At 39.7% G+C, this 67,213-nt stretch overlaps 2 protein-coding genes across 3 annotated transcripts; both read left to right on the top strand.

The window, feature by feature from the left end:
- The first annotated feature begins 7,283 nt into the window (after positions 1–7,283).
- LOC101855860 (protein transport protein Sec31A) lies at positions 7,284–36,638 on the top strand. Its single transcript, XM_035968925.1, has 26 exons — positions 7,284–7,443; positions 9,575–9,695; positions 10,342–10,431; positions 11,410–11,596; positions 12,248–12,343; positions 12,674–12,811; positions 13,472–13,614; positions 14,328–14,439; positions 16,404–16,556; positions 17,503–17,631; positions 18,131–18,355; positions 18,840–19,010; positions 19,693–19,755; positions 20,311–20,428; positions 21,027–21,202; positions 21,870–21,996; positions 22,249–22,397; positions 23,071–23,241; positions 23,793–24,147; positions 24,719–24,851; positions 25,950–26,184; positions 27,374–27,451; positions 30,112–30,346; positions 32,062–32,117; positions 32,538–32,609; positions 33,076–36,638. Exons 2-26 carry the CDS (start codon positions 9,583–9,585, stop codon positions 33,262–33,264), a joined length of 3,714 nt encoding a protein of 1,237 aa, XP_035824818.1. The 5' UTR covers positions 7,284–7,443; positions 9,575–9,582; the 3' UTR covers positions 33,265–36,638.
- A 5,157-nt stretch (positions 36,639–41,795) lies between these two features.
- On the top strand, positions 41,796–62,907 carry LOC101852463 (thioredoxin domain-containing protein 11). Of its 2 annotated transcripts, XM_035968921.1 has the most exons (16): positions 41,796–41,976; positions 42,700–42,919; positions 43,874–43,994; positions 45,253–45,359; positions 45,975–46,068; positions 46,602–46,714; positions 47,492–47,560; positions 47,948–48,079; positions 49,684–49,887; positions 50,767–51,372; positions 51,908–51,956; positions 52,783–52,937; positions 53,712–53,824; positions 54,914–54,994; positions 55,976–56,011; positions 62,374–62,907. In XM_035968921.1, exons 1-16 carry the CDS (start codon positions 41,828–41,830, stop codon positions 62,825–62,827), a joined length of 2,703 nt encoding a protein of 900 aa, XP_035824814.1. In that variant the 5' UTR covers positions 41,796–41,827; the 3' UTR covers positions 62,828–62,907. The 2 variants fall into 2 exon arrangements, with proteins under 2 accessions (XP_035824814.1, XP_012936183.2); XM_013080729.2 differs by lacking the exon at positions 55,976–56,011.
- The last annotated feature ends 4,306 nt before the right edge of the window (positions 62,908–67,213 follow it).

Here is a 67,213-nt window from a genome sequence, read left to right as displayed (position 1 = left end):
TGTTTAGGTGCACCGACGTCGGTAAAATGGACATGTATTATATATCAAATGAAAGGATACTTTTTTTTTCTTGTTATTTTATTTATTGATTGACTGATTTGTTTATTTAATTATTTATTGTCAGAAGTTAACAATGTTTTATACCGATACAGATTGAGAAACAGAGCAGTCACAAATACCACGTTTAACCTGGACGCAACATTACATGTGCTCATTTGTAGGCCCTATTTTGTCAAGAAACATTAATTGTTTTGTGTAGAGCACAAACCCTTTGGGCATTGAGCATAGACTGTGTTAAATTTCGGATTTAGAACAAATGTAAGTATCTTTCTACTTTCTTTTCTACCCAAGTGTCAGAGAGTTGCAAACAAAGCGTCTGGGGTGGGGACAACGTCGCGTTTCTTCAGCAGCTGTTTCATGGGGCTTTACCTAGGCTAGGGCTTAAGGCTACATGATTATTCTGTAGGATTCTTATCGGGGCCATAATGTTACTGATGACTACTCCATCGTTGGTACGATTTGCTTTCCCAAGAATTGCATTGATCTAAAGGCGTTGACCCTGTGAGATAGTGCTTTGTCATGTACATGTACGACGTGACGTTCCAGCACTTGTGCGATGTAGTCCTCCGAAACGAAGCCTTCCGTTGATTCCAACGAGTGAGGTTTTGTTCATTCCCACCAGGCCACACCAAACCGTTGGCAGTTTCGTGGTCTCTGTTAATCAATGATTATTTCCAAAATTTAATTAACACAGTCCATGCTAAAAAAGGGCTGGGTACTCTACACGAAACTAAAACTCGTAAATAAAATACATGAGTAGGCCTGTATTGGATCTTAAGTCCGAGTTTTTCTTGTTATCTGTGATTGCTGTGGTGTCCAATCTGTTAGCAAATGTCTTAATAAAAATTGTTCTTTGCAGAGACAACAAATTTTCTCCATTCATTTGAGATGCAATACGACATGTACATTCCACCAATGTTAATTAATACACTCCAATACATGTGCGAACACATCTTTACCTTTCATTAATTTCACACAATTATACCAAGCATGAAATTTAAGATTAATGTTTCGGACGACTCGATCTTGTCATAGATGAAATATTAATGTGTCAGATGAAAGTAGAATTCGCGAAGCTTTAAACTGGGATACTGCATGAGTGAGTAGTGCAAGACTGTAACACAATGATAGGGTGATTTCATTATTTTTTTTGCTCCACTATATATTGATTTTTCATCATCATATATATATATTTAATATATACCCATGTATATTATGTATCACCACCATCAATGCATTCCACCCCTGGCAGGGTATAGGCCGCATACAAGCTCTGTCTTTGTTGTCTTCCAAGTTTCGCAGGAGTAGAGGGGCACAGACTTCACATTTGAGTCGAATCTTGTTGCGCAGTGAGATGTTGTTTGCTTTCCAGACTTTTCATAATTGATTGAATGCTGACCTTGCCATGGCGGTTTTTGCTTTTACATCCGCCTCGGTTCCACCTTTACCATCGATGACACTTCCGAGGTAGGTAAATGAGTCCACTGTCACAGCACAGCAGGGTTTGAAACTTTCCTAGCTTCACTAGTTTCGACTAGCCCGGATGTATACGAAGGCCAACTGAACATTCCTTGATAGGTTGTTGAGTTCCTTGGTCTTTTCTTGCATCTGAGCAAGTGTATGAGAGAACAGTGCAAGGTCATCTGCGAAGTCCAAGTCGTCAAGCTGCTGCAACGGGATCCAAAGTATTCCATTGCGCTTGCCTCTGGTGGCTTCTTTCATGACCCAGTCAATTGCCAGTATGAAAAGAAAAGGTGAGAGCAAGCACTCTTGTTGCACTCCTGTGTATCTGGAATGGTTCTGAGAGTTGTCCTTCGCTGAAGACTTGGCACTTCGTTCCATCTTAGGTGGCCTTCACATTTATTCACAATATTGTAATACATGTTTACACAGTCGAACCTGAGCAAGACGGAATCGCCAGGGAGCCAGAAAAAATTCCGTCTCAGACATTTTCCGTCTTAGGGCGATAACATAAAGAAAGCCGAAACTTAAGCGGCTGAAGATCGACTCGGACAGGCGCCAGTAGGTGTCTGCTTGACTCCACATAGAGGGCGCCTATTGCCGATCCCTTTAAGCTCGCGTTGCATTGATCTACTGTTGTCTAGTCTGCCTACATCTACCGTATCTAGAATCTAGTTCTAGGTCTTGAGTGATTACAAATTTACAAGAATGGACTCGTCATCCGAGAGGGGGAGGGGGAGAGGAGGAGAGGGGGAGAGAGGGGGAAAGAGAGAGAGGAAGAGAGAGAGGGGGAGAGGGAGGGGGGAGGGAGAGGGGGAGAGGGAGGGAGGGAGAGGGTGAGAGGGAGGAAGAGAAAGGGAGGGAGAGAGGGAGGAGAAAGATCATCTTCCCGTATCCGGTAGAATGTCATATAAAATTGCAATATTATGTCATAAATGTGTCAATAACAAAGCTCCCTCATATCTTAGTGATCTCATCCAGATGTATGTTCCATCTAGATCACTAAGATCAGGCGATCAGTATCTTTTAAGAGTTCCTAGAAAAGGGGGTAAAAAATTAGCTGAAAGATCGTTCGCCCACCTTGCTCCGTCAGTTTGGAACTCTCTTCCCCAACCCTTGAGACATAAAACATCTGAGTCTAAATTTTTAAAAATCTTTAAAGACACATTTAATGACATCTTTTTTTGTCTGTAGATTCAGGTTCAATACAATGTTATGTAAATGACTATGTATCCAGTTATGTATTTTGTGAATTGCATTGTGTAGATTATTTTATGCTCATTTCGTGACGACGTGTAAGCGTGCGCGTGTGATAAGCAAGTAGATGCGTGTGTGCGTGCGTGCGTGTGTGTGTGTGTGTGTGTGTGTGTGTGTGTGTGTGTGTGTGTGTGTGTTTGGCGTACATGTGTGTGCACATGTGTGCGTGTTATGTGTTCGTGAGTGTGTATGTCTGTGTGTTTGTGTGTGTGTATGTGTGTGTGTTTGTGTGTGTTTGTGTGTGTGTTTGAGTGAGTGTATTTTTGTGTTTGTGTCGCGTGCGTGAATATTGTTCGTACATGTATTTTTATGTAAAGCGCCTAGAGCTGTGTTTACACGGGAGTGGGCGCTATAGAAATTATCTTCATTATTGTTATTATTATTATTATTATCATTATTATTATTATTATTGTAAATCGACATCCATTTTGACAAGACACGACACGACACAGCCAGATAAGCAGATCTCTAGACGCACAACGAAAAACTACACAGGCCTCGTCTCTTCAAAACCACACTCTATTGACATAGTAAAGCCGAGATATGTAGATCTAGAAAAAAATTAAAATTAATTACATCACAACACAGCATAATATTTTGGGGGAAAAAAACACGAATTTTCTTAAATATTGCTTAAAATGCAATTCTGCTCGGTGACCACCCTATTTTGACGATGCTGATTTCAAAAATGTAATTAGTTTTTGTCTACCGTGAAGCACCAGCTCTGAAATGACCATTTAAAATTGTCCCCAGTCCAGTCGGGTGACATCACACAAACCGCTGAACCCGAGTTGGCGACGGCGAGACAGCGAGACGGCATTGGGAGTTCGCGACCTCGGTGCTTTCTTGTCGTACCTCCATTTTTAATAACAGTGAAAACAGTTCATAACAAAATGTGAGTTAAAGAAGAAGTCTCATTTTCACTGTTAAAAAATGGAAATACGACAAGAAAGCACTGCGGTGGTGGGTTGACAGCGAGACGCCCTTCCCAGTTTTTCGGCGTAATAAGAATGTAGTTTGGATTCCGATAAAGCCGACAACTCCGATCCGAGTTTAAAGCCGCCTGCAGTCGGCCAGCTCTATGTGGGGCAAGTTGGAAATCATAAGAGAATTTTTATACCTATCGGCGCTTACTGAGTCAGTCTCAGAAAAGGGGGGTTTTTTTTTTTTTTCCTTTTACACAGGGGATTTTAGGGGAAAATGATGTTTGGGGGGGGGGGGGGGGGGGAGGGAGGGGGTTCAAAGGCCCAGCCGGTGGGATCAAGGATCGCTTGTCCGATAGGCAAGCAGTGGTCAAAACTCCACACCTCTCAACTGCTATCCTGTCTGATAATGACATGCATCAGTCTTACTTATCCAATTACCACCAGTGATTGCCTTTCATAGGACCACTGCTTGACTTATTAAAAAACAAACGTTTGAACATCTCCTTTGCTTCCACCCTTAGCCCCACCCACCAATGCCACCCCTCACTGCCATCATTGTAACTGTAACAATGATTCAAGGAACTCTTTTCTCGGCTGGCCGTACGATCAGGGTGGCAGGCATTGGGCAATCCAATTTCACACCTCTGGCTATTCTGGCTACCAAGGAAAGTTTCCGGGGTGGCTGGCTACCAAGGAGATTAAAAGTAATGGAGGATGCTCTGTGGCCGGCACCGCACGCCTGATAGGAGTCCTCTCTCGCGGCGGAACTGTGGTCTACCTGCGCTGAGCGAATGCCCGACTTACGCACTGAAATCTAAATAAGAAAGAAGGTTTTATTCCGAGGTCCTTGAGATTAGGCAAGTCAATTAGTAAAAATGCCTTGCATCTGTGTTGTATTTAAGTGTAAGAACTGATATGATGCTGCAGTGGACCGAAGTTTTCACAGTTAAGTTGTTTTCCTTTTAAAAAATTTGAATGAAAGTGTTTTTATGCCCCCAGCAACACAATTTAGATCATTAACATTCATAAGAGGCTGGTTCCGGCGCTACCTGCCAAGGCCAACCCAGGCTGAAAGGGATACAATACCCCAGCAAAAAGACCGAGATATTCAATTTTTTAAAAAGTATTCTTATTCTTATATATATATATATATATATATATATATATATATATATATATATATATATATATATATATATATATATATATATATATATATATATGTATATATATATAATAATAATAATTATGTGTGTATGTATATACATATTATACATTATTGCTTTCCATTGTGTGTGCAAATTAGATGCTACTGTTGTCTAAATGTAGATATCTAGAGGCTCCATTAGAATAGGAAATCAATACTCAACAACAATAATGATTAATATTTTCTATGTTAAAGAAACACCAAACCATATCAGATGAGGGGAGAGGGTAGGGTGGGGTGGATAAGAGTTTGAGTCTTGTTAGATAGAACTATACTCGGTTTAATTCTATTGTTGTAGTCTTCACCTAAGATCCCACAATCAATAATTCCGGTTCAGTTAAGATTCAGCTGTTAAAAAAATAAACCAAATAAAGCAACAACAAATTTTAATACACAAGAGTCATCACTATGATAAATTATCCCCCCCCCCCCCCCCCCCCGGAGTGTAATAAGGGATTAAAAATGCTGCTCTCCATATCATACTTTACTGAACAAAAAAAACAAAACAACCTTCAAAGGTCATCCACGCTCATGCATGCGATCACACCTCCAAAGGTGCTGTTATCTCTTTTTTAAAAAATATTTGAAATCATTGTGCGCTCCGCTTTGTGAAAACCAGGAAACAAAATTATTGTAATCAATAATATTATTATTTATAGACCAAGACATACTGTTAGCAATCAGATAAAGCTGGCATCGACCCTTTGTTGTATTCGCTATTCCTTACACATAAAGTTAGTTATGTCACACGCCTAGAATCATGCAATCATAATATCTTAAATTCAGTTTTAAAGTATATTTTTATCCATTTTTAATACTTAAATATTTTAGCATCTTGAAAGATTATCTTTATAATTTGGTATGTTTGATAATTTTATGCTACTTGGACAGGTTTACTTCTTATTTTACACATCTTTTTTAATTTTTAAACTAGATTATAACATAAAACTCTGAAAGAATTGAACAGTCCGTATAACACACAGAATTTTTTTTTCTCCCTGTCATTATCCGTCAGCCCGTCAGTTGATCACAATCTCTCTCTCTCTCTCTCTCTCTCTCTCTCTCTCTCTCTCTCTCTCTCTCTCTCTCTCTTCTGTCTGTCTGTCTGTCTGTCTGTCTGTCTGTCTGTCTGTCTGTTTGTCTGTTTGTCTGTCTGTCTGTCTGTCTGTCTGTCTGTCTGTCTCTCTCTGTCTCTCTCTCTCTCTCTCACTCTCTCTTTTTCCTTCTCTCTCTTTCTCTCTTTTATTTAATTTTCCCCATTCTCCTTCGTCCCTTCCCAAGGCCCGCCCCTCCTCTTTCATCCCTGCCCCATCCCCTTTTCCTTGCGTGCATTCCCCCACCCCGCCCACCCCCACAACGCGGCACAACCCGATAAGATTCTATAAAAAGAAACGCCACAGTTCGAGATTTAGCCCACACTCGGCGGCCATATTTGATCCCCACCGCGGCGTACTGCTCGTGGCGCCGCGAAGAGAGAGAGGAGGCTCCATTAGTTCTAAACTCCTTGCTGGCTACTCAAGCACTCTCACGGGCAGTTGTGAGATTTCACACCCACACTACCCTGACCATCTGCATCGCTCAGGGCTCACATGAAGGGGTAACATAAATTGCACCCCTACTCCCCTTCCTCGCCCAGAGGCATGATCATAGCCTATAGCGTTACGTTTAGAGTTGACGGAACCAAACTTGCGAGTTTTGTTTCAAATCAGGGTTGAGCGGCTCTTGGAAAATGATGTTAGAAGACTTATTATCGTGTTCACAATTACCTGACGATGAACACACACAAACGAAATTAATGGATTTTTCTTCTGCCTTGGATTAAAGAACAAACAAAGAAAAATCAAACAAGCAACAAAAACTAAAACCAGGATCACAACTTAAATAATGGTCATTATAAGAGTCGTAATTGCTCAATCAAAAGAGTGCAGCCTTGCTCAAAATGTTAAAAATAATGATAATAATGCCTCTAGCCCTAAGATATGCATAACTATGATAATAATGATAATAATGATAATAATAATAATAATATGTAATACAATGTGTCCTCATAATATAATATTATTGTGCTGATCACAGCCGTTTCTCCAGGTTCATGTAACTATTACTCTAGCAGAACGTACCGTTAGAAGGATTAAGGTAATGAAGGAGGGATAAAGCTTCAGTCTTCTGGTGTCAGGCCGGGATTTAGCAAAAACGGCAAAAATACATTTTGGTATTCTCCAAGGAGCCGAGTTTAAAACAACCTCCTCAAAGTTTTGTGGTCAAATTCATGTTTAAAAACATCACAAAGTTTTAACCTTGCCAATTGACGCTTACCTGACAAAGACAAGTGTCCTTCCCAGCCAAGCTGGCAAGTTGTAGCCCAGCTGGAACCGGAAGTAAAGAGTTGTGGGAATTGTGGCGTCTGCCACGTTAATCATACTATCGTACACTGACAACACATCGTTTGATGTGGAAGATTGTTGGAGTTACGTTTCCACTTCCAACACAAACCCTTGCAGATAAACTTTGTTCATTTGGTGATTATTTAAGGTGAGGTTTCGTGAGGTATAGCTAGTGCAATTTGTTTCAGCAGTCTGAAGAAGTGAGGTCAGGTGTGAACAGCAGAACCGTGGAGACCGGTAGCCGATTGTACAGTTGAATTGATGTTGACAAGCCTATTTCTTGACATTGTGAAGGTGCTACTGTTTATATTTACACAGACAGCGTTGTAAGTGTGGAGGTGACGACTGCTTACAAGTCTCATCTCGTTTTAGCTGTTTGTTTTATGTAGATCTGGATTCTAGATCTAGAATATCTTACACAGTGTTGTTGAAGGCTGTGAGTTTGTTGGGGTTTTTTTTGCAGGAGGCAGGAGTGACAACTTGCCCAACACTTACTGTACTCTGTACTCTTAAGTTAGAATCACAAACGGATAGCAAGAGAACGACAACTAAACGCCATTGGCATTGGCTGATATTTATAGATCTAGATTCTAGATCTAGAATCTAGTAACAGCCATCTTGTTTGACGTCTTCCCACTTTGTCAGTCAAGGCTCAAGGTGGCAACACGACTGCACGAAGGCTGCCTGCCGACACGGATTATTTTCTATGCAACGTGCAGAATTGGTTCGGTTGTCTTTGATTGTTGTGCAGCACCCTTCTTCCGCCCAGATTGATTCTTTTGCTTTACACTAGATTCTAGATCTGTGTAAACTGAGAAGAAGAAGCAGACTAATTTTGACTAAGTGGAAGAGTAAGCCTAGATCTAGATTCTAGATCTAGATCTAGATCTAGATCTAGATCTAGATCTAGATCTAGATCTAGATCTACATCAATTTGGGTACGAAAGCAAGTTCAAAGTTCAACGACGCAGTGCAAATGATCGACCGTTTGGATTCGGATCGTTTCTTTTAAAGTTTTGTAAGCACAAGAGAAATTAGGCCTCACTTACAAGTACAAGAGATCGGAGGCAATATAAATACTTAAAACTGCAAATGGAGTAGAACTATAACTATAATATAATAAGGGGAAGGAGCTTGGAATCTGCCTCTGTGCAAAACACGCGCTACGCAAAATCATCACTATTTTTCGAATCATGATCAGATGACGCGGCAGGGATCCCCCTTGCGAGTTCAAACAAGATGGCTGATACTATACTATAACTATCGGCCAATGGTGTTTAGTTGTAATTCTCTAGCTATCCGCTTCTTAGAATCTACGTTACAACTTGCCAACTGCCATCTTACAACTGGCCTGCACTCCCTACTCTTCACTATTGCCTCTAGGCGTAGACTAGAGGTCTAGATCTAGATCTATATTTTTAGCAAAGTGACTATTCGGACTCAAAACTCCAATACTGTAGAAGGATTGTTTGTTGCTTGTCTAACACTAGATCTATAAATAATTATTGTTTTGCCCTGGTTTTATTTGAACATCATGAAAAGTGGCTAGCCGTACTTATCCCTGGAAGCGCTTCAGGCCCAAAAGGCGTGAGCTAGGCTACCCGGGAAGCTCGCAGGCCCATATTAGGGCTGACCTAGATCGACCAGGTAGCGCGCAGACCCTATAAAGGGCAGAGATGCTGACCCTTTTCAATTGAAAATTTCAGTATTCGTCTATGGAAAATGACGTAGTAAATTACAGGTCAAAGTTATAAATAGTGACCAATGACTTTGCAAGTTATTTTGACCTCGTAGAGCGTCCCTTGGCCAAGAATCCAAGATATCAATCGATAAAGTGACACGATCCAGCTGAGCGACGACACGCTATATATGTGTTATCACTTGTTTTGCTGTGCTTAATATATTATGTACTAATTAAATTACTAATACTACAGCACAGTCCTGATGTCCAAGAACAATAGGGATAGTTTTTGTTTTGAGACTTACATGATGATTTTTTAGAGGTCAGTTTAAACGTTTGTAGTAAAATTTAAGGATTTTTAGGTGATGGGCAGAGATGGGTGAGGATACCTAGGATGATATTGGGAAAAGAATTGATTTCTACAGGACAGTATAAATCTTCCGCTATGTGCAACTAGTTTTCACCAGTTAACCTAATTTTTATCAGTTCTTCCAAGCCATGGTTCATAGACCTGTGGCCTGACACTGTCAAAAGGTAATCATAAAATATGTGTCCAAGATATTTCTATTTTTGTCTTCATTTTGCCTTTCACTTTCAGATTTCAAAATGCGAGTTAAGGAAATTGACAGAACAGCCAATCTGGCTTGGTCTCCTGAAACGCAATATCCAATTTATGTGGCTACTGGAACAGCTGCACAACAGCTGGATGCAACATTCAGGTACAATGAAAACTTCACATTTTATAAGGATTAGCTATACACTTTTTAAAAAAATAACAATGAGTGCTTTAAAAAAAATTCACATTTTAGAACCTGATACAACTAATCATGTACCCCCCGGGGCAGTGACTCTGACTGTAGTGTCTTTAGGCCGTTACCAAAGGGGGGACATTTCTCGTTCAAGCACAGTGTAATTGTAAATGGGCTGATTCATGTCACGCTCATAAATGTGCCTGATCTGCAACAGGAAACTGATGCTTTTTCTTTTTTAATCCTTACTATTGTCATTTCCTCTACATCTTTTGTATGTTTGTCACTCTCTTGTGACCTGCTATTTCCGGGGTGCCTTGATTGTTGAAGCAGACCTTGTGCTGTTGAAGCTAGAGAGGTGAGCAGAGTAAGTCTGATTCCCTGTAAAGACTTCCGTGTTGACACCCACCCCTTGGCGCTCATATGACCTTATATATGCAGTTGCGAGCGCCGTAAGACCCTCTACTATAAAAAACAACAAACCCAGCTAATCATGATGCTAGTCTAATAAAATTATAAACTGAGGAACAATGTTTCACTTTGCAAAAAACTGCTTTTACATTTTGCTAAAACATTGTGTTAACGTATGTCTTTTATTTTTATCTGCTTCATACAGCACCTCATCTGCAATTGAAATTTATGGCTTGAACCTTGATGAGGCAACTCTTGACATGCCAGTTGTGGCATCTGTCCCCTCTGAAGTCAGGTGAGTGTTTTTTTCTCGTCATTTTTTTTCCTCACGAAGGCATTATTACATAATTAATTCTCAGAAAACCCTGGTCCTCAATCATATCAGGACGGCTGTCTTGACACTGAACCATGACTTCAATCATCATCAGGGATTTTTTAAAATTAGGCGACTATGGAACTGAAGTTCAGGAGGTTGTATAAATAGAATGACAGGGAGGTAGAGGTACAGAGTTAAGGCAGAAAAAAAGAGGTGGGGGGTGAGGGATAATAGTTGTGGTATTTAACTGAGCTTAAGACATGCTGTGATGATACTTTTTGTCTCGTTCGTATGATACCAGTGGGATTTGAAATTGTATCTGAGCACACACTCTACAGTTTTGTTATTTGCACCGGTGCATTGTAAATTATTTCAAATGTTTAAAGGATATTTACAGGGTTTTAGTGTTCATGACTTGTTTACTTTGATTAAGTTTTTAGTTATTCATGACACTGTCATTTGGTTGGTCTTTTGTGGTATGTGGAAATTGTGGTTTCTTACAATCTCAAGTATTGAACATAGAAACATTAAGTTGTTTTTTGTGTGTGTGTTGTTGTTTTTTTTAAAGATTCTGGTCAGATCTACAATTCCAGTTCTCACCCCCCCCCCCCCCCTAATCTTATTGGTTTGTTGTTTGTGAATCTCTAAAATCATCCCAAAATGAATAGGTTACTGTAGTTGACCGGCTAAAAATATGCAGAGATCATCGAGTTGAGCAGAACTTTAGTGTGGGTATTTTGTGTGTCCAGAGAAGTGCATGATTGAACGAAACTTGTTAAGTAAAGTATTAGAGAGTATGTATTTATTAATGGTATTTGTAATAAATGTTTAGTGATATCCGGGTACACCTGTAGTTTTTGTTTGTCGTAAAGATATTAATCTGAGGCGAGAACAGAGCTAATAACTTGTTTCTACCCTCATGATTTGTGCTTCAAAATTCCCAATGGCTGTCCTCAGATTTCACAAAGTAATGTGGGGCACCACGAAGGACACAGAAAGTGGCGTCATCATTGGCGGTGCAGAGAATGGCAATATCAACATCTACAATGCAGACAAAATGCTGGCAGGAGACCAAGATTGCCTTAATATGCAACTCTCGCGGCATACTGGAGCTGTAAAAGCTTTGGATTTGAATCCTTTTCAGGTAGACTGCTGTTTACATCTCTTGTGGTCAAGTTTCCTTTTAAAGTATCCAGAAACCTATAAAAAACATTGAATTTGCTGTGAAATTATTTGGTTTGGGAGGAGGGGGGGGTTAGGTAGTTACCATGGAGCAATGATCATACTTCAAAAAAATACTGTAATTCTAATCCCGTATAATTCAGCACGTCATAAGCAGCTGTATTATGTGAGAGAAAGATGGAGGGTGGGTGGGTGGATTGATCAGTCGACATGAACGGATGAATGGATAGATAGATATTGTGTTTCAGAAAGACAAGAGTATATCTTCAAGATGTATTTACTGATAAAGATTAATTTAGCGGAGTTGAAAGTGGATACTTGATTTGCAAAGAATGTATATTACTGACTTTTGATACCTATTGCTGACCAATAAATTATGATGATCAGTCTGTGGATTTTACATGCCATATTTTAAAGGGAAAAGTAGTTTTCATTGAACCTCAGCAACTGATTGGTATAAAGCCATCGTTGCAAGGTTTTAAGCAGGATGGAGAAGCACATACATGCTTTCTTTCTTTTCAAGTTTATAATGTTTTTTTGTTTCCTCACTAATTGGTGCAGTGAATTCTATAATTATGCTATATTTGACATTCTTCTTCTTGATATCTTTCAGCCAAATTTACTGGCCTCTGGAGCTGGTGATTCAGAGATCTATATCTGGGATCTTCAGAAAACTGAGAGCCCAATGACTCCAGGGCAGAAATCACAGGTGAGACATGACGTTTATTGTTATAAAAGATGTGATTTCGTTGATAAATGTTATTGAGATCGGTCATCCCAATTTTAATTGGTTGTGTCATTTTATTTTAGGTTCGTATCATCCTTCTAAACTGCGAAGACAGTTGATAACTGTTTGTAAGTGTAAACAGGACTGTTTGATGATGTGTGTACAATGCTATCGGGAAACGTTCTCGTTTTGTTAAAAAGTAATTGTTAAAACTTTTAAAGTTTTTGTATTTTGAAAAAAATGTATAGTACTTACAAACATGAATGTTTGTGTACCATTACTCATGACTTGCTATTCTCTGTATTGTCCCAGCCACCAGAGGAGCTGGCTTGTGTTGCATGGAACAGACAAGTACAGCACATTCTTGGATCAACATTCGCCTCCCGATGTGTTGTTTGGGATCTGCGAAAAAACGAACCCATCATCAAAGTCAGTGACAGTATGTCCAGGGTAAGTTATCTCTACCTTTTCAGAATGTGTTTAAAGGGTTAGCTTTTTCGCTGTTGTATTCAGATGACGTGAGTTTGATTCCCGAGTCAGGGGATGTTTTTTGTATCAAATATCTCAATATGTCTGTTGTGGTGCTGTATTCAAATCCCAGGGTTGACCCTTATAGGCAGGGTCGAAGAAGTCCACCTCCTACATGATGATCTGAATTGTATGGATGGGGGTGTAAAACATTCGCTGGTGCAATTGCAGAATGTGGACCTCCTGGTCTTCTCTTTTGTGACCCCCCTGTTTATAACCGATTTTGGAAGTAATATCCATGCCATAACAAATTCTGCTGAGATTGAAATTGAACCTTCGATTGATATTACTGCTGGTCGGAACAATTATAGCGTAAAGCTTCTTTTTCTTTTTTCACTATTTCAGCTTTGTTTCCGTTTTTCCTGTTTCAGTGATGGATACTTTGTAGACAGTTCAGGTGGGTTTTTAAAAGATTTTTGTTGGAGGGATTGAGTTTTATGTTTCTTTCTGAAGAGAAAATGATGTAAGATGTCAGTTTCTCCTCTCTTACTCATGAATAATATCTGGTTTACATTTATTCATACACCTGTAATTTACTAATCATCTCTTTATTCTCAATTTTTTTTCTTTCTCTAACGATAGATCAGAGCCAAACTGCTGGCCTGGCATCCCGAGGTGGCCACTCAGCTGTGTCTGTCTTCGGAGGATGACCACACGCCTGTCATCCAGCTGTGGGATCTGAGATACGCCACCTCACCACTCAAGACCTTAGAGAACCATCAGAAGTGAGGAAAAATGCCCTTTGAATTACTATAAATCCCTGTATATGTGCAGTACAAGTTTACCCTTTAGTGTCATTTGTGCCTCTTTCATTGTCTTGAAAGAGGTTCCTTGGAACTGGGTGTTTAATTGAGGTTTTCAAAACAAAAAAGAATGAAAGAAATTTCTTTTTGTGCTGTGATGATACATTTGTCTCGTTCGTATGATACCAGTGGGATTAAAAACTGTATCTGAGCTCACACTCCACGCTTTTGCTGTTCCCGAGAACACGTTTATATCATGCAATTCTAGTCTGAGGATAAGTTGTTACTGCTCATAGATTTCAGCTTCACTTTTGTCTCTGATATATTTTCATGTGCGAGTCTTAATGTTATGTGGCCACTTTTAAGCAGATTTTTAACATGTAGTTGAAGGAAATTATAGGCAAAGTTTCTTGCTTTCCTTGTGACAAGTATTTGTTCTCTGAAACTCTTTTCTTTGAGGATGGCTGGAGGGGGCCACTGGTAAGTCCTACTACTATGCTTTCTTTCTGTTGTTTCTGTGTACCATTCTTGCCCTTTTTCTGGCTTTCCCAGCTGTAAATGACATTGTGTCATATGTTTCTCTTTTCTCAAAGAAATCGTAACTGAAGTTTGGTAATAAACAGGCACAACATCTTCACTGAATTTGTCTTTCTATCCATGAAAAATTTTTAATGTTTCCATTCTCTCTCGTTCAGGGGTATCCTGTCCGTGGCTTGGTGCCTCAAGGACCCTGATCTTCTGCTTAGTTGTGGAAAAGACAGCAGGATTCTGTGCTGGAATCCCAACTCTAATGTTCCCAATGGAGAGGTTTGTAGTCTTCTTTTTACCGTTGTTGTAGAAAGTTTTAGAAATATTGTAATGGGGTGTACGTGGTTGGAGGGAGCCACTGGTAAGTCCCACATTTTTCTTTCCCATCTCTTGTTTCTGTCTGTTTTCCGTCTTACCTGTTCCCTGCTCTAAATGACTGTTATTAAATCGTGTCTCACTTTTTCCCTACACTGAATGACTTACTGAGTCGATGTATTTCTTTTTTTCTCAAACAATTACTATGTTATTGGGGGGGGTCATTTGGGAACTGTATAATCGACTCATAAGGGGAGGTATAGATTGAGAACTGATCGGGGAACTGTGTTTGGTATTAGTTTTGTGTTAGACAGAACTTGAAAACTTGCTGTGATGATACTTATGTCTCGTTCGTATGACTCCAGAGGGATTTCAATCTGTATCTGAGCTCACATTCTGTCTTTTGATTTTTTTTCTGGGGGAGCGGGGTGTGGTGTGTGGTAGGCATTTAATTATGATTAATATTCATATTTCTTCCATGTCTACTAATGTTAATAGCAGGGAAAAAGTGAGTCTTTTTGTGTCTAAATGGTCGAGAGACTCCCAATATTTTTCAAAGTCTTTTTATGTGCCAGATCTTAGATAGACATAAATCATTATGTTTTGACACTCAATTCTCACCTATGCTCTAAATGACTGTTATTAAATCGTGTCTCACCTTTTCCCTGCACTGAATGACTTACTGAGTCGATGTGGGGTTTTTTTCTCAAACGATTACTATGTGATTTTGGGGGGGGGGAGGGTGTCATTAGGGAACTGTATAATAGACTCATAAGGGAAGGTATAGATTGAGAACTGAACAGCGATAGGTTTTTGGCATTAGTTTTGTGTTTGACAGAACTTGAAAACGTGCTGTGATGATACTTATGTCTCGTTCGTATGACTCCAGAGGGATTTCAATCTGTATCTGAGCTCACTTTCTGTCTTATATGTCTACATAGTGCGATTTCTGACTGGACCTGGTCATTTTGCCAATGCGCTGTTTGCGTTTGATTTTTTTTCTGGGGAAGCAGGGTGTTGTGTGCGGTAGGCATTTAAGTATGATTAATATTCATATTTCTTCCATGTCTACTAATAATGTTGTTATTAGGGAAGAAGTAAGTCTTTTTGTGTCTAAATGGTCGAGAGAGTCCGAATATTTTTCAAAGTTGGACTGTCTTTTAAAGTGCCATATCTTAGATAGACATAAATAATCATGTTTTGACACTCAGTTCTCACCTGTGCTCTAAATGACTGTTATGAAATATTTTTCCCTGCACTGAATGACTTACTGAGTCGATGTATTTCTTTTTTCTCAAACAATTACTGTGATTTGGGGGGGTGTCATTTGGGAACTGTATAATCGACTCATAAGGGGAGGTATAGATTGAGAACTGAACAGCGATAGGTTTTTGGTATTGGTTTTGTGTTAGACAGAACTTGAAAACTTGCTGTGATGATACGTATGTCTCGTTCGTATGACTCCCGAGGGATTTCAATCTGTATCTGAGCTCACTTTCTGTCTTATATGTCTACATAGTGCAGTTTCTGACTGGACCTGGTCATTTGGCCAATGTGTTGTTTGCATTTGATTTTTTTTTTTCTGGGGGATTTGGGGGGGGCATTTAATATGATTAACATTCATATTTCTTCCATGTCTACTAATGTTGTTAGCAGGGAAGAAGTAAGTGTTTTTGTGTCTAAATGGTAGAAAAACTCCCAATATTTTTCAAAATCAGACTGTATTTTTAAGTGCCTAATCTTAAATAGACATAAATCATCATGTTTGACCCTCAGTGCTCACCTCGGATGCTCACAAAAAAATTTATATGGCCCTGGTTCCCCGCCCCCCATCAACTGTCTAATTCAATGTTGAATGTTTGTGTTGAAAGGGCCGTAAAACTTACTTTTAAACAAACCCCCCCCCCCCTCAAATTCTGACTGACCAGGTTGTGTACGAGCTGTCCACCAACAACCAGTGGTGCTTCGACATCCAGTGGTGCCCGCGCAACCCGTCCATCATCTCCAGCGCCTCGTTTGACGGACACATCACCCTCTACTCCCTCATGGGAGGGGGTCATCCCATACAGCCCAGCAACAAGGTCAGTGCTGTAGTTTGTTGACATGTAATTGGACTGTTTACTCTAAGAATATAGAATCTATTTCACATATTTTGTGCGCTGCAAATTTTGACGTCTTGTTTTTGAGCATCACAAACTTCCCTATAACTCTGCTCCTTTTTAACCTATTTATCTAAAATGAATACCAAACTGAGTAAAGATGAATGCTCCATGCAATCAAAGTACAGTTTGCTTATAAGCATAGATAGGTAAGATAGATTTGCTGGTATTTATGATTTTCAAAAATTATTAAACAGCTGAGTAATGTGCACACCAACTGAAGTGGCTTGCTATAGGTAAGCCCCATCAATGCTACTTGGATCATCCGGGTGTCAAGCTGCTTTGTCCCTGCCTGTCGGGGCCACCTCAGGGTGAAAGATGAGGTGCTTGATAAAACATTTCCTCCAAGAGGACTTGAATTCACATCTTCTTTGAGTGAAGACATGGCCTTCTTTACTTCTTTACTCGGAACTGACTCCAATGGAGCATGCTGTGATGATACATATGTCTCGTTCGTATGATGCCAAAGGGATTTCAATTTGTATCTGAGCGTCCATTGTGTGTTTTATTCTGTACTGGGTTAGACTCTGAACAATGTCGTTATGGTCTTTGCACGCTTTTGGTGGGTGTTTTTTATGTGGTATATAGTGCTCACACACACACATGCAGGCACGCATGGGAACACACACAAACACAATTTTTATGAAGCACTGTGACTTTTCATAGTGGGTTTTTGAGATGCTGCTCTTTCTACTGACATGAAGAGAGCAGGATTGAGAAGAATTTCCATTGAAACTAGAACAATCATAGAATTGTGAGCATAAATAGACCTATTTAATTTTCAAATGAGAGATTCTAGTTTCTCAGATAAAAATCCCAATGTTGAAGGGGTATTTAAAGCTATACATTATTGTCTGTTGCATTTCAGGTTGCAGAGTCATTTGGCAATGCCCCGTTTGGAGCAGCCCCAGTCCAAGTCCCACATGAGCAGGAGAAAGTTCTCCCCTTGCAGAAACCACCCAAGTGGATAAGGAAGCCTGTTGGAGCATCTTTTGCAGTAAGTTCAGAGTCATATATGGTGTCTTTTTTAAGGTAAAGGAATATGCAAGTCCTTGTTAAGTGGAGGACTAAACGTGAGTGTGTGCAAGTGGTTGTTTGGGCATGGGGAAATGTCAATGTGTGCATGATGTTGTTTGGGAAACTGTCAGTATGTTCAAGACAGTTTCTGCAAAGAAAACATGTCTGCAGCATGGGCAAGTCTTTCTTGAGGATAGGACAAAAGATCAGTGTGATGGAGCGAAAATTTATAGTGCCCTTGTTGGGTTTTTTTTCGTTGATTTATTTACCTGTTCTAACCTTTTAATGATTGTTATCTGAATGTTCAAGATCAAATCAGTTTCTACAGTGCCCTGCTGTTATTATTTCCCATCTTGTTAAAAGCAGAGCACATTTTCACGAGAAATTGCAAGATCTGCTCTATACAAAAATAGACCAGAACAGACATAATTATTCCTGAAAGTTAAATTTTTTGTTTGTTTTGTCCTTGCACATCTTAGTTTGGAGGCAAGTTGGTCACCTTTGGTGTGGAGAAACCGGCCAACCCCCAGCAGCCGACGCCGCGCAACGTGACGATCAGCCAGGTGGTGACGGAGACGGAGCTGGTGGTCAGGTCGAACCAGCTGGAGCAGGCTCTGTCGGGCGGACAGTTCCCAGAGTTCTGTGCCATGAAGGCCGCCAACTGCACCGACTCCATGCAGGAGAATATCTGGAACTTCATGAGGGTTGGTGCATTGTCTTTTCTTATCGCCTCGTCTGGCTTTGTTTGTTTTTTTCTCACCAAGGAAATTTGGAACTTTATGAAATAAAAGCTTGTGAATTATGCTCACCTTGTAGGCGTGCAACAGCAAGGAGGCTACCCTCTGCACCTCAGATTCTGTTGAAAAAGAAGATTGTATGCTCTGAAAAGACTACACTTTATTATTTACAACTCTACGCATAGCTGCTCTGATGTGAAAGATTATGAATTTCAAAGGGAAATAATTATTATCGAGAGAGATTGAACGTTATTGACCTACTGGTTCCTTTTGGTTACTCTTTTTTAGGTGCATTGATTCCCTTTATTTAGTCTTGACTAAGTAATTGAAGCCATCTGAGCAACTGTGTCAAAGTCTGAAATTTTTTACAAGTTTGAAGTGCAAATACTCTTTCATACTAGACTTATTTTCAAAATCAACGAGTCAATTCATTCTCTGTGTTTTTCCTCAGGTCAACTTTGAGAAAGAACCCAGGACTAAATTCCTTCAGCTCTTAGGATATGACCAGAACGAGTTAGCCAGGAAAGTGGTTGAGCACACAGGTACCGAAGTAGCAGCAGCCTCCAGTCGAGGAGTAGATGCTCAGGAACTGGCACAGAAAATGTCTCTCTTGAACACAGGGGTATGTTATGTACAGATTGGGCTTTTTCCTTAAGAGCTTTTTATTTTTGTAAAATATGTTTTAAAACTTATTTTAATGGTACTCAGATTTGTTTTCTAAGGATTTATGAAATTGTTTTTCTAAAAATTACTTGTATTGAAGTGAAGGCCTTATTAGTCACAGTTAGGGGGCTCTTGTTCAGTGATCAAGACACACAGGAGGGAAAAAAGAAAGTTTTAGAAAGGGCAAGGTAGGCAAGACTCAACTAGGATTTGAATTATGAATTTCTAACACTGGCTTAATTTGGTCCCAAAGACTGGGTCCCAGTGTCCTATAGGTATGTCTTAGCCTGCTGTGTATACAATTCCTGTCTGTCATAAGGCACTTTTGTAATTGGTTGTTTTAGTTTGTTTTTGTCTTGCCTGAAATTTGGTCAGGGGATATCGGGTATTACGCTATTTACTTTAGGACATTTTAAAAAAGTGATGTGCTTTGGATTGTTTTTTTTCACTGAGCTTTAACAAGTTGTTGGTGCAATCAACATAATTTCTTTCCTCCATGGTTTTTGTGTTACTTTTACTTCACATTAAATGACTGCTGTTGTGCCCATGGGCTTCCTTTTGCTTAAGCACAAACACACTGTATGCTTCTACTGTCTATCACATTTTGAAAATAAGCTGTTGTTTTTTCCCACAATTTTCAGAACATAATGAAAGCAGAGAGGCTTGCAGCCAGTGGCCAGGCATCCCCAACTGTTGGGTCTAAGGTAATTTTGTGTACACTGTAGTTAGCGGGATGATACTTTAGTCATGCTTTGCTTAACTAGCTTACATGCAGGCAGCTGTCTTAAGTGACCGTACCTTTTTTCTTTTAACACCTTGACTCATGGAATGCATCATGACTTATATCTAGAGGAAACCTGAGAAGAGCTATTAGTATAGCCTTAGACTCGCATATTCTGAAGACATTTTAACTTGGATAGTTATGAAATTAGGGGTAAAAATTACAGCTTGGAGAGAAGAGCCTAACTGGGTCCGTTCAAAGATACGGTGGACATTTGACTGGCAAGGGAACACTCCAAAAGTGATAGAAAGAGGGTTATACTTTAACTATAACCGGATGTCAAATACCAGTTTGTACTAATCAAGCTGATTTCTGTGATTGTTCAATATTTAATGATGTATTCCATTGAGCATACCATAAAAGACAATGTACTCGGGATCGGCGGTAAGTGGGAAAAGGTAGTTTGTACAAGTGATTGTCTTGAACAAGTGACTATTAGAACAAGCTGGACTGTAGTTGTACCGTTGAACTTTTCCAGACCCCCGTGGACAGTATTGATGACCTCTCGGATGGTTCTGCAGCCTTTGATGAAATTGCCGGCTCCCAGCAGAAAATGTCTGGGACGGAGACGCCTCTGGTCATACCTACTGATAATGGTGGGTATTTTTAACATTGATTGCATGTCTGTTGTGGAGGACGACACTAACACTGTTTTCATTTCAATGAGGGTACTCATTTTGTCTAGTTGCATTTCAAATTTAAAAACCCTTTGAAAGTGCAATTAAGTAATCGACATTTCCATTTGTGAAATGTTTCCAGTGTGTGAAATGTATGCTTTGTAGAATTGCCTACTGAAAGAGTTTATTCAGTTTAAAACCAGATAAATGGCTACTAGTCTTCATTTTCCATTTGGTTTGGTTTGTTATGTCTTAAATTGAACTGATAATTGTCCTGTATGGATCAATGCATAGTTTATGTAATCTGATCTGCTGCCTTATCGTCCCAGGATTATGCACATTGTATTTGTTGATTCTCATTTTATATTCAAGTTCCTCTACTAGTCAATAGAAAAACCTGTTTCGTGGGTTGATATTAACTTATTTTATATGTTTATATTCTCTGCTCATTGTTTTATCAAAAGTATATATATAAAAGTATGTTTTTGTAGTTATTATTGATGTTTTGGGTTTTACGGTTATGTTTAATGCCGTGAAGCATTTGCTTTAAGTGGCCCTTTTTTGTTTTTGTTTTCAGCTGATGGATTAATGACTCAAGCACTTCTGACTGGCAACTTTGAGGCTGCCGTGGAAATGTGCCTCAGCGAAGACAAAATGGCTGAAGCCATTCTGCTGGCTATTGCTGGAGGACCTGAGCTGCTCATTAGAACACAGAAGAAATACTTCATGAAGAATAAGTCCACCTTAGGCAGAGTGAGTGATGTTTATAATTCAACTGTTCAGTCTAGGACACCGCCATACGTCACTTTTCAAAGTTCCGTATGGGGTAGTTTAAAACTAAGCAGTCAATTTGTATTTGTAAGTTTTGCTATCAAGTGTCAGAGACTTGTATGTGGAATTTTCATGGTGGGTCTCTTTATTTAAGACCTAGGCCATTTTCACAACAGATAGCTTGACTCCAGTATGCTTTTGAGCCTATAAAGGAACATTTACTAATTTACATATATATATTATCCAGCCTTGTCTTAAAGACCATTACACAGTACCCCTCTTCACTCCCAGACGGGAATGGGTACCCAGCTAAGACTGTAAGATCTTGTCAGTGTAATTTTATCTTCATTCCACAATTACTCTAATCAATTTCGGGGGGTTTTCAGATAAAGCCACTATTTTGTATTTAAAAAAAAAAAATTTAATCACTTGGGAGCTTGTGGAATGACTCAAATGATTTGATTGGTTGAATTCTTGTAGAATGTCAGCTTGCTCTTATGCTTCCAAGGAAGCTGAGGCATATTTGAAATAATCATTTGATAAAAAGGTACTTCTTGTACATTTTGTGGCCTGCCAAGATTTGGTAACTTATGAGATAGAAAAGTTATTTTTGGTTATCTTTTGCTTATCTTGACCTTTTTGTTTTCAGCTGATTTCTTCTGTGGTCACCCACGACTGGGGCCACATTGTGGAGACGTGTGACCTGGACAACTGGAAGGAGGCTTTAGCCGTTATCTTGACCTATGCACTTCCAGAGGAATTCTCCCCTCTTTGTGGTGAGTTACCTTCTCCTCAGTAACATGGGTAGCTGATGGGTGACTTTTAATCCTTTCAATTAGGTGATTTTTGGGTATCGTATGTTTCTATTTTGTTTCAGTGTAAATTTTATCATGCTCTGTTTATATAAAAATGTGACTGCTGGCTCGCTGACTGTTCACAAAGCACTGCTAAACCAATGAGCCATCTCATTTCGCTGTTAGTCAGGAAGTTTAACGGAGGATCTTCACTTTTTCTTTCAAAACTTTCAGATGTTCTCGCGAACAGACTGGAGGCTGAGCGTAATGGGGAGCTGTCTCTGTACGCCAGTCTGTGCTACATCTGCTCGGGCAATGTTGACAAACTGGTGGAGAACTGGGTGAAGAACACGGAGAATGGAAACCAGCCTTTGGCCCTGCAGGTGAGAAGGAATGATGAAATCTAGGCAGTTTTATTGACTGTGAAGTTGCGCCTGAAATCCTGCCAGCGAGCACTCTGTTCTGCAGTTTTAATCTTAAAGGCATTTTCCTAAAGTGCGGTAATGTTAGTATCATTTATGAATGCGGCCCGTCAACGTACATAGTTTAGGCTGCTACATACAGGTATCTGGTAGGACTACTGATTTGAATCTCTTTCACTATTATGTAAGACAGCTGTCCTTTTTTAAATTATAACTATTGTTTGTGTGAGTGGGTGGTTGACAAATGCTATGATCTGGATTGCTCTTTCTTTCCCCGTCGAACATCTATCATCCTTATCTCTCTTCTCTCGTTTCCATCCTATGTTACTCTCTTGTAACACTTCTATCCTTTGGCACTTTTATGACCTTATCTGTGTTGCAAGGGCCATGTAACTCAGACTAAAACAATTGTTTCTGTGTGACCCAAATGGCCGCTGGATCGGAAAAGTAAAGTGTGCCTGTTAACCTTTTCCCATCACTAAATGATGGTTATTGTGTCTGTGCTTTTCTTTGCTTCTATTTTGTGCTGCAGCACAGTTGTCATCAGGTCTATTGTTATGTTTCAGTTGGCATTATGTTTCCATTTTCTAGCTGGATAGGTAAATATACTTTCTGTTGTTTCTTTTTCTGCCAGGATCTTGTGGAGAAGGTGATGGTCCTCCGTAAAGCTGTGGAGCTGTCAAGAGGGGCCGCTCCCAACGTGACAGGCGGGGCTTTGGCCGACAAGCTGAGTCAGTACGCCAGCCTTTTGGCCGCTCAGGGCAGCCTGGCCACCGCGTTGTCTTATCTCGGAAACTCTACAGATGTAAGTAACCCTTCGTGGTGTGTGTGTGTGTGCATGCCTTTTTGGTTTCTTTTTTTTTTTTATTGTTGTTTGGGTATTGGGGGGGTATGTGTTGTTGTTTGTTTTTTTCTTAAGTATAGTGTATAATCAAATGAGATTGTGCTGAAAGAAACCAGCATAACACGGTATGAATGAAAACAATAAGAAAGAGAGTGGTGGGTAAGCTAAACTTAGTGTGTCCTGTGTAATGGAACAGGGCTGTGTATAGCTGTTTTTTTTTTCTATTGTTCATGAGAAAAGGTACACAGTCCAAAGTAACCACTTTTCTCCTTGACAATGAGTGGTCATCTTGTACAGGTTAGATTGTGCTTTATTGATCCTCCAAAGAGACATTTTCTTTTTCTCACTGACACTGACAGGCCGTTGTTGTTTAAAATACTTAAATATGTTTGACTTTGCTCTTTTTGGTGTATGCCAGCAAATTCGGTATTACTCAGTTTTATTGTGACAGTGATGAACTGGCATAGCTTAGGTTTTCATTTTGTGTTTTTTGCCTTCTTTCTCACTGACAGATGGGCCTTGTCCTCCTACAAGACCGCCTGTGCCGGTCACTGGGTCCAAACGCCGCCCAGCAAGTGGTCAGTCCCTTCCAGCCGGTCAACGTGCTGCCCGAGGGTTCCCAACAAGCAGCACCAGCAGCTCGCAGCACAGCAGCCGCAGCCACAGGGGCGGGCCGGGGTCGTGTGGGAGGCTACCAGGCCACAGCGGGCAGAGACAAGTTCCAGACGACCACCACGTCCACCACCAACTACTACAACCAGAACCAGTACAACTACGCCCCCATGGGCACGGCCACCAACACGCAGACCTCCACCTACAACCAGATGCCTGTCACCTCCACCGCCCCCACCCCGTCGGCGCATAAAGGTCAGCATGCTTGTATTTCTGGTCCTTAGGTTTTGTGCTTCGTTGTACCTCTACTTCTGGTCGTTATGTCTGTGGTGTAGCGGTTTGACTCTTTGCTGTAGCACGTAGAAGACGTGAGTTTGTTTCACAAAGGGGGCAGATTTTTAGAAAGTGTCTCTGTCTGTCTGTTGGGATATTGTTGCCCAGATGGCCCAAGGTTTCTACTTTATGCCCTGATGCTTCTACTTCATATAACTGAGTTACATGGACTGTACTTCTTAGTTGGGAAGTGTGTGATCCTTTACATTTATGAAAGTGGCCATCTTACAAAATGTTAGAAATTTTCTGCAACTCTAAAACAGAAAAAGTAGGTGTATAAATGTGAAATGATTTTGATTTCTCCTCATGTAGTCATCTCATGTGATGTATGAGATCTCTACTGACTGTCGTCTGTGTGATATCTTTATCTGTTTCTCGTCTCTGGGAGATCTTCATCTGTCTTTCTTCTGTGTGAGATAACCATCTGGTTCTCATCTGTCTTTCCTGTGTTAGATCTTCAATTCATCTGGTTCTCATCCGTGTATGCACGCAGGTCTCTCTGGCCGGTACCCACACTACCCTTCGACCATGTCCTCTGCCTACGGCGTGGACACCTACAACCCAGGCTCAGGGTACATGCAGCCTGACTACAACCAAGGACAACAGCCTCAGCCAAACATGTACAGGTGAATATGCCAGTGTATTTTCCTTAACACTTTGCTGTCACACAGTTAGCAGTACAAAATACCCCATCTGGTCACCCAGTCAGGAGAGTGACTACAATTGACTTCTCGGGCCTGGCGCATTGCCAGGTGACCGGAACGGATAATTTTCATCGTCGCATTATTGCGCCAGGTGACCGCAGAGTGTTAACCACTTTACTGCTGATCAAAACATTTCTTATGAAAGCCAAGTAATCTCTGTGGTGATTGAAGAAAAGGGGGGGGATAAGTTGTGCCTAGCATATGCTATTCTGTTTCCAAAGCGGCGTAATCTGAACTTCATCTCGTTCGCGCGTCATAATGGGTGTATCTCGTGATTTTAAGTAGTGTTTACGGCTCAGCAGTGGAAGAGTTAACACCAAAGAGACCTACGAGGAGAATATATTGTTTTGCAAAATTCTTTGAAATAAACATATTCAACTTTGTCTGATTTAGTCTCCAATGACCAAAATTGTGTTGATAGTTGTGTAAAACTTCAACTCAAGCAACCAACCAGAGGCTGCAAACATTCAATAAACAAAAGTTGACATTATTCTCTGATGCCTATGTTTGTCTTTAATATAATATTCATGTGCATGTAATGTTCATTGATAAACAAAACAAAGTTTGAAAAATAATGTGAGAAACAAACCACTGTGTTGTTTCTGCTAACAATTTTTTTTTTCATTTCATATTGTTGCAGCCAACAAGTTATTTACTTCTTGCATTGATATGACTCACAAATTTAAATTTGTGGGTGGGTGATGGACACTGTGGTGTGGTTTGCTTCTTCTTTCCTATGAAACACCTATTTTCTTTATCTCTCCTTCCTATCTGTGTACGTTACTCTCCAGTAACACTTCTAATCTTGAGCTCTTATATGACCTAATTGTGTTGCAAGTGCCGAAAAAATGTTTAGTAAAGCAATAAAATTTCTTTCCTATCAAATAATCATCATCCTTATCACTCCTTTTCTGTATATGCTACTCTCTAGAAACATCTTTGGTGCTTGTATGACCTGTTTGTGCTGCAAACCTTTGAGGTAAAACAAACATTTTTTTCTTCCTTGTTGTTCCGCCACAGCCCGCCCAGCTACAACACGCCAGTGTCGTCGTCCGCTGGCCAGTACCCCAACATGTACAACCCAGTGAGCAGTGCAGCCCCTGTCTCCGCCCCCTACAACCCAGGCCAGGCCCCCTACACTCCCCCCACTCCGGCGTCCCAGCCCATGCCTGCCTTCGGCTCGTACCAGGACAAGCCCGCTGAGACTGCGTGGAACGACCCTCCCATCATCAAAGAGAAACCAAAGCCTGCACAGGTAGAGAGCTGGGATTTGTCTTCTCTTTAAGTGTTTGGAGGGTGGTACTGGAATGAAGCACAGTTGAATCTGCTCTAGCGGCCAAGTTTTACAGACAAGTGCTTCCAATGCGCGCCCCCTCCCCCCTGCATTTTTTCTATTTATGTGAGGCAGTGTGGTGAAATCAGGCGCTCGTCAAAACAATGAAATCAGAAAGAAAGGCATTTTCCTGGGTTTGGGTAATTTTTTTTCAAGTTTTAAAATTTAAAGGCTTGAAAAATGTTGAATTCCAATTTCCAAGGACTCAAGCTTTTGAAGTCACCAAACTTTGGTGGCCATTTTCTCGTTAACTTTACCCCTCATACCAGGCGATCCCACCACCTTCAATCGCAAATATCTCAACTACAATTCAACAAAGAGGGGTATTTTTTTCGCTAAGTGCAAGAAAAATGAACAAGCTTTAGGATTATAATAACTCTATATGCCCGAATTTTGATGAGTGCCTGAAACCACGGCGTCGTGACACATATTATAATGACACTGTCCAAGAGGACCACCTGTCTAAGATGACCACTTTTCTCCATGAAAATGTTTTGTCGTAAGGGTTCAACTGTACATCTCTAATATCACTCTGGTGCTAAGTGCTAGTTGTATGGGGACAGACAGTGGAAGTAATTTAAGTTTGAAATACAAGCAGGGAAAATGGAATGGAAAAACAACTGATGTCTGTCTTGCTTTTTTCCAGTGTTTGAATGGCCTTTGTCTTGTCAAGGCATTTAAGAAATTATTATTGAGATCAAGCAAAGTGTAGTCTGATTTTGGTTCCCGGACAGAGTTAACTCTTTATCTCTGGCAAGCCACTCCCAGCAGCTCACGGTCAAAACCGTAGTGCTGGTGAGCCGACCTCTCGGCTGCAATACTCTATGACGACTTCGACATCATATTACTTTTTGGTAATTGCCGGAAACAAATTTGTTTTACTGGGAGATCATTCATTAGATGAAGAACTATCTAAATAGGTTCACTTTTTAAAATTTAATGACCATTTAGTGATTAGATTTTTTACTAAAATAGGGCCCTGGCATAGTAGGTTTACCCCCCACGAAGATAAAGAGTTAAAGATTAGCCTATGACCACGAACATGGTGTTTTATCGGTGTAGATGAAAAGTGAGCTCAGACTGGTAACTCTCCACTATTGTGTGTTTACAGCAACCAGGAGCTGACCCACCGGGGGCTCCGTCCTACCCAGGTCTATACAACCCTGCCGAGCACCAGCCTGCTCCACAGGTGAGTGGATGAAGGATGTGTGTGGGTCGGGGTGTGTGTGGGTGGATGGGGGGATGTGGTTTGAGGGAGGAGGGAAATTAGATGCTGTAGGTTTAAGAGTTAAAGCATTGAAAGAGTCGGTGTTTGCTTATTTTTTCTCTCCATGAGACTTCATCTGTCGGGGGGGAAAACTTTGTGAGGAAATGACACTCTTGAATAGTGATGTGTCTGATTTGCTTGAGAAGAAGCCTCGTCATGACTGACCAAGCTGCAGTAGTATGCAGTGCATGTGTTTGAAATGCTTGTTGCTTTAACCCTTTCCTGTTCACATTCTTCAACAACAAATGGTCATCTATTTGTTTGACTTCCTATGCACATAGCAGCCTTGTAGTGTTCACATTTTTCATGCTTAGTGGAAGTAAAAATGAAAATTGTGATTGTTAATGCGGCTCTGATACACTTTAATTTTTAGAAATGCAAACAAGGCTACAGTTTATTGTTAGTCATTTATTTTTACCTTTGTTTAACTTGTTGTTAAGGGAATCTTTTGGAAGAAGTGATGCACTTATGTGGCCCTTTTTTCTGAGTAGAAAGCTACCTCTGAAATTTATATCAGACGGTTTGGGCCAGGTTGATTGCTAGTTTTGCGCATTAATTCTGCCAATTTTGGCAGGGTCGAACAGGAAAAGGTTAGAGGAAAAGCTGCACTTTTGATGAACTCCAGGGGCATGCACAGTTTCGTCGACAAGGACACTACGCAAAAATTCAGATTGAATGAATGAGGAAAAGATTAAGAAATGTCTGTTAAGTTTCATTTCAAAATTGCAATCATAGTAATTGCTTGCTGCTCCTTCCAAATCTTAATCAGTGAAAAGTGAGGTCAATTTGCAGGCGATGTCATGCAAAATCCACAAGATCAATCTCTGTAAGATGTTAAAAATATTTGTTGGGTCTATGAAAAAGCACCATTTGTTGTCTTTCTAAGTGCCTTTTGCTACCATAGATTCAGGCTTTCATTGCTGTCAAGTTTACAGGGGTTTTTTAAGGAGAGTTTAAAAAGGGGTTATGTGAGCATACTCATTGTGATGATTACAGAGAATTAATTACTTGCAGGATTGGTGATTTTGTCCTCTTTTCCACTACCAACATGTGTTTATGATCTTATTTTGACTGTTTTAAGTGTAAAGAATGTTCAGATCCTAGTTGTAAGAGATGGGCTGAATAAAAGGACAAAATATTGATCTATTTATTGGGAATGTTACTTAGCCGTTCCTGTTCAAGATGCATTTTGTCTAACTTTCTCTGTCATTCAAATTATTGGTATATATATATGCAAACTTTATCACCATGTATAATTGTTTTGTTCTTCTTTAACAATGTTACATATTGTTTTCAGTTTACTTAACCACTATTTTTAAGTTGTACTGTAGCCATAAGTAGATTCTTGGTATTGGCCAGTATGTTAAGTTTTTCTGATCTTGTTCCCCCATTATTTACAGGGGTGAATTGTAACATTGTAGTCACATCTCTGCTTCCAATTATTCTCACTGGCTGTATGGATGTCATCACAGCATAACCACACCGTATCATTTTCACAGAATCATTTTGTGTTCCAGTTCTGTTAAATAAGTTTTGTTTGGAGCAAACGGCTTCCACCTCTCTGCTCACTATGTTGTTTCATCCCCCCCCCTCCCCTCCATCCACCCCCTAAAAAATGAAGAAAATAATGTTTAAAAAAGTCAAGAGCTTTTCTCCTGCCCTTAAAGGAAGAGGTTTTGTTTGGGTTTTTTCTTAAAAACCTGAGCCTTTCATTTGGGTCTGATCAGTCCACTGAAAGTTTATTTAACAAAAACTAAGATAAGATATCAAGAGATATATAAAATGGAGAAGCATGAAAAACTTTACCGTCAATATATGCCTTTGAACGCGCATGTGGTCAATTCTGAGTGTCTGGAAGTGTTAAAAGACCTCTGATTGCTCTCAAATGCATGTTATGGAATATATAACAGCAGCAAATGATGATGTTGAAGTTTTGCCTGTTATGAAGGGATGGATTGTTATCTTGTTTTTTAAAGTCTGGACAAGTCTTGAATTGATTGTGCTAACATGCAGCAAGTTGCAGTTGCGGTTGGAAAATATTACCTTCTCGGGAGATTTAGTTGGAGATCAAAGGAGATGAGAAACAAGCTTCTTTAAAAGATAACATTGCTCAATAAATGGAAAAACTCTATCATGGACGCAGCACCCAGTCCATTTGTTTCATGGAAAAGCAAGTACAGTATCACAGCATGACAATAAAAAATATGTGATTTGGGTTACTAATCTTAAACTTTATTCTCTCTCTGTCTTTCCCTCCTACCGATGTCTGTAGTGTAGCCATTGTCACTTCGCGTTCGGAGCAGGAGACCCAAAGTTGGGAGAGAATTTTTATCTAGTATCTCAATCTTTCTGCAGGGATGTTGTATCCCTGTTGGCGCTGGTTGGCCTTGACAGGCAGAGAGGAATCCCTCCTCCTAAATGATTGAAATTGTGCCAATGGGGGCATGAAATTGGTTCTTTTTTATTTTAAAAACCCCAAAACTCTGTCACTCTCTCTCTCTGCAGGTTCATTAGTGCATCCACTGTCATTGTCTAATCTATGTCTATTTTCCACATGCCTCTTTCTGGGTTCCCCTCCCCAGCCTTTACCTTCCTATAACGCGGGAGGCTATGCTGGATTCCACCAAAACCCTATGCCCTCTTCACAGGCCCCTCCGCCAGCCCAGATACAGGTAATGTACACACACACACACACACACACACACACACACACACACACACACACACACACACACACACACACACACACACACTTGTTGGGCAGGCAGCACTCGACACAGCGAGGTCTCCTTAAAGTATGTGGAGCCAGGGAATTATAACGTAGAGAGAGTACTTGTATCTTTGGGTATTGTTTGAGGGTGCCACTGGTAGGTCCTGCCGTGCCCCATTTTCAAAAGTGTGGTATGATGGAGTTTAACCCTGAGCAGTCTATATATTCATGTTTATATGAAGATTTCTAATTTTCACCTTTTTTTTTTTTTTTTCACTTTGAAAAGGTTTTTTTTAAAAAATCCACTCAATTGCCAGGCAGGAATGAAATGTCTTTAATAGAGAGGGGGGAAAATACTACTGAGCCCATTTGTGTAAATTCAAGTTACAGGGTTGTTGACAGTAGGTTTCTCCTTCATCTAAACTCAGTCAAAGAAAATGGAACTTCACTGGAACACACTATTGTAATCTACAGTACTATTTTTTTTTCTGTGGCTGTTTGTACCTTGATCTTGATTTTAAAATATATTTTTTTTGTGTGTGTGTGTGTAGCTTTTTTCCCCAGTCGCGACTTAATTATATGTTGCTGTACTCAAAGCTTGAAAACACAGTGTCCTCACTTTTCCACTTCTCCCCACTTCTCACTTTCAATTTATGTTTACTTGATGGTTTTGAAATGGTGTGTCCCCCCAGTGATTCTGGTACCTCAGATTTTACTGACATAGTTAATGTTGTTGTGGATAGTGAGAACTTTTTTTTTACTTGTGCGTTCTTCCATTCTTTTTGTTGTAATGAAAAATATGTGTATTTATTTAAGTTGATGATTTACTAACAACTGAATGCAGTAACTTCATTTTCTCTACCACTAAACTGGTTAGTACAAAATGACTTTTGCCAGCTAAATTCTATGTTTGTTAGAAAATAACAGTTTGGCTGTTCTGCATGTGTTGGCTGTGCTCACATTTTGCAAAAATAAAGAAAGATTATTAACAAAGCATGGGTATGATAACACATTAGGAAACTAGTGAAGTTTAAAATACAGTAGTGAAAAAATACCAAATTGATATTGATACAAAATCAGACAGTGAAAGTGAAAGTTGTAAATTTGAAATGCAAACAGAAAGTAGTGTGAAAAAAGGCTGAAATAGGATTTGTTTGAGTACAGCTCATCCTGATACCTAACAGTTTGAGCTAATGTGCCTTGCTTACCGAAACAGTGACAGTTTCTTAATGTTTGTGTTTTCAATTGCAGTTTAAGTGTTTATTGTCACATGGATCAGTAACGAACTGCAGCTTTATTGCTCATCAGGATATATGGTATTATGAAAGATGGCAGGTCCAAATAGTAGAACAAAATATTGTCTATGGTGTAATGATCAGATGCTTTTCCATCGCACGCAGAATACCAGAATTTAATTTCTGAATGAGGTGTTTTGGGGGGAGTATGTCCATCTATCTGCTGAAGTGCTATTTTACTGACAGGCAGAGTAAAATTGGCCTGCTTCCTAAATGGCCTAACTTATGTTGATGGGAACATAAAACATTTACATCTACAAAAATAGTAGTTTTAGTCCCATGGCTTTACTTCTTCTGTTTGCCACTTCCCTGTGACTAGTAAAAATTTTGTTGTTACATTAAATACTATGAGGATGCTGCTTTATTATAGTGAAATCCCCTGCTCGTAAATTATTGCTTGTAATTTTTTAGTCTGGGAGCTGTCGGATTAATGCCGCTTTTTAAGTTTTTATTTCGTGCGCGTCCCCCTCCCGTATGCTTCTACTCATGTTGTTAATTTTTTAGTCCTTTTAGTTGACATTTACCAGATATGACACCTGTCTTTTTGCTTGTGAAGAGCTGTCTGCAGATGGCGCCCAATGCTGTGAGTTTTGTCTTGTCTTTGGGTGTCTGTGTGTGTGGGGGGGGGGGGGGGGTTGATATACGCATGCGCGCGCTCTTTCAGGCGGAGTTTTACACGAAGGAGTTAATGTTTTTTGTGTATGTACCCTATGTGTTTTGTGAGTGCATACAAATGGGTGTATGCGTTTGGTTGTATTTATATGTTTCATAGGTATCTCTTTGATGCAAGAGTGTTTGTGTTCTGTGGGTTTATACATGTGACAAGGGATGTGTATATGCTTAGGTTTGAGTTCTATTTTTTCTTTTTGTCTCTTCTTAGCTCTGGCCATAGAATCATGTTAACAGGTCATGGAGATTTTAGACCTGTGAGGAGTTTATTCATTTCTATCTCCCGTCTTGAACACAAATCCATTGTCTTTCTTTTTTTTTCTTCACTTTTCAGCAAATGAAGCGAAAATTGGAGGATGTTACCCGAAAGCTGGAACTTCTGTATGACAAGTTGAGAGAGAATATGGTGAGTCCCAGGCAAAATGTTGTCAATGTTTAAACCCTTGTATGTTTTCAACTTTGCCGTGGTTTTTGGGGGGGATTTGTTTTTTGGTGGGGGTGTTTAAAGGGTACAGGTTTTCTTTGTTTACTCAAAGGTTTGTAATTGTAACATTTAATTGTTTAGTAACAAACAGAATCTTCGTTTGATTTTTGTATAAATTTTAAAGGAAAAATCTACAGTTCAAGAAGTTTGTGATTATAAGGTTGTTTTTTTCTGGAGCTGGGTCGTCAAGAAGGAAAGAAAAGATAACTTACTTTTCCTTTCGTCTCTTTCCTGGTTGCTTCCTCCTTCACTGGCTCTCACTCATGATTGTTTCTTTCTCTCGCCCCCTTCCCCCTCCTTTTTTACGATATTTCTCATGATTGTTTTTCTTTCTCTTTGCCCCCCCCTCCACTTTATCTCTCATGATTGTTTCTCTCCCACCTCCCAGCTGTCCCAGTCGGTGCTGATGGGTCTCCACCAGATCATCCAGTCCGTCCAGCAGTACGACTACAACAGCGGCCTCAACGTCTACACCGGCATGGTGGCTCAGGGAAACTTCTCCGAGATCTCAAACTTTATGCCAGCCATCAAGGTCCTCCTGCAGTCTGCTGCTCAGATGCAAGTGTACGTTCAGTAGACAGACCCAACTCAGGCCAGCTGTTTCGCTTAGGGTTTTTCTTGTAAAGTACACTATGTTAGGTGTATATATATATATATTTAATTGATTATATCTGCTGAGATATTTTTTTTGGTCTGAATATTCATGTGAAAAAACATTTTGTCAAATGGTGTGTTTGATGAGAGTAATGGTTGTTGTGAAGCTTAATTGTCAATGTGAAATTCCTGTTGTAGCTTCAAGATACATTTCCCTTCTGAAGCAGAGTTGCACAGTATCTACTGACTAGCTCCTGGAGCGGAGTTGAGCTGTGTTTTACTCTCGGAATGCGCACCTAACACTGCCGTGGTGTGCCTTTCTATCAGATTTAGGCAGAATGTCCAGTTAGATATGAATTAATGTGAAGCTGTAAAGCAAAAGTAGAATTGCTCTTCTTTCTTTGATGAAATAGGTGTGTAACAAAGGAAAACTGGATTGTCACAACTATGATGGAAGAAATACTTAACTTGCCCGTACAGTACCACAGAAAACTGACCCATTGGAAGCAGTGGTTTTTGGGTTGTTGTTTTTTTTACATTATTCAAGTCTTTGACTATGTTTTACAAGAGATTCCAAATAACTCGTGGGCCAAAATTGGAAAAATTGGGAGAAATCGTTTGAAATGCCCAATACTAGAACTGACACCATGGTATAAGTCACTCAAGGGCATTTCATGAGATAAAATATTAGATTATTTGCTTCCAGCTATGAACTGGAAACTATTGATTTTAATTTTCAAGACAGTTTTGTTTTTGTTAATTTGATCATCAACACACCCCGTACCACATTCATTGTTGATTACAGGGTCGACCAGGGGACAAACTGAAATGGCTCATAGGCCCTAGTTTGTCTTTTGCCTTAGATGATGACTGTTTGTTGTAGCCCACACTTGTTTCCAAGGCATGATACGATTGAAACGATAAGACTGTTGTAAAACTTTTATGTGAGCAAAAGTGTGGACACGAGAAGTCTTATGGTAATTTTTGAATCAATCGTATTCCTGTGCATGAGTTAATGTCATCTAGTCTTTAATCTAAATATATTTTGTTTTGTTTTTGTGCCAACCATGTGAATAGATTAATGCAAGCCTGTGTATGATTGACTACTTTCATATATGTTTTTGGCAGCATAGCATTTATGTTTTACAGCGTAAATTTTTACAGCAGTTGGGAAGAAATACAAGTGTTAATTCTCTAGTTTTTCTTTACACTTTTCTGTCTCTCAACATGTTGATTTTTGCTCCCTCGTGGTTGATTCTTCTTTCTCTTCTTGTGATTGCCTCTTTTTTCTCATGATTGCTTCTTCTCTCTCGTCTTTTGATTGTCTTTTCTCTCGCATGATTGCTTCGTCTTTCTCGTCTCATGATTGCTTCTTCTCTTTCATTGTCTCCCTCATGATTACTTTCTCTCTCTCACATCTCCCTCTTGATTCCTGGTAATGTACACACAGATGAGAAAAGAAGTGTCAAATACTTTTTGTGCATGTGCTGGTGTCTCAGTAAAGCTTGTTTGTGGCATTATTTAATGTTGAATGATTTTGTTCTGTTACTGGAGTTTGTCTCCATAGTTCTTTATTGTAAATAGTCATGATGTAGATATGAACCATGTGGTTTAATTATTTCAGTATTCTTGGTTTGTTTTGAAAGATGTTCGTTTGTCATGAAATGATTTTAGAAAAATACTTTGATTCATTTGGTCTGTTGATATGGGTATTCTTATTGCGTTTGTGGAACGAACAAAGTCTTCACATAATTTCTTTAAAAATTGCTGACAACTTAAAATTTGATTGCGTAGAGTTTTGTGTCCATGAAGACTTCAAGGAATCAGAAAAAGTACTTTTTTTTTGCTCATCAGTAAACCTCACAGTTTAAAAAAATTCTGCAACTTTCATAAAAAGCATGACAGGAGCAAGTCGAAATGTGGCTTTTTCGCTGACAACTTCTCAATGGCTTATCAAGAGTGTTTTAGGGAAAGGGTTATTTGCTTCCCAGGGGTTTATGTTTGCAGTCAGCAGATTATGACAAGTTAAAGAAAAGACAAAGATGTGACTTGCGCAGAAGAGATGTGAAGAAATTGTAAATGCTGACCTCTACTCTTCTTACTCGTATGGTCACTTCTCTTTGTTCACCTTTGAAAAGTGTGATTATGATAATGTGCTAGCTCCTTCTTTTCTTTAAAATGAGATTATATGGTGTTGTTTATGATTTTAATTTTGGATAAGGGAATTTTTTTCGGTTGCAAGTTTGTTATCCTTTTATTTGATTCAATATGAGTAACATTTTGTAATCGCAGTGTAAAGTTATACACTCAGTCATGGTTTGCTGATACAGCATCGTTACGAAATAAAGGCCCATCTGTTGAGCTTATTGTGATACTTATCTTCTACTCAAGCACAATCATATAGTTTTGTTTTATTTTTTTCCTTTCCCTCTCCCCCTACCCCACATTGTTGTATTTTGCTTCAATGAAAAATTTAATTTGGAAAAATACATTGTACAACAAACTGAAACTTAAACAGCAATTACAGTCGGACGGTCCAAGACAATGACAAATGACTCACTCATTCTCCTGTGATTTGTTTTCAGAAGGAAACCATGGTTTCATCCTTAAATTTGCGGCAATATGTCTTCTGTTTTAGCTTTTGTACATATTATATTTTATGTTATTGATAAGTGTGACAATATTTTGTCGTATGGGTATGCTAGCTCTCAGTACTGTAAAGCGGAAGTGAGTTCTGTATACAGTAGCTGTGCCAATGAGCAGTTTGAAAAACTGTATTAAAATGTTTCGACACTGTTCTTGCCCTCATAATCTCATGAAATTTTGTTGAAGTCATGTTCAGTGGGGAAAAAAGACAAGGGGGCTTGGATTCTCTGGTCTCACCTCTGTTACAGCTTTGAGTAGCTTGAAGTGCATGACTGAACTCACTGAATGGTTTGTTTTGTTTGTTATCGATTTGTTTTGCTCTGACAGTGTGAATGTCTGTGACTTGTGATTCTACAAGTAGGGCCTACTACTTGTAGTACTGTAGGGAACAGGACTAGTCTGTGACCAGCTTGTTCTGACCCTCTCCGAGGACTCTACTGCTGCTGCTAAATAGCGTACACGTAAATGTTTCCATTATTATGTTCCTCATCACTGTGTTTGTTCTCTTTGTGCTTTCTAGTTGTACTCAATCTATGTATTTTGTTGTTTTTTTGTGTGAGAAAGAGAAAGAAACCACAGGTGTTGTCACTCCTGAGTGCTGTGCGCGTTCGTTCACGTTAAAGTGTAGCTAGTTGTGCAACAAAGGTAATCCTCTTACATGTACTTCTTGTTTGTCTTTCACCATTGAATAAAACTATACAGATCATCATTCTGTTGAAGACTTGTTTCTTTTTTGGGATGTTTGAAAGGTGCCACTGTAAATCCTACTCTTTTTTTTCACCTTCTCGTTCCTGTCTGTCTGTTTTGTTTGCTATACAGGTGTTTTTGTGTCTGTGCGTTTTTCTTTACTCCAGATTTCTTTTTGTGGGTCATTGGAGGGTGCTCTGGTGTTGTTTGCTCCTTTCCTATCAAACATTCTTTTTACCTCCTCCGTTAAAAATTTTTTTAAATGAAACCCTCTAGTAACACCTTGAATCTTTGGCACTAATTTAGTCACTAATGTATCGCGACCTCAATGCTTTCTTGTTGTATCTCCTTTTTTTATTTTACATTGAAAATGTGACTTTTTCTTAAGCTCACTCTGTGGGTGGTTGGCGGGTGCTCTGGTGTGGTTTGCTCCTTCTTTCCTATCAAACATCTATCGTCCTTATCTCCTCTTTTTCTTTTTTTATGTTTGTTACTCTCTTGTGACACCTCTAATCTTCTGGCGCTCGTATGACCTTATGGAGTTGCGAGCGCCGTAAAACCTTTACTAAAACAAAACATAAGCTCACTCTTTGTTATGACCTGTTTTCGCTGTTTAAAAAAATGGAAATACGCTGTATGTTACGACCAGCCTGTGTTGCAAGTGCTGTACATCTCTTATTCAAACAAAAACATAGAATTTTTATCTTGGGTCCCAGTTATGGAGGCAGGAGTTCTCCGACCCTCTCTCTGAAGAGGTCGTCTGTCCTAGCATTTGACCTGGAGCCTGGGAGTAGGATCTGAAGTTGAGGTCTTCACTGTTCAAGGAAACTATACATGTACTGTCCTTTCACCAGGGCGCTCTGTTAACTTGCCTGTGTTTTTATCATTTTCTTCAAAAAGCTCAAAGCCTGATCCTCGTCCTAAAGTTCCCATTCATGTCTTTCCATCTTGTACTTGTAATGTAACTGAAGGTGGTTTGAGGGCGCCTCTGACTGGAGTTCGGCGAAATAGAAGATATAAAAGATAAGGTGACTTATGGTCTCTGCTTTTGTTAAGGCTAATGAGACAAACTCTGGTAGAGAAAATAAGTTTGCCTCATTTTGAGCAGTTAACTGCTTCATTTCCACTCGTGGATTTGCGCAGCTTGCAGATTTATCTCTTGGCTTCAGCATTCTTGAAAGGTCATGAACTGCTGCCCACTGTGATTGATGCTCTCCTTGTAGGTGGGTGGTTGGAGGGCGCCACTGGTGGTAGGTCCGACTTCTTTACTTTCCCTTTGTTGTTTCTGTCTGGCTGTCTTACTTTATTCCAGCAGTAAATGAACATTATTGTGTCGATGTGCTTCTCCTTACTCAAGCAAATCTCCTAGAAGGTCTGTCAGGTGCTGGGCTCGACCATATTGACGGATTTATATTGGAAGTCCCTCAGAGACATTTTCAGGATACCTTTGTTACGCTTTTTTTAACACGCGTGTCCTACGCTTCTCCACAGTCCCGAATAGAATCAGCTTTTGGGATTCGAGATAGAAGCAGAGTCAGCCAAAGATTCTGTATTATATGCGTACTATCTTTAAGTCAGACGAGTAATCGTAGGCTTGCGAACATGTGTTTTTGCTTTCTGCTCGCTACCGGTAATTTCCTGTGAGAGGAGAGGCTTGCTGTATTGTGTCGTGACTTCACAATACAGCAAGCCTCTCCCGTGGTGTGTGGTAGGCGGGTGCTCTGGTGTGGTTTGCTCCTGAACTTTGCTATAAATAACATATATCGTCTTCATCTCTCTTTCTTCTTTTTTGTGTTTGTTACTCTCTCGTAACACCTCAAACTTCGACACTTATATGACCGTATTTTGTTGCAAACGCAAACTAAAAAATAAACCTCCGTGGGAAGGCGGAATATAGTATTTACAGCAGATTCTGTATGGGCACAAAGAAGCAGGCTAGCCTAAAGAGAAAGTAATAAGGGAGATTTATATGTGAATAATCAAGTGCGTTGTTGGAAACAGTACCACTGCTTTTGAGGTAAAGACAGGAGTTAGACAAGGATGCAACGTGTCAACAATTCTGTTCAACCTGGCCATTGACTGGGTCATGAGGAAAACAACAGAGGATACATCAAGAGGCATAAGGTGGACCCTCTTCTCCACCCTCGAGGATCTTGACTTTGTCGACGACCTTGCACTATTCTCCCATACCAGCCAGCACATGCAGGAGAAAAAAAACAGACTCCGCAAATATGGGCGCCAGGTTGGGTTAAGAATAAGCCAGAAGAAAACAGAAGTGATGACACTGAATGTAGACTCTCCAACGCTGATTAGGGTGAACAACACAGACCTATAACAGACACATTTACCTACCTAGGCAGCATAATCAAAACTGACGGCGGCACAAAGGAAGACATCATGAACAGACTCGGCAAGGCAAGATCTGTACACAGAAGCATGATCAACTTCTGGAAGTCAGGGCAGTTTAGTATACAAACCAAGTTAAAGCTGTATAACAGCTGTGTACTATCCACACTCCTATATGGAGCTGAATGCTGGAGGATGACTGATCATGACCGTGCCAAGCTATCTTCCTTTCATACAACCAGCTTACGCCAAATACTCAAAATCTTTTGCCCGACAAGATTTCCAACGCAGATCTGTTACGTAAATGTAAGCAAGAGGACATGACCACCATAATAAAAAGGAGAAGATGGAGATGGATTGGACATGTTCTGAGAAGAGAACCAAACTCTTTTGTGAAGACTGCCCTCCACTGGACACCCGAAGGACGTCGCAAAAGGGGCAGACCCAAAGTGACCTGGAGACGCACAGTAGAGTCTGAAATGAAGTCCTGGAATCATTCGTGGGGAACGCTGACCAAGATGGCTCAAAACAGACAGAGCTGGAGATCCTTTGTTGCTACCCTAAACGCCATATGTGAATAAACGCGACTAAATACCGATAGGCCTTTATCAGTGGACTCTCGTGTTCTGGAGGTTACCGTGTTCGCCTCTCGTTCAATAGGTCCCCACGTTCGAAACCTGACAGCAACATGGGTGGTTGGTGGGTGCTCTGGTGTGGATTGCTCCTTCTTTCCTATCAAACATCTATCGTCTTTATCTCCCTTCCTTCATTTCTGTGTATGTTACTCTCTTGTAATACACAATCTATTCTTCGGCACTTATATACCTTATTGTGTTGCAAGTGCCGTAAAACTCTTACTAAAACTGGCAGCAACAGAAAACATTTTTCAATAAAATTTCCCCCTTTCACCTTCTTTCATGCTCTCGAACCATACTCGGTCGTCTGCTTTCATTTCCACTTTCTCCCCCCCCCCCCCCCACCCTTTGCCCCCTCCATTGGGCTCCTGCAGCCTTTCTAAATTGTATTGCTACTTCTTGGTTCTTACCGTTGTCTTTCAGCCACACCCCTGATCACATGGATTTTCTGGCCTGGCCATGCAGGGGTTTAAGGAAATGAAAAAGCCGACAGACTGGGTGGTGAGGCCGCCTCAGTAGACAGTAGACAGCACGGTTCAATCCTGAAATGTCTCTCTCGCCACCTGATTGGAGAGGAAGATAAGGAGGCAGAGGCCACTGCTGTGGAGATGATGATGATTTTGGGAGTAGCCTACAGAAAGGAGACAGAAAAACTGGCACCCTTGCAGGAAAGAACAGAAGAACGTCCAATCAGATATGCACTGGCACAATCAGTAGAAAGACCCTCCGCGACATTTTAGAGAGAGTAACGGAACATCAAAGGGCGTGTCCGGAATGCAAGGATGTCGCTTGTTGAAACAATATACAATGAAATGAACCCTGCTCATAGGGTAGGTAAGGTATGCCAGCTAGCCTTCTCGAATAAGGGCGAACAATCTCGGAGGTCCCGTTTGCAAGTTGCGCACGTAAAAGATCCCTTGGTTGTCCAAAATCGATAAAAATAGGCTTCGGCCGCCTCCCAGGCAAAATTCAAAATTAATTCCTACCAACCTGAAAATGTAAAATGTATCCTGTGTGCTCATATATGAACTTATGCAGTTGCCAGCACCGTAAAACACTTACCAAAATAACGAATACCGATATTATATTATGATTCGCTCTCTCACATACACTCACGCACACACACACACACACACACACACACACACACACACACACACAGTGTGACACACACACACACACAGTGTGACACACACACACACACACACACACACACACACATACTTCCCATCGTCAGAAAAAAGTGTGAGCTTCAGCACCTACATCTACACGGTATTGAAGCAAGATATTAGTGCACCCGGACACCGGCATAATATGTTCAAAAGCTATGTATACTATACTATAATTAATAGGCCTATTACTATGAACTCGTTCGTGAGTGACATCTTCGAATTGCATTTGTGCCCCAGCCGCAGCGCCGCTGTGCTATTTCTTAGTCTTTCATGTGTATCATTCTATCACACACACACACACACCGCGCGACACACACACTTTATTATCACTTTTATTTTCACACGAAAGTCGAAGTCAGGCAGAAGGAAAAAAGAAAGAGAGGCTCTTGGAAAGAAAGGGTCTTCTCAGTACGCACACGAATCGTGCGTTACCGATCAATAGCAGACCCTCTGACTCGGAAAAAAAGTTGCCGACGACGAATTTCTTTCTCTTCCTATTTTTCAGTTGACAGTGATTAAACAAAAATTAGTTGACAGATCAATTAGATTTCTGTCTTCAAAAAACCGTTATAACCTAAATCTATATGGTGTGTTGTTTCCTTTTGGGATCGTCATTTTATCAAGAAAGTTTTTAATTGGCGTAACCATGTTGATTGTGAGGTGCAAGCAAGGGGTATAATAATTATTCATAATATTATGGGTAGGCCTATGAATGAAAAGTGCGCAGGTTTGCTGTCGTCTCGCTATAATTTGTGCTTACTTTCATTCCGTATTATATTACTTCACTCCTGCTTTGTTCAATATTTAGGCTAGTGGTACATGTATGCTCTTGGAGCCTGTCCTCGTCTTGGTGTATGAGGCTCAAGTCGTCAGCGAAGAGGATTTCGTTTAGTTGTTCTCAACATAATTATCTAATTATTATTATTATTTATTTTACACCCTCTTTCCTTTGAACTTTGAACCAGTTCCAAGTAGGTAAACAATAAATAAAATCTGGCACTGAAGAGCTCGCCACAAGGGCGATAATGTCTAAACTTCTCCGTGACGTGTTAGTCCGTCAATGGCGGATGTTGTCAAAACACATGTTGTCCGAACCTTAGCGATACTACGGAGGCCAGATGCCCTCTTTCGTGGAATGGCACGTCACCCTGAGATATGCTGCTTGCTGCTCACATTTTTTGTTACACTAGTAGCAAAATATGGAAGCAGGTGAGCATGAATGAAATTCCAAGCTCACATGAAAGTGAAAATTTACAACAACATTGGGTCTACTCTGGCTGTCTTAGTCTTAGATTAGTGGGCGGTGGCTTCTGTCTTGTTTTCAATTTTTGAATGTTTAGTTAACAACATCTGTTTCTTTTCCCCAATGGCTTTTGATAAGCAACATCTGGCTTTCTTCTGAATGTTTTTGATGCAGGGTTTGTAGCATTGCAGAATAAAGATCTTTCGCTTGCGGTTTGTTTTTCTGAGAATAAGACTAAGACTAAGAGTAAGATCAGTCTTGGCAAGAATTTAAGCCTATTCTTGCAGCCAGAACTTCATAATAGGATCTAGATTCTAGATTCTAGACTCTAGATCTACTTCAATAATTAAAGTCAGCTACCGTTGTTCCTCTACTGTTTCATGGAGTATGATGAACCATGGAAAAGACAGATGATGAAGTTTGAGAGTATGGGTGTGTTTATACAAGTTAGAGAGGCTAATGATTATGATTATGTTACCTTCAAATGTTATGTTAACCCATTCACCTGTGCCCACACATCATTCATTCTTTTCTTTTTATACTCTTGTAACACCTCTAATCTTCAGCACTTAGATCTAGATCTATATAACCTTATCACTTTAACTAACGAAAGAGGCAGATGATGATGATGATGAGCCGTTCTCTTGCTGTGGTATTTTCCCATCATCATGTTCTGCGTGTCTTCACAGCCTCCAAGGGAAGCCGGTCACGATGCCTCCCAAGCAGCCACAGTTCATGTTTCCCCCAACGGCCATGGTCGCAGATTCTCCGAGGGGTTCCTTAGTTCCCCTTATTCAACTGTTGAGCCGAGATGAACTTGTGGTGGTCATGTATTACGCTCCTTGGTGCTCCAAGTCCCAGCGTGCAAGAGAGGAGTTTTTGAAAGCTGCCAACTTTTTGAGGAGCAAGGTAGGGGTACTGCAGTGACTGTCTTAGAAGAACTGCTTGATTTCTTGTCAGTGTGGTCCAAGACTTGTTTTTGTGTTGAGTGAGATTTCTACTTTTGTAGAGCCTTAAGTAAATGAAATATTTTTGCTTAATTAAATTGTGTGTGCTTGTAAATTATTTTCATCTGCTGATTTTGTCATATTATATCATGAGCTAGTTGAATAGGAAGGTGGTATTATATCATGTGTACTTGTTACAACTCTCTCTCTCTCTCTCTCTCTCTCTCTCTCTCTCTCTCTCTCTCTCTCTCTCTCTCTCTCTTATTCTCTCTCTCTCTTTGTCTCCCTCTCTTTCTCTCTCTCTCTCTCTCTCTCTCTCTCTCTCTCTCTCATTCTCTCTTTCTCTGTCTCTCTCTCTCCCTCCCTCCCTCCCTCCCTCCCTCTATCTCTCTCTTCTCTCCTTTCTCTCGCTCTCTTTCACCTGCCTTGCTCCCTGTCTCTTCTCTTTCTCTGTTTTTTTCTCTTTTCTAATAACCCAGTCCTTCACTTTTTTTCTTTTTATAATCTGTGTTTTTGGTCCCACCTCTTCTCTGCATTAAATGACTGTCGTTGTGTCTACTCTGTGTGCTTCTCTTTACTCAAACACACAAAAACTTACCCAAATTGGTGGTCAGGTCTAGATCAAGGATTTTTTATATGAACTTGTTAACTTGCAGTGAATTGGCTTGATACATTTTTAACCCCCTGACAGGCATCAATATCAGGAGTGCTGTCAGTACTTATTCTGTAATTAAATACATGATGTATATATATTATACATACAACCCTTCCATTGTCAGGGCTGCTTAATAATGGCTTTGTTGTAAAAGCCCACAGACTGTTTTGGGCCAGGGTAGTGAAGTTAATGTAATGTTGATATAATGCAGTGAAGCAGTTGTTCTTGATGTCTGTATTGGAAACATTTTTATTTCTTTAGGTTTCATTTGCTGCTGTGAATTGCTGGTGGCCGGAGGGTGACTGCCGCAAAAGGTACAAGTTTCTCATGTTTCCTGTGGTTATGGTATACCACACAAAGCTGGATGGTTATAGGTACTCAGGTACGAATACATCTAATTTATGAATTCATCTCTGCTGTTTTTGTGTTTGAATGCGCGAGGGTCCTTATATGATTACACTCAGTTGACTCTTTGAGTTGAAAATGTGAAGTGTGCTGACAAAATGAGTTACCTCTCTGATTCGAGTCTATTGGAAATATATATACATCATGCTAGTAGGTGAAGTTTTTACAATTTATTAAAGTATGAAATAATAAAAGGCATGTTATGCTTAAAGAATATCGCTTCAATAGAAAATCTACAAATTTGACCCTCGTGTTGAATTTTGGCCAAAATGTATGTGTCAGCACTTCTCACACATGTTCAGCGGTAATGTAGCAGATGGATGGAGTTTTGTGAGTAATTGTATGTCTTATTTGAACTGCTGCATCACCATATGTTTTGGGGCGTGGAGTGTTTGTTCTATTTCTTGTCAGTGTTGCCTCTGTCCGTATCAGGTCCTGGGAAAATGCAGGTGGTTGGGGGAGGCCACTGGTAGGGTCTACTTCTTTTCTTTCCCTCTTTTATTTCTTGTGAATCTGTCATACTTTTTCACTTTTCCAAGTGGCCGTTATTATGTTTACACATGTGCTTATCTTTCTCAAACCTGGCTGTTGTCATACCCCTGATCATAGACTGCAATGTAACAAGCGTTTTGAATATTGTGTTACATGATTTCACGTATTATAATTATAACACATCTTGAATATCTTTTTAAAAATATTTTAATAAGTGTTTTACAACACTCGCAACTGCATATGGTCATATGAGTGCGCTGGCACACTTAACTCTTTCAGTCGTAGGAAATTTTGAATTTTGTGCGGGTGGCGGCCGAAACCTACTTTTATCGATTTTGGACCACTAAGGGATCTTTAACGTGCGCAACTTGCGCGCGCGACATCTGAGATTTTTCGCCCATGTCCAAGAATGCTAGGTGTAGATCTTTCCTACCAGAAGATCAGGGGTGTGGCTGAAAGACAGCAGTAAGAAGGAGCCAAGGAGAAGCAGTGAGAAGGATGCAGAAAGAGTCAGGAGCCTAGAGGAGGGGGTAAAGGAGGTTCTGAGGTGGGGGTGGAAAGTGATGACGAAAGCAGACGACAGGATATTGCTAGAGAGCAGGAAAGAAGATGAAAGAAGAACATTTTTTTTCTGTCGCTAACCGGATTCGAACCCGGGACCTTTGAATGAGAGGGGAACACGTTCACCTCAAGGCCACGAGAGCCCCCCCCGTTGAATATCTATTCTGTTTGTTTGTCAACAGGAGTGATGAGGTCAGAGCATCTGATCAGGTTTGTGGAGAATCTTTTGTACCCTGTGACCTTGGTGCACTCATTGCCGCAGTCAGAGGAAATGGTCGCTAAACATGAGGTGAGCTCTTTGTGGATTCATTGTTCCTTTTGCTACACATTGTCTTCGTTTCTGTTGCCAGCCATATTTCTTTCCTTTATTTTTGTGTGGGAAAAGTTACAATGGCTGTGACCATGTGAGTGTTTGTCTTTAGTTTTTGCTGGCATTCAAATTGCTCCTTGTTTCCTATCAAACATCTATCTTCCTTATCTCTCCTCCTTCTTTTTTGTGTATGTTACTCTCTTGTAGCACATCTATTCTTCGGCACTTATATGACCATATTGTGTTGCAAGTGCCGTAAAACTCTTACGAAAAGTAAGTTCAGAAGTGGTGTCTGTTAATTATTTCATTCTGTTCAGAGTAAAATGTTGTTTATATACGCTCACAATAGTTAGAGGGAATGAGTACTTTGGGATTTGGGTATTCAAGGAAGGAGTTTAAAAAAATCTTTAAGACAGTTTCTCATTTTTGTTTCTTGTATACTTCATCTGTTCCTGGGAATGTTGGAAAATGAGACTTTTCCTTATACAATGCGCCCCTTGAGTTGTGTGTTGCATGCATAAACAAATGTTGAAACCACAATTGTTGTTTTGTCTTTGTGAAAGACAATGTCGACTTTTATGTTTCTCTTCACAGAATGTCGTCCTTGGGTTTTTTAATCTGTCATCACATTCTCAAGAGAACAGCTACAGACAATTTTACTATGCTGCTATGAGAACTATTGAGAGAGGTGAGCCACTGTTTGAGTTGATTATGGATTTGTATTCAAATAAAATCTTTCCCATAACTACAAAATTGCATTCCATTCTTTAATTTTTGTTTTTCTTTTATTCTAAATTCTTGAATCTTCGAAAAATAGATACGTTATTACTAATATGAGTGAGAAAACCATGTTTATTTGTTTGCTCCTCGTTCTCCTCAGGATGCACCTCAAAATGGTGTATAGCAGAGTCTTACACTGAGCAGTCAATCTGCTTATAGTCTTATAATCTAGCTTGATATGGGTTTGGCAGGACCATGCAGGTTGTCAAATCTTCCTGTTCCATTTTGGCCTCTCCAACGCTGACTATTTCATGTATTATAAAAGCAGCCGTAAGTGAGAGCATTCACCATAAGCTATTTTGGCCAAATACAGCCAGCATGGTCATATAATTTTATTCTCAAGAATGAAAGTGTATTCCCACGCTCTATTCAGATCTGATCTCTCTTGATTCATATTTTATTTTTTTTATCTTCCAAGCTTGGTTTTGCTAATGTCCTCAGACCCCATCCAACCTGTCCGGTTTGCCGTGATGACTCAAGCTAAGTTGGCCTCCGGTGTGAACTTGTTCCGAGAGGAAGACATTATCCTGCTCCGGTTATTCAATAACTCTTTGGTGAGATTTCAAGGTCTGAGATCGTGTTTCACTTTGTTCTTGTTGTTGCTCTGCAGCCTAGTCTCATTTGTGAGTGGTTAGAGGATGCACAGAATTACTCTAGTTGCATTGATGTGCTTCACTTTATTCAAACAAACAAATAAGTCAGCAAACAAGATGAAACTGATGCCAGTGGTATAATATTTAGGTGCTTCACTCTCGCATGTAGAAGACCTGAGCTAGATTCCTGCCTAGGGAGAATTTTTGTGGAGTATGTGGACCAATCTGTTAGGATATTGTATCCGTTTCAGCCTGGGTTGACTCTGACAAGCAGGATATTGTTCAGCCTCTTATATATGATGTAAACTGTGTTGATGGGGTAGAAAGACAGCTTCATTATTGACAGAAACAAAAAAAAAGAACACAAAGATGACCCATTAAGGGAAATCCCAAAATTTTCAACTTTTTGTGTGAGTGATTGGGAATTTCGTGTGGTCTGTCTCTTCCGTTCCTGCTTCATGATGTCATTCTTCTTATCTGTTCCTGGTTAAATGTTCCTCATATCGCTCTGATTTACCTAATACTCAAAATATGGGGTGTGAGGTGGGGGTGAGGGTTGTTGTTTGGATGTTATGTGCTGCTCTTTCTATTTCTTTTCTATGTGAAGTAAATTACCATTATTATTTCAATTTCATTCTTTTTCTCAAACATACCAGTAAACCTGTTGACATGAGATGGTTACATTAGTGATTTACCCTGTGCTATGGTTCAATATCTGTCTTTGAAATCTGTGTCCAGGTTTACCCCCTGAGGAATAACGTCACCAGCTCCAACCTTGTCACCTGGGCTCTCAGGAACAAAGGACAGGTAGGCTTTAGTGATCTTATACAGTGGCTTTTTTTTTGTCTTTACTTTCAAGTGCCGGGTCGGGAAAAAATATAGTAATCATGGTTTGCTACTCATTGCTCTGCTCAGATGCTCTCAAGAAAAAGAGCCCCTATTATTTCGGCTTTTTCCTGTCACCTGTCTTCTTAAATTCTCTTAGTACTAGTAGTTGTTCGTGGTCCACCTCTGCCTCTTTTGCCATCTTATTTTTCCTTTGAGAATTTATTTGAATCTTATTTTTTTAAAAATCTATCATGTCAAAGTCATGTTTCTGATTTGACGCTTTTTTTCCCCTTTTATTTTCTCAAAACTTAAAAAAAATGACTTACGCCCTTGTGGAATGACACTGACAATATTTTCGTCTTGTAGCTGTCTGTGACACGGCTCTCTCCCGAGGGTCTCAAGAGCCGCGTGCTCGCCGATCACTTGGTGCAAGGGCCGGCACTGATTCTGTTCCATGCGGAGAACCCATTGTTTGAAGCCGAGCGTGAACTTCATGTGGTGAGAGCTGGTTAGTTTAAACAGGAAGGAGTGTGCTTCATGTGTATTCTATGAAGAAGGTAACCCTTTGCTGTCTCAAAGGGCCCCAGTTGTTTAGTCAGAAATCTGCTAGCTGCTTGCATATGCTATAAGGAAAGTTGTGGTTTCTGTGGGGTGATCAGAGGGTGCCAAAGGTAAGTTCTAAACCTTTTCTTTCCCTCTGTCGTTTCTGTCTTATCTGTTGGGCTTTTTCACGTACAAACACTTACTCAATGATATTGCGTCTGTGTGCTTTTCTCTACATAAGGTGTCGTCTCCTGAGAATTTAGGAGTTGTAAGAGTGATGATTTTGGAATTAACTGTTAATATTCGTGAGTTGATAAATAAATTGGGAAGAAACAAATTCTGAACAACAATAATAACTGATTCATAAATTGTCAAATGACAAGTTGCGGGTGAACTGACTTTAAAACGTTATAAAGAAAATAGTGAAATAACAAAACATGAGGTGTGCTGATTAGATACTGTTTGTTTTCAGCTCTTTTTTTGTATGCTTTCAGGAAACTAGTGGCAAACATAAAATGTAAAAGAAATGTGATTTATGAGTTATTAATAGATGATATTTTTTTGTAAACTAATGTAAATAAATAATTCTGTATGTACAAGTAATGATAATCTTCTGTGGAAATAATAGACAGTTTCTATTGTTTTGTTTTTCCCTCTCTGTCTTTGTATGTCTGAGGTTGGCCCCTCCTTTCCTTAATGCGCATTCAAGTTAACACTTTCTACCTTGAAGTTGAAAGCAGAAATCTATCAGTAATATGTATTTTCTGCTTTACAATGTGCAATGCAAGATTATTAAATCATCCACAGTTGTCTTGGGGTGTCATTTACTCTCTAGCCCCTTTCACCTCCCATTTGCACTTCATTCATTGTGTGGTTCCTGTGAAAATTCTACCTTTTTCTCCATTGACTTTGATTCGTGATAGATATCCTTGATCAGCAGCTGAAGACCGTTTCTTTGTGAACAAATATAAATATATAATTTGTATATACTACGACCTACCGCTAAAGGCAGTGGCCTTCCACTTCTGTGTCCCTGATGAACAGACAAGGGTTTTTTTGTGGTTTTTTTGTGAACAAATGTAAATATAGTCGTTCGTGGACAACACAAATACGGTAAACTCAAAATGATGGATAGCTGGTACAATTTGCTACTCCCTAACTGATATCTCTTTATTTTTTTCCGTTATAATCAGTTTACCTGAAGTATAAAGGTGTCGGAATGCATTCGTTAGTCCCAACCGTGTTTGAGTTATCTGTGCCCGACTGTATGTAAGTTTTTATGTTCTATCGCCGTCAGTTTTATTTGTGAAGAGATGTGAATGTATAGTTTGTATGTATTATTACCAACAGCTTTCTTTATGAACACATTTAAATATATAAGTTTGCATGTATTACCATCAACAGCTGTATTTGTCAACACATGTAAATATACAGTTTGTATGTACTATCCCCAACACCTGTGTTTGTGAACAAATTTAATTAGTTTGTATAAACTGTCATCAATAGCTATATGTGTGAACAAATGTAAAGATATAGTTTGTATGTACTCCCCCCAACAGCTGAAGACGGTTGCCCTCCACTTCCGCCAGTGCATGCTGAGGCCGCGGTGGAGCGCCATGTACTCCGCCTGGGCTCGCGTGCTGAGACAGGATGCTGTCAGATACCAACAGGTCGCGGCTACCTGTGAGAAGCTACGCCGGACCCACGCGGCGCGCGGCCAGGCAAGCAAGTGCTGCATCTCTGCCATCGCTCAGTCTTTGAAGGTGAGATGGGGCTGAGAAGTGCAGTCGAACCAGCTCTAATGCTGCCGTCCGCTGACAAAACCCGTTTTTTCATTTTTGATGCCAATTTTTTAATTTTTGCCATATTGATAGCCTGATCAGTTACACTACTTGTGTGAAAAAATAAAAGTGAAACTATGACTACTTTTTGAATAAATTAGAATTCAAATTTTGGACGAACACATAGTTTTTAATGGTTACGATTTTACAGTAAGCCAAAAAATCTGAATATCGTTATCAAAGAAACCCAACAAATTCTTTGCAAACATTCCAAGTCAATATTCTTAAGAATACAGTTTTTTTAATAACTTCCATGTTATCGTTAAAGCAAATGGTGTTTTAATGGTAACAACATGCAGCGTTTTGGTTCTCCTGTAAAATTGTTAAGAGTGCCTGTACTGCATTTTTTAAAATGACGACAGAGCTCAGCATATCTTTCCTGGCCTGGACCAGTTGCCTGTTTTAAAAAAAATGGGAAATTGAACAGTGCAATTAGCATTCATAAAATCCGACTTTTGCTGACAATTTTTGTGGCGAAATTTTATGCTTTTTATTTTGTGATTATTGTTGAGGGAGGATTTGTGTGTTTTGTTCTTTCTTTTTATTACAGTGTTGATGTTGTCTAACGTTAGTTCCTGCAGGTTGTTGGAAAGTGCCTCCGGTTCTTTTGTAGGTTTTGTTTTGACACTTTTTGCTCTCCTTTGTGAATAATTACACGGTTACCTATTTTGTTTTTCGTTCCCTCTGTCGTTTTTGCCTGTCTTTCTTTATTCTTGTTCTAAGTGACTATTTTTTTGGGGGTTAATATAATTTGTCTTTACTTACATAAACAAAACGTTTTTATTTTGAAACTGTTTTCAGCGTGGGAACAGAGTGTGCAGTGTATGTTGCCATGACGACAAGGTGTGCAGCCTGCTCCCGACATTCCAGTCCACATTTGCCAACTGCAGTCTTCCTTCTGATTGTCAGCACGTTCTCCTGTCGTACGAGTGGTCTCACAAGTGCAGTATATGTTGTCGCGCTCGCGCGGACTGGACCAGTCAAAATCCTTCAAGAGGACACCACCGTCTTGCTGATGATGGGACGAAAGCGTCCTTCGGTTTTCAAGAGTCAGGGTTTTCCCATTTTTCCTCCCATGAAGGTGATCCGTCCTCCAATCGTAGACCGACAGACAGGTATATACGGGACCATCTAGAACGGCTTCCGCGTCGTTTGTGTGAACGTCTCATTCTGGAGAAGCAGCAAAGTTTGGTCGACCACTTGACCGTTCAAAGTGGCGGATTCCAACTTGGGACTTCTGGGACTTTTTCAGGAGCCAAACAGTTCTCGGAGATTGGTTGTTCCAGCAATAGGTCATTAAGTTTCTACTCTATTGACTCTCAGAATCATTGGATGTTCTCTGATCGCCTGTCTGTAAATATATCATGGCCTTACCAGACCTCGGCAACTGTTTTGTTTGATAAACAAGTGAGTATTTGCTAAGATTTTGCATTTTGTTTTGTTTCTGATTACATTATAATTAGTTTTTAAAAAAATTGTTTCAGTGAAAATATTTTGTGTGTGTGTGTGTGTGTGTGTGTGTGTGTGTGTGTGTGTGTGTGTGTGTGTGTGTGTGTGCTTGTGCACTTGCGTGCGTGCTTTTGTATCTTTTTTTTTAATAGATAACTTTTACTGGTAGTCTTTTGAAGGAGTGAGAGTTTTTTTTAGTGTGTGTGTGTTATTTGTGTACTATCTTATTTTATTTTATTATCTATTAGAATTTTTGTATTTGTGTATGTGTAAGTGAGCTGTTAGTTACTATTTTTTTCTCTCTCAAAGAAAAGATGTTGGTTAGAAAACATAAATTAAGCTGATCAGTGACCTAGCTCTGTTTGAGTGCTAGTATTTTTCATTTATTCATTGGTGGGAACTGTCAGCCTTTCCAAAGATGGTAGCTTTTATGTTTTATAAAACTTATGTGATTCAAAACTATCTCTCTCTCTCTTATTTTTATTTTCCTCAGAATGAAGAACATTATGCTATGCAAGAAAACATAACTATTAGCAATGCCAGTGAGTATTGAGGTGGAAGCCTTTTAGCTTTGTCTTGGGGGTTTCATGAGTGGATGGTTGGGGGTGCTCTGGTGTTGTTTGCTCCTTCTTTCCTATCCAACATGTATCTTCATGATCTCTCATCCTTTTTTGTGTTTGTTACTCTCTTGTAACACCTCTAATCTTCGGCACTTATATGACTATTGTATTGCAAGTGCGGTAAAACACTAAAATGAACAAACTGAAATGTAGCAGAGGAAAATGAAGAAAAAGAAATTGAAATCTTGGCAGCTGTATATCTGGCCAAGTATTTAAGACTTTGCTGTTTGTTACATCGAATGGTTGGAGGGTGCTATTGGTAAGTCCTATTTATTTTTCCCCACTGTTGTTCTTTTCTATCAACTTACTCTCTCCATGCACTAAATGACTGAAATTGTGTTGATGTGCTTCTTTACTCAAGGTTTGCGTATTTCTGGGAAAAGAGAATAGACCAAAAAAAAGTACCTTTAAATGTGTCTAGCTGGCCAAGTAAAGTTGAGGACTTGGTTACTTAATGTAATTCATGTAAAAGTGAATAAATTGTGGGTGGCTGGCGGTTGCTCTGGTCTGGTATGCTCCTTCATTCATATCAAACATCTATTATCCTTATCTCTCGTCCTTCTTTTCTATATATATAATATCTCTGGTAGTAGTAACACCTTTAATATTTCGCCACTTATGCGACCTATTTTTGTTTGCAAGTGCTGTAGGATTCTTAATAATACTAAACAAACTAAAACAAGTGAATGAATAGCCAAGAAAGTTAAATTATATGTGTTCATTTCTAGATTTTTCCCTTTTCCTACAGTGTCTTTCATCCTCAAGTTTGAGAAAGGTCAGCTGGAGCGAGTACGTCAGAGCCACAGTTTCCCTCAGACTTATTGCTCTGCGGAGGGCGGCAGAGCCTGTATCAAGGAGCTAGACGCTCATAGCTTCACCAGGGCTGTACATCGCGAGGACATGGTAAGCCATGTGCGTTATTGATGGTCGGAGATGGATATTACATTGGTGTTGCCTTGATAATAGTTGAAATGCATTGAAACAAAGAAAAAATGTACTCCATTCCATACAATTCAGTATTGTAGTATACTGTGTTCAATCATATTGTACTGTGCAACACATCATACCATACCATAACGTACTGTACTATACCGTACCAACCATACCATACCATACCATACCGTATCATACCATACCATACCATACCATACCATACCATACCATACCATACCATACTAAAATATCATAACGTACTGTACTATACCGTACCATACCATACCATACCATACCAACCTTACCGTACTTTACCATACCATACCATACCATACCATACCATACCATACCATACCATACCATACCATACCGTACTGTACTATACTATACTGTACCAACCATACCATACCATACCGTACTGTACTATACTGTACCAACCATACCATACCATACCATACCAGAGAAAGAGAAGGAAGAGAGAGGAAGAGAGACAGAAAAAATATTGCTATTTGAACCGTATGGTGCTTGTGTTCCTTGTATCATTGTAAAGCGCATTAACCCTTTTTTAGGGGTGGAAATGCACCGTATAAGTACAGTTTATAATAATGATCATTGTTACTGTAATTATTACTACTATTATTATTATTATTGTTATCATTTTTATTATTATTGTTAATAGTAATATTTTTATTAATATTATTAATATCATCAAACATGTTTCTCATATTTCTCTCCTTGTACCAGGACGTGGTGGTGTTGGTGTACGCCCACTGGTGCGGCTTCTGCCAGACGTTCAGCCACACCTTCCTGTCCCTGGCCCAGTACTTTGCCCCGTCTCGGCACATTGAGTTTGCTCGGTGAGGATTCACCTGGCTTCTGTGTGTGTGTGTGTGTGTGTGTGTGTGTGTGTGTGTGTGTGTGTGTGTGTGTGTGTGTTTTTTGGGTGTGTGTGTGGGTGTGCGTGAGTGTGCGCGTTTACTGGAAGTGGAGATTTTCTGGATATATTACATGAAAATCTGGCTTCCTAGTATTGTTGGGACTTTGCCCGAAGGGTGTGTGATTGTTTTTAATGTTTGTCATAATGCATTCCTGTTTATATGTTTATTTATATTTTAATCCTTTTATGCATGTCAGACTGCACTTTACATCAGATGGTCTTGATACAAGATGTATTAGTCTAACTTGTAAATTTTTAAGTCTCCACACTCACGTTTTCGCAGGGGTCAAAAAAACTGAGGATTTTTGTTTGTACCCTCTTCTCTATGTACTGCACAGTTTGTAGGTGTTGTGGGTGATTTTTGGGCTGATTGTGAGGGATTTGCTCTTTCTCCCCTCCATTTTGTCTCAAAAAACAAAATCGTAGGGAATCAAAGCGAGTGGTTGGAGGGAAAAACTGGTACTTCCCATCCTCCCCCCCCTGTTGTTTCTGTGTATCTGTGAGTTTTTCTTACTCTTTCCCTGCAATAAGTGACATATATTATTGTGTCGTTGTGCACCTTTTTACTCAAATATACAAACAAACAAACAGTCTTTGTGGTTTTGCATTGTACACGATCAGTTTGATTGTAATGAATTGTACTGTGCGATCAACATGTAGGAGAAATTACTGGCTTAAGGCGACCGTTCTGCTGGTAAAAAACGTATACTCCAACCTGCTCTAATGGCCACCTGTTGAAGACCATCACCTGTATCAATGACCACTTCCCTCTTCCTCTTTTGCATTTCGTTCTGTAGTATTATGACCCTGTCGGAGATGTCCACCTGTCAAAGACAACCAATTTTCTCCTCAACAGTGAGTGGCTGTCTTGGACAATTTCAACCATACTTTAAGTGTAAAAAATATGACAGTTTGATATGAGCCTGGAAGAGCCGACTTTTACAACAGCCCTGTTACGTTTACAATGTTACATTTTTTAAGTTGTTTCTCTCTCTGCCTGTGTCCTCAGTGTCAATGGTGGCCTCAATGACCTGCCGTGGCAGTACAACTTTGACTCTTACCCAAGTGTGATATTCTTCCCAGCCCGCAGGTAAGGATTCTTCAGCTCATGTTTTGCTGTGTTTATCGTACATTTACTCACCTATAACATGACCTCGCATATAATATTGCAGGGTACAGTTTGACTCCAAAACTGGCCCAATTTTGTGGTCTCACAAATATTCATCATCATTGCCTTTCTCACCCTGCACCAGGGTATAGGCCATGGACAAACACCCCCCACTTTTCTCTATCCTGGGCTAGCCTCTTGATGTTATTCCATGTCTTTCCACTTTTCTGTACATCAATTTCTGTAAAAATATTGCAGGGTGAATATCTGAAACGTTAGAAAGACCTCAACAAGAGGGCAGAGTGGTTTAGGAAGTTGGTGTCTTATGTGCACGGTTTTGATGCTGGTAATTAGAAAACATTCAGTGGAAACAATTTTCATCAAAATTGGGTAAAGTCAAATATCCCTGCGGTAAAACTGTCCTTGAGGATTGCAGCTGAGAGTACATTCTGCTTTGGATTGCTGAAGTATGCTGCAAAAAATTCCTGTGTTTGCTGCATTCGTAAATGATGGGTCGGCAGGAAAATTCTGAGTCATTAACTTATGGAGTTGTTTTGTATACTCTTACATGGGTATCTAGATTAGCCTTCAATTCTGATATTATGTTAGATTTCATTGAGTTGAGACCAGTTCTATAGTAAACAATCTACATTGAACTAGTGTTCTGACCCCCTGAGCCTACATGACCTTCCTGTGCACCTGTACCTCCAAGAGAAAAACCCACTAGATTTACAATGCAGCGTATTGAGGCATGCGTTGGGTGTTTGGAAGGGTGAAGGTCGCACACACTGGGACATGCCCTCGCGTCTGTAGGGTTAAGGCTGTTGTGAATGGCACCGAACCTTTTTACTTGTAAAATCCCCACTGAACGTGAACCTTTAGTGGCTCTTCAACCTGTCCTTGTGTTATTTCCGGAGAGTGTGTGTGTTCAGATACAAACTCCAGCTTTGTTGTAATTTTTAGAGAGCCTCTCGAGTTGAGAATTGCTGGGAAAAAGAGGTGAGTTGTATGCACCATATTTCTGCACTGATGAACAGCCGCCAGTTTCTCCTTGATGTCTCAGGATCATCGTAAAGTTTATCATGAGAACTCATACCTGTGCTTGTCATATATATTTTTAATCTGATATAATAATATATATAAAACGCATGGATGAAAGTTTTTCCCTGAAATATAGCCCTACAATTTTATAAAATAATTGCTTATGTTCTGTTTCTTCAGTAAAAAGAACCACTGGATTGTGACAATCACATATCGACTACTCAGTTTAAGACTCCGTCTTATCTCTTCCTTAGAATTACAAAGTTCTATCTGCTCAGTACCTAGTTTTGAGACCTTTGATAAAACAAAATTTTGAGTTTCACATCATGTCAAGCCTTTTCGAATGCAATTCTTTAAATATCCTGATACTGGTTCCAAATAATCTTGCGATTTTTATAGAGCAGATAGAAAATTTGATTTCTGACCTCATGGTCCTCGTAACTCAATACAGACGAAATTGTCAGATAAAACTTTGTAATTCTAACGGCATATGGCAAAGTCGATATCAAGATTTAGAGCTTAAAAAAAATGTTTTTATAATGTTTTAAAGTCCTAATTTTAATATTAGAATAAAGACAGTGATGAATTTCTCAGGATGAGTAATAATCTGTCAGAAGTCTCAAATACATTCGCTCTGAGACAATCAATTACCTACGACGTCTTAAGATGTCTGGGTTTTACTTAAACGGAGATGGGAGTTTACAAGATGTTTTCTAGAATCTGATTTTGTTTTCTTTTGAAAAACAAAGTGTCATCGTATTCTTCTGGTAACAATTTATTCTGAAGTACTTAAAACTGTTCCTTTCTGATATGCGAGTTTAAGATTTAACAACTCGCAAAAAAAAAAAAGCAAAGAGCGGTGTCAACTGAGTAGAGTTATGGTATTTAATGAAATATGTCATAGAAATCAGCTGTGTGATGACAATGTCTTAGCTTCTCTCTGCTTGGCAACCCCGAATACTGCTTTCATTATACGTACATGAAATGAGGGAATGTAGGAATCATTGAATTTTGACATTTCTCTGTCACTCAAAAGATGAAAATATGGCTGTTTATATTTTGTGTTTGTATTTCTTTTTTCTTTGTGTGTTTTTGTTTGTTTGTGTTTTTGTTTGTTTGTGTTTTTGTGTGGAAATTAACATTTTTATATGTATTTGTGAGAGTTTACTTTATTATGTGTGTGTACATGTGAAATGAAATCTTTTGTGTGTATATATGTGTGAGATTTTCTTTACTTAATCTGGGTTCGTAGATCTTCCATTTGTGTTTCATATTTTGTTTAACGTATGTTTATAAGTCTTTATGTGTACTCATTATTTTTCTATTACTTTTCCTCTCTGCTTTTGATGTTTCTGTTTTCTCATTGCTTCTGCTGTTTTTGAGGGCTTTCCCTGCCTTTTGCGGCTGCTGCTTTTGAAGGCCTTTTCTGTCTTTGTGTCGGCTGCCTTGTTCGAGATGTGCTGTGGGATGCTCCCTCATGACCGCTGCTTGGGTCTTCTTTCTTTCGCTGTTCGTATTTCTTTGTGTGGCAGATGCCTGTCTGTCTTTCTGTCTCTCTGCCTCTCTATCTCTCTCTCTATCTATCTATCTATCTACTCTCTCTTTCTCTCCCTCCCTCTCTCTCTCTATCTCTCCCTTTTCTCTCTCTCTTTTCCCCCTTCTCTCTCCCTCCTGTTTCTCTCCCTCCCGTTTCTCTCCCACGCCCTCTCCCTCCTCTCTCCCTCCTCTCTCCCTCTCCCCCTTCCCCCTACCTCCCTCTGTCCCCTTCTGTCTCTCCCCTTTCTCTCTCTCTCTCTCTCTCTCTCTCTCTCTCTCTCTCTCTCTCTCTCCCTCTCTCTCTCCCTCTCTCTCTCTCCCCCTCTCTCTCTCTCTCTCTCTCCCCCCTTCTCGTCCACCCTCACATCCTTCTCCTCCTCCCCTTCTCTGTCTTTCTCACTTACTCACAAATAGACCCACAGCTCACCAGCTGGAAGTGCAACCCCTTTATTGGCTGAAAAACATCTGTGCACGTCTTGTTCAGGTGCACAATAAGTGTGATGAGCTTCTGTGGTGACCCGCTTAGAAGCTTCTTCACCATTGCATGGGAAAAACTTTGAGTTCAATTCCCATGTGGGGAGGATTTTACCGAGCTTTTGCATTCAGTTTTCTGAGATATTGTGTCCCTCTTTGCCTGGTGGGTGGTTGGCAGGTGCTCTGGTGTGATTGGCTTCTTCTTTCCTATCAAACATCTATCGCCCTTATCTCCCCTTGTTCTTTTTTATGTTTGTTACTCTCTTGTAACACCTCTAATCTTCTGGCACTCATATGACCGTATGCAGTTGCGAACGCCGTAAAACCTTAAACTAAAAACTCTTCGCCTGGGTTGGCCTTGATAGGCAGTGTCGTAGCAGCCCTCCTCCTAAGTGACCTAAATTGTGGCGATAGGGGCGTGAAACTTCTACTGTTACAATTGCATAAGTGTGGTACTTCTGTCTTTGTTTTTTGTCTCAGCTTTTGATTTGTGTTGCTTTTTTTTTTACTTTCCTCCTTCCTCTTTACTGGCATCTGTTTAGTAAGGGTTAGGTTCTCTGCCATTCTTTGCCGAAAGCGTGAGGTTGATTCCCGCAAGGTTAATAATTTAAAAAAATTGAGACTCTTGGTATCTGTGCTTGGGTTGGCCAAAGCTTTGAAAATTTTCCTAACGATCAAGTTCAAGACCAACTCTTTTAGAATTTGATGCGGGGGTCATCCACATCGCTGGGTAGTTGGCGGGTGCTCTGGTGTGGTTTGATTCTTCTTTCCAATCAAACATCTATTGTCCTTATCTACCCTCCCTTGTTTTATTTGTGCGTTACTCTCTTGTAACACCTCTAGTCTGCGGTACTTGAATGACCTAATTGTGGTGCAAGTACTGAAAAACACTTACTAAAACAAAAAACCCCCAAAACCTCACCTCAAGCAACCAAGTTCAAGAACAACTCATTTAGGATTTGTTGTGGGGTCATCCACACCTAGGGTAGTGCTACTGACTGAAGATATCTTTAGGCCATTCCCAAAGGGGGGATATTAACATGTTCTTATGCACAGTAGAATTGTAAATAGGCTGACTTATCAATGTCATGCTCATACTTTACTGGAATAACGTAGGGGGAACTGCTGCTTTTTCTTTCCTCATCCTTACCATTGTCATTTTTCCTCTACTTCTTTTGTATGTTTGGCACTATTGTGGGAACTGCTGTTTTCGGGGTGCCTTGATAGTCTAAGCAGACTTTGTGCTGTTGAGGCTAGAGAGGTGAGCAGAGCAGGCCTGATTCCCCGTTTGGACTTCTCTGTTGACATCCACACCTTGGTGCTCATATGACCGTCTGCAGTTGCGAGCCCGTAAATCCTTACTAAAACTGAAAACATTTACACCTCAGCCTTAGCCCAGCTTGGTACCAACTGAGCTATCTTTTCTCATAGGGATGAAATAATATTCAGAATTCTGAGAAATCGAGTGCTTTTCTCTGGATGTGTTGCTGCAGGCCTTGCTGTGGTGCTTAGTGGTTTTCTTCCTTCTCGCTCTATTGTGATTGTTTTGTTCGTTGGTTTGTTTTTTCTTCTGGATATTGCTTATTTACCTGTCTTGTCTTTTCTTCTCTGTGTGCTTTGTTTGATGTTTTTGTGTGCTTACTTGTATTATTATATTTGTCTGCGAGATTTGGTTGTGTGCGTGTTTTTGTGCATGTTTGCGTTTGTGTGTGTGTGTGTGTGCGTGTGTGTGTGCGTGTGTGTGTGTGCGTGCGTGTGTGCGTGCGTGTGTGCGTGGGTACATGTGTGCATTTGTATTGTGTACTTTACTTTTATTCTTATGTGGGCGGTTGGTGGGTGCTCTGGTGTGGCTTGCTCCTTCTTTCCTATCAAACATCTATCGTCCTGATCTCCCCTTCTTCTTTTTTATGTTTGTTACTCTCTTATAACATCTCTAATCTTCTGGCGTTCAAATGACCTTATGCAGTTGCGAGCGCAGTAAAACCTCTACTAAAACAAACAACATTTATTCTTATTTTTCTCATTTTATATAATTGTTTTGATTTTTAACAGTTCCATTTGCTTGTGGGTTTATAGTGTATGTCCTTGTTGCCCTGAAGATTTAGTGTGGGTGGTTGGAGGGCTCATCTGGCATATATATGCCTTTTTTAAAACTGAGTGCTATTTCTGTCTGTCTGTTGTTGTTTTTTTTTGTTTGTTTTTTCATGCTTTGAAGACCTGTCAATGTGCTTTTCTTAAGCTTACACCCCACATGAATGAATGGATTTATACTAAGGCCCTTATGTATGTGTTACAGAGTCAGCAATATTATGGTAGTATGGCTGAAAAAACAAAACAGTATAGTGTGGTTGATAAAGCAATGATTTACATGGTAGTGTATCTGAAAAATGCAATATATGGTAGTATAGTTGAAAAACCCCCCAGTGAGGTAGTGTAGCTGGTAATGCAATATAAAGTAGTGTTTCAGAAAAAGCAATATGGTAGCTAAAAACTGATATGGTAGTATAGCTGAAAGAAGCAATATTGTTGTAGTGTAGCTAAAAAAAAAAGCAATTGAATGGTAGTATAGCTGGTAAAGCAATATATGGTAGCGTATCTGAAAAATCAATATGGTAGTATAGTTGAAAAAGCAGTATGGTAATGTTGCTGGTAATGCAATATGTACAAATGTGTCAGAAAAAGCAATATGGGAGTGAAGTTGAAGACGGAATAAGATGGTACTGAAAAATGTATGTATATGACAGAGCAGCTGAGGCTTCTGATCTTATTATTTTAGAAAGGCTTTGCTGCCAACTATGAACTTTCCTCCATGCGATTTATTGTTTGTTTTTTGCAAAAATGTCGTGTGTTAAATGTTTTTCCATTAATCAAATTCTCCAATATTTGGTGATTATCTTCCAATATTTACGCCGAGTTATTGCTATTTTAATGTTGTAGTTTAAAGTACCTGAAATTACCATGTAAAGTGAACTTTGTAGAGGGTAGTGAAAAATATTTCTGCAATAACATATTGTACATTTGTACGTGTTATTTTACACTTGTCTACTATTCCAATGCTTGCTGTAATAAGCTACAATAAGATTAAGTTTCTAATCGGAAATTGTAAACTGTATCGTACGTCACATGTCATATATGACAAATGTAGACCACATACTATTGCGCTTTTGGAAGTATAATGTATGAATGTTACTAATACTCAGTTTTACATATATTCTGGACTGCCATTCAGTGGGAATTGTTGTCATATTATTCAGCCATATTTAGCTCTCAGTGTGTGTCAGTCGATATGTGGGCTGGTGAGGGAGAAAGTTTTGGATAAATGCAAGTCCTGTCTGAGAGTTCAGATAGCTCAAAATTACTTGCTTTGTTGTGAGATAGGGACAAATTATATATGTATTAAAGTATGTATAAAATCCATCCATATATCTATTTGTGTATTTTTACATTCGTATATATACAAATGCTTGTTCAGATTTCGTGAAACTTTTCCTAGAAAAGTCCTCTGGAATGTGTTTTAGTTAATGAGTGTATATATTGATCTGCAACAGACTTGAAAGGAAAAGTTAGCTATTTGGATTAATATACGGACTATGAAAGTTACAAGTAAAAGTTATAGTGCTTAGACTTTTTCTGACCCAGAGTACATGTGTTTTGTCTGGGTTTTTCCATAAAGCTTTGCATTTGGTGGATGGTTGATGAATGCTCTTGTGTGGTTTGCCCCTCCTTTCCAACAAAACATCTATCGTCCTTACCTCCCTTCCTTCTTTTTTTCTCAGTGTGTTACTGTCTAGCAATATCTTTAATTAATCTTCAGCATTTCTGTGACCTATTTGTGTTGCAAGCTCCGTAAAACTCTAGCTAAAAGTAAAAAGTACTGCATTAGCTTCCCATACCTTGCTTAAGGTCACATTGTCTCATTATTTTGCCATGTTCTGTCTTGCATTACTTGTCCTCTTCTCTTTTTTTCCTCTTTTCTCAAATTTTCCCATCATCACTTGCCTCCTTTCATCTATTCGTATGTCATATAATTTACTCTTGTTTTAAGTGTAGTTTTAGGATGCGGCTTGTATGTCTCACTTATTTTCTTCCCCTCTAGCTAGTGTTTCTGTCTGTCTGCTTTACTTGGGAATGGTTGGAGGGTTACTCTGGCAGGTCCTATCTCTTTTCTCTCTGGATGTTGTTTCTGAGTGTCTTTTATTTTCCGCTCCCTAAATGACTACGGTAATTCTGTCGAAATGGGTCTCTTTACTTCTTAAACAAACTAAACCGAATTATGCTTTAACTCCAAGTCTTTTGTTTTGTGGTTCCAGGAAAGCTGACAGTGTGATATTCCCGGAAGACAAGGACAAAAGCCTGGTCAACCTGATACGCTTCGTCCTGCGACACGCAACATACGACACGCGCCTGCACCTGGCGGCTGACGTCTGCTCCAAGACTTGCATCCAGAAAAATATCGTCCGTTCCCAGGCTCGTATTCAGCAGCTGCGCCGTAAGTCGGCGAGGTTACAGCTGCAGCTTCACCATGTGTCGGAGGCTACAGCTGGGAGCCGGGACACAGCTAGTGTTAGTGAGGGTGAGGTTGATTTGAGGTATTATGCAAATCTCAGTGCAGACTTTCTGAAAAGGAAGCTGAAAGACATTCAGACCAATATAGAGGGTTTGATCCGGCTCTTGTCATATTTGCAAAGCAACGAAGGGAGAGAACTTTCCAAGAGACAGCTGGCGTCGTTGTTCCCCGTACAGAGTGTGAAGTCTGGTTCTTGAGGTAGTGTATGGATGGTTGGCGGGTGCTCTGGTGTGGTTTGCTCCTTCTTTCCTGTCAAACATCTATCGTCCTGATCTCCCCTCCTTCTTTTTTGTGTATGTTACTCTCTTGTAACACATTATCTATTCTTCGGCACTTGTATGACCTTATTGTGTTTCAAGTGCCGTAAAACTCTTATTAAAATTTGCTGAGGTAGTGTGGACAACTGGTGCTCAATGTTTGTTGGTGTATGTGTGGGTGTATGTGTGGGGGTGTGTGATCGTGTGTGTGTGTGTGAGTGGGAGAGTGGGGGGATGCGGAGATAGTATGTGTGTGCATTTTTTTTGTGGGTGTGTATATAAATGCGTGTGTGCATGTGTTTTTATCCAAGAACTACATTTTGTTTTTGGTGGTGGTGATGGCAACAATGTGTTTCTTTTGAATATTAAGTTTTCTGTGTAGATACGGATATCTGTATGAAATCAACATGTTTTCTGAAGGTGGCCTAGTCTGTTTCTGCAGAGTGATAATTTGTCTGCAGGTGTGAGTAGTTACATTGTATTCGAGCTCGTGGTTGGAGGGCATCAATGGTAGATCATACTCTTTTATCATCATCCCTGTTTTGTTTTAGTCTGACCATTGTTGTGTGGATGTGCAGCTGTTTACCCCAACAAAGCATTTTTAATCTAATGGATTAAGTGAAGTTTTGTTTTTGATGGTGACTGGTTGGCGGGTGATCTGGTGTGGTCTGCTCCTTTTTTTCCCTTTCAAATATCTATCGTCCTTATTGCTCCTCCTTTTTTTGTGTCTGTTACTCTTTTGTAACACGTCTAATCTTTGGCCCTTATATGGCCTAATTGTGTTATAAAACTCTTACAAAAATTAGAATGTTTTATGATGTATTGGTTTAGTGCATTATCTGCCTTTTCAGAGAGTTGGTTGATTGGCATTCTCTGTGCTGACTTACACATGTGAGAAATTGTCCAAGAACTTGGGATTTGATCATGGTTCATGTTGCTTACCTGTGTCGCCAATAGCCTAGCGGTGTTAGTTTAGACATTAATCAGATTGAGATGATGAAACAACTCTTGTGGGTGGTTGGAAGATGTCTGTGGTGGTCCTAGTCCTACTTCTCCATTGTTCTACTTTTGTTTTTGTTTGTTTGTCTGCTTTGTTCTTTCCCTTTGTTCAATGGCGATTGTCTTGTTGATTGTCAGTGTGCGTTCCCTTTGCTCAATACAATGTCTTTAAAAAAATCAACATCCTGAGCTATCAAGCAAAAAGAAATTTCTCATTTGTTTATTTGTTTAAAATGGATGCCAACACTTTGTTGTGTATTTTCCTGAAAAGCAGTAGACTAAAAGTGCTTGACAAATTTTTCTTTGTCTTTGTAAAATTTTGATTAGCTAGTTTCTTCCAGAGTTTCTTCCAGAGTTTATGACTTGTGATTTTAAAAATTTGGTTTAGTAATTTGAGCATTTTCTTCCCTCTATGAATGCATATTTTCGCCAAAAGGAGCAATGGCAAAACTAGGGAATTTGAAAAGCTAGGTGACTTGAAAATACAAAAATAAAATAACTTTTTTAAAGCATCTGCGCAGAAAAACCAGGGGTGAATCATGATTGCCGATGCCTGTTTCAGATCTGGCACTTGAAGAAAGAAGTGAAAAATGCATCCTCCAAAGCCTAATGCAATGTAGTTTGCTAGTGAAGCAGACTGGTAGTTATTTTGTTCATGTAAAAAAGTCTTTTTCTTTACAATTTTCTCTGTGCTGAGAACCATTTTGTCCCAGCTTATGTGCTAAGTGATAGAATACTCAAGTCTGTTGTGAGTTCAGTAATACAGTATAACATGGATAGCTCGAATTTGTCGGGTCCGGCCCCGGTTTTTTAGGGATATTCTGCAAAGATGAAGAAGAAAGAAAAAAAACGGGACCGCAGGCACAGTTTGACGGATGCATGATTTCGAGTCTTCTGTGTTCGACCTATTTGTGTTATACTGTATTTTAGTAGCAAGTTTGTGTATCGGAGTGTGTTTTGCAAATTGTGTATGTGATTACATTGTGTGTGTGATTGTTTGTCATTGTGTTTATTGAAGTCTTTTGATAGTATATGTATATGTGTATGATAACTTTATAAGTAGGTAGTTATTGAGTTTCTTTCAGCATGTCAGCTCATGCTGTCAGTTTCTCCAGCTACGGGGTTGTGAATAAAGTAAATCTTGTAGAGTTCTCCTGGACTGCTGAGACTTTTCAAACACACACTGCACATCTCTAATGACAGACAACAACGTATGGAGTTTATATGAACTAAAATGCTCTGAGTTTGGGGTCCCAGTAGAACTGCCATACGACTCACGATTATAAGATAGATAAGATAATAATAAATAAATAGCATTTGTATTGCTCTATGCACTTTACACTTTATTATTACCCCAGCAGACCATAGGACACTCAGGAACATTCTCAACTTCCCAGGAAGCATACAGTGCAAGCAGATAAGATAAGATCAGATAAGATAAGATAAAATAATACTTGATTGTCTCAGAGGGAAATTTTTCTTGGCTGTGCAGGATTGTAAAAACACATGCAGGTATACATAAAAATGAAACTATATATTACAGTTTCATTACAATGTTCGTTGTACTTCTGGCATTTTGGCCAAAAAGAGACAGGGTTGTAACCCAGCGATTATCATAATATGTAATCACTTGTGTGAATCCATAACAGAAGGGTCTGAATTTAGAAATCCTGTTTGAAAATGTGTGGCAGCAGTCAAAAGTATTTCCACTTTCTTCGTTTGCCATTTATTTCTGGATGCCACGTGAGCTTTGAGTCAAATGATAACACTGTGAATGAAAGTGACTGTTATTCTTATTTCAATAATTTGTTATTGCCCTGAAGTAACTATCAAATTCTACACTGTTGTTGAGTGTGTGTATTGTAAAACTCTGAGTGTACTAAAAAAAAAGGTTTGCTGTAATTTTAAAGTTGTGGGTTGAAAGTATTTTCTGTAAGTTTTAAATCCTTTCAGTGCTATATTGGATGTCTAAAGTGCCACATATAACATGATTACGGTACTTAACACTTTGCAGTCACACATCCAGCAGTGTCACCAGAGTGACTGCGCCAGGTGACCGGAATGGAAAATTTTCACCGTCACATTATAGCGTCAAGTGACTGCTAAGTGTTAAAGCAGTGTTCTTGCCCTGAGTCGGAGCATGTATATGGTTATTTATGCACGCGAATCGCACTTGTTGATCTCTCCTTGTGTTGTTGTAGTCATTTCATCTCTGATTGTTCATAAAACGGGTTTTGTCTTTGATTTTGTCTTATTGCCATGGTTCTCTTTCATCCTCGTGTTATCAAACTTCTCGTTCTTTTTAGTAACTGATAGTCACAAGAATGTGTCATTTAGTATGAGCTGTTTTTAGCTCTGGCTTAGGGCATTATCTATTTATTTGCAATGCGTTGTACGTGACATATGGATCAGTTTTTGTCTGGTGAGCAACTGGAGACAGACAAGATGATACTTGCATCTGCTTGTATGATCTGCTGAAAATCGAAGTGGAAAAAGGGTCTTCGGAGGGGGGGGGAGGGGGTGGGCTCCATGTGTTAACTTATTACTTGACAACCTGTGTTTGTGTACTCAGAACACTACTTGTCGTTCTTACTTTTTCTGTTCTCCTATTTATTTTGTCTGTCCATTTCACTTTTATAATGATAGTTATCTTATCGATGTGATACTTTTAAACTCAAACAAAATTAAGTTGTCATTTAGTTGTTATGCTTTGTTGCAGGGCATCGCAATTAAGCAGCCGGAACTTTTAACGTTTGTTGACCACCAGTTGTTTTATTTTGTTTGTGTTGGCTGTAACGGGTCAAGAACTTGACCAGTGATTTTTGCTTCCCAGTGCAGAGCCGGATATAAGTCAGAGTATACGTGGGCTATGACTGAGGTACTGATGAAGTCATAAAGTAGCATTTGTTTTGTATGTTATGGAATCAGTGTTCTCTTTTGCAAGATGAGCTTGATTGAGGATGCAAGTGTGTGATGGAGTTTAGTGAAAAATTGTTATTTCCAGTAGATATTGGTTTTGCGTTGTGTGAGTTCAGATATCAACTAAAATTGAGCCGCCCTTCCTGTTGCTGATGCTGGCAGTGACTGATACGCGTGGGCATACTATTCTGTCTTTGGGCCCTTCTGTTAATTTGTTGATCTTTTGGAGGGTGTTTGTAATTCTTCCAGACTGTCTATGTAGTTATGTTGTGGGCTCAGTATATAAAAGTTTCCGTCTGGTATGTTAAAGTGTTTCAGTCCGAACTTTTTTTTTACGAGCATTGAGAGTGTGTGGTATTATATTCAGGTTCCTCTGTGCGTCGACGGCATTTAAAGAAATCCTAGCGA

Source organism: Aplysia californica, unplaced genomic scaffold, assembly GCF_000002075.1.
Source record: "Aplysia californica isolate F4 #8 unplaced genomic scaffold, AplCal3.0 scaffold00097, whole genome shotgun sequence".
NCBI classification, from domain to species: domain Eukaryota; kingdom Metazoa; phylum Mollusca; class Gastropoda; order Aplysiida; family Aplysiidae; genus Aplysia; species Aplysia californica.
The sequence above is the reverse complement of the archived record's forward strand: the minus strand, read 5'-3'. Positions and strand labels throughout refer to the sequence as shown.

Excerpts from the sequence above, each read along its gene's own strand:
- LOC101852463 (XM_035968921.1), top strand. The coding sequence starts at position 41,828 with ATGGCGGATGTTGTCAAAACACATGTTGTCCGAACCTTAGCGATACTA. Across the intron at positions 46,069-46,601 it reads TATGAGAACTATTGAGAGAG|ACCCCATCCAACCTGTCCGG; the intron begins GTGAGCCACTGT and ends TAATGTCCTCAG. Across the intron at positions 47,561-47,947 it reads CTCTCAGGAACAAAGGACAG|CTGTCTGTGACACGGCTCTC; the intron begins GTAGGCTTTAGT and ends TTCGTCTTGTAG.
- LOC101855860 (XM_035968925.1), top strand. The coding sequence starts at position 9,583 with ATGCGAGTTAAGGAAATTGACAGAACAGCCAATCTGGCTTGGTCTCCT. Across the intron at positions 12,344-12,673 it reads CTCCAGGGCAGAAATCACAG|CCACCAGAGGAGCTGGCTTG; the intron begins GTGAGACATGAC and ends GTATTGTCCCAG. Across the intron at positions 24,148-24,718 it reads CACCCCGTCGGCGCATAAAG|GTCTCTCTGGCCGGTACCCA; the intron begins GTCAGCATGCTT and ends GTATGCACGCAG.